This window comes from Lolium perenne, chromosome 4 (genome assembly GCF_019359855.2).
Source record: "Lolium perenne isolate Kyuss_39 chromosome 4, Kyuss_2.0, whole genome shotgun sequence".
Classification (NCBI taxonomy): domain Eukaryota; kingdom Viridiplantae; phylum Streptophyta; class Magnoliopsida; order Poales; family Poaceae; genus Lolium; species Lolium perenne.
The window spans coordinates 125907240-125973385 of NC_067247.2; the positions used below are offsets into that span (position 1 = coordinate 125907240).

Sequence of the window (66146 nt, forward strand, 5' to 3'; positions counted from 1 at the left end):
AAAAAGAGGAGGAGAGTGATGAACAAAAGGAGGAAGAATGGATTAGCTACCCATGCCAACCTTCTAATGAGAGTAACTCTTTATCTCTTACACTATTTGATTGTCCTCCATGCTTACTAACACGCGTACAGCACGCGACCGTTGGGAACCCCAAGTGGAAGGTGTGATGCGTACAGCAGTAAGTTTCCCTCAGTTAGAAACCAAGTGACAAGGTATTAACTTGTCAATGCCTACGGGTTGTAGACTAGGGTTTAGTTGGAAGTAGAGGGCAAGTAGATCTCGAAGGTTTCAGCCGAAAAGTACTCGACGATTATGAAATTAGGGTTTGAGAAACAATGATTCGATACTTTCTTCGTCCCTCGACTCCCCCTTATATAGGAGGCGGAGCCGAGGGATTCGTGTTGTACAAGTTACAGAGTCCGGGAAGGTTTCTAACTCATCCCGCAAGATTACAAATAACACTTCCTATTACAACTCTAACTTTCCTTAATAATATCTTGGGCTTCCGAATCTTCTTATTCTTCGGGTAGTGGGCCTCCAGTAAACCCCGGGTACTATCTTCGGCAGGCCCATTTGGGATGCCTATGTCAGTAGCCCCCGAGATTTTGCTTGCATCGTAGAGTCAGGGAAAATCTCCACTGTTTATTTTTATTCGACAACTTTAACTTTTCTATATTTCCTCACATAAACTTCTATATTGTGCAGGGATAATGGTAGTTGGGGCTAGTTCATCTGACGGATCAGGTACTAGTTAACTGCTCTAGTGGCAATCCGCAAAAACCTACTTCAAGATCACGTCCCTGGACATGATCTCGGGATACTGGTGTAAACTTCGACAGGTGCCGCTTAAGGTCTTACCATTCTGTCGAGTCCCAGTAAAATTTGTCGGGTACCTAACGCGTCCGTTAGGATTTTTCTTCGTATCTGTTGATACGGATAAAAGTAGCAAACCGACGTCAGAGACGGCACCACGCCACACAGAACGGATCTGGGGTCTTACCTTCGCAAATTTGCGGCATTCAGAAATTGATCGCAACTTTGGCGTTCTGAGAATATATTGTCGAGTGCTTATTCGGCTGTTGGAATGGCACATTTTATCGAGTCAAAGATGACTTATATTGCTCTCCCGATGGGAGTATATGCAGAGTTATTTATAACTCGAAATATACTATTTTGCTCTTCTATCTTTCTTCTTTTCATTCTTTCTTTCTCTTTTTTTATAATTTCATCGGGCACGCGAACAGCGTTCCCGATGGGAGTAGCCCCCGAGGCTACAACCAAGGACTTGTGCTTGGTTGTAGGCTCCACGCCTTATGCCGCTATATTTTTTCCCTCTCCCGAAGTTTTACAATTGCTCGGGTGCGCGAACAGCGCTCCCGATGGGAGTAGGCCCCGAGGCTATGAACAAATATTTGTATTTGATCATAGGCTCACGCCATTTCTATTTTGTCTTTCTTTTTCTTTTTTACAAAGTAGCCCCCGAGCATTTGATCAAGAACTTGTATTTGATCAAAGGCTCAGCATTATTTTTCCACGTCGCCTTTTATGAAGATGTTAAGGCGAATTTTTTCTTCTGCCAAGGTGCCGTTATTGCTGACGATAACCACGATTGCCAGTCAAAAATCGCGAGAAGTCTTCTCCCGCTGCCTTGCGGGCCCAATTTATCCACTATCTTGACATGTCGTGCAAGTGGGGGACATACGTCCTCCGCTTTTTCTGGCGCACGTACCGTAACTTCTCCAATGTTAAAATACTTGTTTACCCTTGTTTCCACGTGGCTATCATCTACCGCGCACTCTTCCCATCCAACGGTCCGCCGCTTCGCCGCACCTCTATATAAGATCTCCTTTCTTCTTCCTCGAGCACTTCCGCTCGCGCCGTTCTTGTGCTCTCCTCTGCAAAACCTCCTGCGCTCCACAATTCCCTAAGCTCATCTTCTCCAAACTGCATTCCTGCGCCATTGTTGATGCCACCGCGTCGTTTGACCAGGCACAGCACGCCGGAATCATCAATGGCCGCCGTGGATCTGGGAACCGCGGAGTGGGAAAGGTCCAAGATTTCCACCCAGGACATCAATCTGCTGAAGAAGCTGGGGATCAGCAAGAAGCCCAAAGCGCTGAGCTTCCCTAGTGAGGAAAGCTACCCAACCCCTCCAATGGGGTATCGGGTAAGTTTTGTCGACCACCTCATCCGCGGTCTTTCCGCCCCCATTCATCCTTTTCTCCGCGGACTGCTCTTTATTTACGGTCTGCAACTTCACCATCTCACGCCCAATTCCATCCTCCATATCTCCATTTTCATCACCCTCTGCGAGGCCTTCCTTGGCGTCCAGCCTAACTGGGCGCTATGGAAGCGCATTTTCTTTTATCGCCGTAATGGCTCTCCCAACATGGCCTATAATATAGGCGGCGTTGTTATTTCCGTTCGCCCCACCGTCGATTACTTCGACGTCAAACTTCCTAACTCAGTCCAGGGGTGGCGCAAGAAGTGGTTGTACATTCAGGAAGAAAACCATGGATGTGCTGAAGACAACATCCCTCCCTTCGATGGTGCCGAGAAAATCCTTCGCCGCCGCTCCTGGGACGCAGAGGCTACCGAAGAAGAAAAAATAGCGACATAAGCCCTGATGACTCGCATCCATGAGTTGCAAAATACTCGCGGCAAAGAGTTGTCAGGTATCCAAATCAAGGCATATTTTCTTAGGACTAGAGTGCAGCCGCTTCAGGCTCGCAAATACCCTCTCTGGAAATATGCTGGCGACAAGGACGCAGATCGGTTGTCAGCGGATTTAGAGGTCAAGGACTTAGAAAAGCTTGTCCGAAAAATCTCGTCTCTCAGCAAAAAAGATCCTGTCCCTTCTTCTTGCCGTGTAAAACCATTCAGCGCCGGCAATCCACTTCCCAAGGTAACCTTTGTCGATTGATTTGTTATTGCTTTGCTATCTTTTTTGTAACTCCTTTTCTGATATCTTCCCCTGTTTTTTTTGTACAGAACCATCCAAATCTTGTCTCGCTTCCTCCTCTTCCTGAAGGTGGAGAAGTCGAGGAAAGGGCCATTGTCACTGATGACAACCAAGATGCCCCCTCCTTTGTGAATGAACCCGTGGATTCTCTAAAATCTGCGGGATCTTCTGAAAAGGAGGCTGCCTCCGAAGGCACTGCATCGGCACAATCTCCTCCTCCTGCTATTTCTCCAAGGAACAAGAGGAAAAGGAATGATGCCAAAGATTCCGGCACCTCCAAAGCCGAAGAAGTTGTTCCTTCACGTCAGAAGGCAACTTATGATCCATATCTTGAATCCCTCATCAGCTCGTGAGTCACTTTTATTTCCCCTTATTTTTTGTACTCGAAGATTTTAATCTATCTTGCTTTTTATGCTGTCGACTTTTAATCGCAGTGATGATGAGGAAGAAGTACCAACTCTTGATGTGGCTGCTCGTACGAGTACGTCACATACTTTGATTGTTTCGGAGACGCCAGTTGAAGGAGAGGAATCCTCGCCTCCTCAACAAAATGTCGGCGCTCGCACTCCTCCGTCGAGCCCTCTTGTCCCTTCACCAAAAAGGACAAGGGTGGAAACAATCCCGGAGCCTACCCTCCAATTGGGTAGCTCCTCTAATTCTCTCTTGGATGATGTAAGTTCTTGATTTTCTTGTCATTATCTATATTTCCTCTGTTTGCTTTTTCATGCCTTCATATTTTTCCCATACCGACGTTTTCTTTCTTTGTCCTTCTTTGACAGCCTATGATCAAAGAGCTTGTTCGTATCGGTGCCCAATTCATTGGGTACCGTGAATATGCCAGCAAAACTGAAGGTAGTAGCTTTTTAATGACCCTTGTTTATAGCTTCTTGCTCCTATTTTGTCGCAATTTTGACGATTCTTTACTATTTTGGCAGAGAAACTTGCAGAAGCCAACAAGCTTGTCGACACTCTTGCTCAGAAACTGGAGCAAAGTGAAACGGCTCGCAAGAAAGCTGAACTTGACGCTGGCCAAGCTAAAGCAGAGGCTGAGAAGGCCAAGGCAAAAGTTGCTGGTGTCGAAGATCTGCAAAAAAGACTTGATGACGCCGAAACTGCTTTGAACGAGCACAGGGCCGTCCAGGCTACTCGTGAACAGGCGATCATCAAGCGCTTGAACACACAGAATCGACGCTTCCTTGGTAACTTTGTCGATCCCTTCTATCTTTCTTAGGCTTGCTTTTCCTTGCTTGCTGTCGACCAATCATATATTTTCTGCGGCAGGTAAAACAAACCAAGAATTTGAGCATGAGGATCCCGACAATGATCCTCTCCTTGACGCACTCTCTTTCCTGGAGTTTCATGGGACCGAGGTTCGCGAAGGCATGGAGCATGCTGACGCAGGATTATCAAGGTTGTTCCCCTACTTCTTCCCGAAGAAAGAGGAACCCAAGACTTTCCTTGCCCTTGCCAAGGACTTCAATCCACCGGAGGATCTTGGACTGAAGATGCGCCAGGAGAATATGAAGATTGCTGTCGAGAGCACTGTTGCCTTGGTCGCTGACAGCCAACAAACTGTTGACTGGATGAAATTTGGCGACACCGAGCAGATAGAGCAAACAAAATGGCGGTCGTTGATCAAGGCAGCGAAGCCCAACACGAAGAAGATCCTGGCCTATCTCGGGATCAAGCCATCTGCAACTCCTAGCTCATCAAGGCCAGAGGTCTAGTTGAATGCCTCTTCTTTTGCTTTCTCTGTTTCTTTTGTTATTGTCGCCATATTAGCTTTGGCGACAATTATCTTGGTAGTCCTTTTGGAGAACCTTCTTCTGTAATATCCATGTAAATTTCCTGAAGATCAATGAAATTCTATCTTGCACTATCATTGATCCTGAGACTTTCTTTTCCAGTTAATATTCGATAATTACTCCGCCGACCCTTGTTCTGCCGATACTTCGCCTGCTTCTTCCTTCTCGAAGAAAACTCTAGTCGATAATAACCTCATCGAAGGTTCTGCAAGCAGACATTTGTTGCAAGATTTGCAAGAACTTTGACAACAACTTCAATCCATGAAAAAGCAAACTCTGGCAATGATGGAACAATCTCGAAAAGCATCTGAAAGAGAGAAAATTGCTCTCCAACAAGACAAAGAGGCCATAGCTGCCAAGGATGCTGCTGTGTCGGAAGCTGAAAAGGCCACTGCTCGAGAAAATAGCATGCTCGAGCTAATGTCTGAAGCTAGCACGGATATGCTAGGTATGTTTTTCCAACCTCATACTGCTTCTTTCTTGTTTTACTGTGCCTCCCCTTAAATTTCTTGCCTTGTCGCTTAATAGGCTCTGTTCTTAACGCTGCCGCTGAAGATGAAAGAGTAACTGTCAGAACAAATCTCCTCGTCAAACTTTCTCTTAACCATGGCTGTCTATTCTGGGCCACCCCTGAACGGACCCAGCAAATTGTCAGATTCCAAGATCGCGCTTGCCAAGTGCGCGAATTTCTCAATTTTTGCACGAGAACCTTAACCCTTGTTTACAAGACTTTATTTCCTCGAGATGAGGCTCCAAAAACTCTTCCTGGACTACTGGAGAAGTTTAGAGACGCCCCTCGCATTCATAATTTTGTGCGAGCTCAATTGACTGCTGGAGCAAGGTTTGCCATGATTATGATAAACATTTGCCATCCCAAGTTGGACCTGACGAAGATTGTTGCTGATTGCTTGGCCAAGAAATCGCGGCGAAAAAATGACATTGACACAATCAATGACATGGTGACTCCTGTGGCCGAGTCGATGATGGACGAACTTCTTCGGATGGATTCAGAATTCTTCGTCAAGGGGACCTATGCTGAACACAAAACAACCAGAGGTTTATCCATAGATAGTATCTTAGGCCTTGATTGAGCTGTACTATATTGCGAGAGATTATGTCTGTATTTTTTTTATCTCTTTTTGTTCCGAAGAAATTTGTTTATATTGTAAAGTGGCCTATATTGTTGGAGCCCCCGAGCCTCTGGCTGGAGTTTATACTGTTTTGCTATCTCGAAGACTTTTCCTCTTGTCGTAAGAAGATATATTTATTTTTCCATCGATGGGTTACAAGCCCCCGAGTGTCTTGGTGTCGAAGTTCTATATTTTTGTTGCGAGGTTTTCAGACCAAAGCAATAAGATTTTGACGAGTATACTATATTTATAATTGTTAGCTTCCGATGTTATATTTGGCGAGGTATTATTGTACCAAGGCGAAATATTTCGGTAAGTCTAGTTTATCTATATTGTATGTATTTTGTAACTTGAAGGCGTTGAGCCCCCGAGCGTATCGAAGAATAAGAAGTATATCTCCACTATCTTTATTATATTGCAGCACCGCGAGCCCGCCTCATTAAAAACCTTTCCGGCCCCACTCGGTGCCCCGAAAAGGAAAAGAGTGCGTCTGAAAACTCGCGGGCGTTTCAGTACATTGTATTTTTACAAGGGAGGACTATATTTCGACTCTAGGCGTAAAAACGCCTGAGCTACGCCACGTTCCAGAGATTTTTCTCGGGAGCCCCCGTCTTCTTGTCCTTGATCCTGTATGCTCCTCCGTCGATGACTTCCGTGACGACGTAAGGGCCTAGCCATGGTGATTCGAGCTTTTCAGTACTTTTTTGATTTAACCGTAAGACCAAATCTCCGACCTGGAAAGATCTTGGCCTTAACCGTCGACTGTGGTAGTTTTTGAGGTCCTACTGGTATTTGGTAACTCGTGAAAGTACTTCCTCTCGAGCTTCATCGAGTGCGTCCATATCATCCTCCCGAGCTTTTCGTGATGTTTCTTCGTCATACTCTGTTACTCTTGGAGAATCATGCTCTATTTCAATTGGTAATACTGCTTCGGCTCCGTGGACGAGAAAAAACGGAGTTTCTTGTGTCGCCGTATTTGGTGTTGTTCGGATGCTCCACAAAACACTTGGCAATTCCTCTGGCCAGGTATGTCGAGCTTTTTCAAGCGGTCCTAGCAGACGCTTTTTGATGCCGTTGCAGATGATACCATTGGCTTTCTCGACTTGGCCATTGGTTTGCGGGTGCCCAACTGACGCAAAGTGCAATTTAATGCCTACTTCTGCGCAGTACTCCTTGAATTCTTTGGACGTAAAGTTTGTACCGTTGTCTGTGACAATGCTATGAGGCACTCCAAACCGAAAAACGAGGCCTTTCACAAACTTTATTGCCGACGCTGCATCTGGTGAATTTATTGGCTTCGCTTCTACCGACTTGGTGAATTTGTCGACAGCGACCAGCAGGTACTCATAGCCTCCAGGCGAAGCTTTGTGTAGTTTGCCCACCATATCGAGTCCCCATTGGGCAAAGGGCCACGACAATGGTATTGGCATCAGTTCTGCCGCCGGAGAGTGAGGTTTTGCGGCAAATCTCTGACACGCGTCACAGGTTCGTACTATTTCTTTGGCATCCTCGATTGCTGTCAACCAGTAAAATCCTGCCCAAAAAACCTTGGCTGCAATAGCTCGACTGCTCGCGTGGTGGCCACATATTCCTTCGTGCACATCCTTTAGGATTATCCTTCCTTCCTCGGGTGTGACGCACCTTTGCAGGACGCCTGAAATACTTTGCTTGTATAACTCCCCTTTGACCACTGTGAAAGCTTTGGATCGTCGAATAACTCGCCTTGCCTCAACTGGATCGTCGGGTATTTCTTTCCTGAGTATATATGATATGTACGCTTGCATCCAAGGAACTTCTACCATCATCACAAGCTCTTGGTCCCCTTCGTCATCCACGGCTTCCTTGAGGGGCGCCGAAGTTTTTTCTTCCTTTGCTTTTTTCTGCACCTTTTTCGTCTTCGTGGATCTCTCCGCTATTTCTTCCCAAAATACATCTGGCGGGATTGGAAGGCACTGCGACCCGATGTTTGCGAGAACGTCGGCTTCATCATTGCTCAATCTACTGATGTGATTTACCTCACATCCATCGAACAGCTTCTCAAGCTCGTTGTACACCTCCTTATATGCTATCATGCTGTCATTGACTGCATCACATTGGTTCATAACTTGCTGAGCCACCAATTGTGAGTTGCCAAAGATTTTTAGTCGAGTTGCACCGCAAGCTTTCGCCATCTTCATCCCGTGTATGAGGGCTTCGTATTCTGCTTCATTGTTGGATGCGTTTGGGAACGTCATCCGTAGGACGTATTTTAACTTGTCGCCTTCAGGTGATATAAGTATTACACCTGCGCCAGCTCCCTCTACTCTCTTGGATCCATCGAAGTTCATGGTCCAAGTTCTCGATAAATCTGGGGGTCCCGTGTTTTGCAGCTCCATCCACTCTGCAATGAAATCTGGCAAAACTTGTGACTTGATTGCCTTTCTTTTTTCATATGTGATGTCCCGAGGGGAAAGTTCTATTCCCCAAAGGGAGACACGCCCTGTAGCTTCTGGATTGTTCAGTATATTTGAAAGAGGTGCTTCATTGACTACTATTATCGGGTGTGCCGAAAAATAGTGGCTCAACTTTCTTGCCGTTGCAATTACTCCATATGCTAGTTTCTGGTACTGCGGGTACCACTGTTTGGAAGGCGATAAAACTTCACTGATGGAATATACCGGCCTTTGCACTCCATGGAGTTTTCCTTCTTCTTCTCTTTCGACAACTAGCACCGTGCTAACCACTTGGGGTGTGGCTGCAATGTACAGCAGGAGAGGTTCCTTTTCCTTCGGCGCCACCAAGATTGGTGGTGTCGAAATTGTGCGTTTTAGATCCTCAAAAGCTCTATCGGCTTCTTCGTTCCACTGGAATTTCTCCCCTTGCTTTACCAAAGCGTAGAACGGTAACGCTTTTTCTCCTAGCCTGGCGACGAATCTGCTCAAAGTTGCGACTCGCCCAGTTAGTTGTTGTATTTCTTTCAACTTTGTTGGCTTCCTCATTGTTACGATGGCTTGTATTTGTTCGGGATTTGCTTCAATCCCTCTTGCTGAAACTAGAAACCCGAGAAGTTCTCCTGCTGGGACGCCGAAGGAGCACTTTGTCGGGTTCAGCTTGAGGCAGAATTTGTCGAGGTTGTCAAAGGTTTCCTTGAGATCCTCGATCAGTGTCGCCCCCTTTTTTGATGTTATGACGACATCGTCGATGTATACTTGCACGTTTTTTCCAATCTGTGTCGCCAAACACTTCTGCATCATCCTCTGGTATGTTGCTCCCGCATTTTTCAGACCAAAAGGCATTGTTCTGTAACAAAACACGCCGTAAGGTGTGATGAACGCTGTTTTTACTTCATCTTCTTCTTTTAATCTGATCTGGTTATAACCAAAATATGCGTCTAAGAAGGAAAGACGTTCACATCCTGCCGTGGAGTCGATAATTTGATCGATCCTTGGGAGGGGAAAGTGATCCTTTGGACAATGTTTATTGAGACACGTAAAGTCGACGCACATGCGAAGGACCTTAGTGTTTTTCTTCGGCACCAACACTGGGTTAGCTACCCATGTGGCCTCTGTATGCAGCTCCTTGATAAAACCAGCTTCTCTTAGTCGATCTATTTCTGACAGCATAGCCTTGCGATTTGGTTCCGAAAAACGTCGCAAAGGTTGTTTGATTGGTCTTGCTAGTGGATCCAAGTTTAGGTGGTGCTCGGCAAGTTCCCTGGGTACTCCTGGCATGTCAGCTGGACACCATGCGAAGATTTTCCAGTTCTCACGGAGGAACTTGACGAGCGCGCTTTCCTATGCGAGGTCCATGTCGTTTGCGATGGACGTCGTCTTTTTCGGGTCTGTCGGGTGAATCTGCACCTCCTTAGAATTTTTCTCAGTATTGAAAGTTGATTCTTTATTTGGCCTTCCAACGTCTGGCAGCACGTCGTAGTCAGTCATAAGCCTTGACGCCGCATACTCAGCTTGCATCCCGAAAGTTTCTGTTATCCGATGAAAATCCTTGTCACATTTATCGGCTAAAGCAAAGCTTCCTTTGACTGTGATTGGTCCCTTAGGTCCAGGCATCCTCCACAGCAGGTACGTGTAATGTGGTACCGCCATAAATCTAGCATATGCTGGTCGTCCCAACAGAGCGTGGTACTGTGACGGAAAATCTACGACTTCAAACTCCAACTTCTCGATTCTGTAATTTTCTCGAGTCCCAAACTGAACGTCGAGATTGATCTTCCCCAGCGGATAACTTGGCTTCTCCGGTGTGATACCATGGAACCTCGTGTCCGTTGGTTTCAGGTTTGCTAGGGATATATTCATCTTCCTTAGTGTATCTGCATACATAAGGTTTAAGCTGCTGCCGCCATCTATGAACACGCGAGAGACGTCGAACCCTGCGATGACTGCTGGTAGGATAAGTGCTGACTGCCCTGGTCGAGGAACTTGCTGTGGATGATCTGCTATGGTGAAGCCAATATCTTGCCCTGACCAATTAAGGTACTCAACTGTTGGTGGAGGCATTTTTTCTGCCATGAACACTTGCCGCGAAATTACTTTCTGAGCTCTATTGGATGGCCTTCCTTTCCGAATCATCGAGACCGCTCCGTTAGAGTTAGGATCAACGTAGGGCGGCGGTGGAGGTGCTGCCGCTATTCTGAGCTGATGTCAATTGTCGTTTGTAACCGCGGGAGGGGGTGGCAAGTGAATCTCACTCCTGGGTTCTCGAGGATTTGTCTGTGCTGCCCGAGCATTAGCATGCTCTGCCCACCTTAACACTGCCTGGAAATTGCGACAATCTTTCTGCAGATGTCCTGACTGTCTTTTTCCGTTGCTGTCGAGGAAGAAGTGCATCTGACACGGCCCGTTCATCATCTCTTCGGGAGACACGAAAGGCCTCTGGAACCTTGGCCCACTATTTTGCCTATTGTTTCGAGAGTCATCTCTATTGTCGCCTCGTTGCTCATTGCTTCTCTGGTAATCATCTCTGTTGTTTCCTCCGGTGTTTGCTCGGAAGCGTGCCGAAATTTGACCTGAAGCGTCGTAACTTGGGTACTACCGAGGAAATCGTCGTCTTGGTTGATAGTTTCGACCGCGATCTTCCTCTGGCGACCTATGCCGTTTGTTGTGAACAGCATCTTCTCCATCCGCCCACCTGTTTGCTATTTTCATTAAAGCAGATACTGTCTTTGGATTGGTTCTCCCCAAATCCTCGACAAAATCTCCATGCCTGATCCCTGCGACAAACGCATCTATCGCTCTCTCGTCAGATATATTTTCTGCCGAGTTTTTGATGATGTTCCACCTTTGGATATATTTTCTCATTGGCTCATCTGGCTTTTGTCGGCACACTCTCAACTCCTCTAACGACGCAGGTTTCTTGCACGTGGACCGGAAGTTCTTGACGAACACGTCCTCGAAGCTTTCCCAGCTATCAATGGATCCTGGAGGAAGTTTCTTTATCCAAGATCGTGCGGCTCCACTCAAATGCACCTGGATGCTTTGCATAGCTGTTGCTCTGGTTCCTCCTGTAAGTTTCACCGTCTCGAGATAATCAACTAACCAATCCTATGGATCTTGAAGGCCGTCAAATTTCTTGAAGTTATCAGGTAACTTGAATCCTGAAGGGACTCGAGTTTTTCGCACTCTCCTTGTGAAGCACGGCAAGCCACACATATCCTCGTCGTTTAATTCTGGGGACTGCCGATGTTCCCTCCTGCTTTGTCGTGCTCTATCGACCCTTGCTTGTGCTGCCGTGTCCCTTGCTCCACTTGGTCCTTCGGGAGCTGCTACTGTTGCTGCCGCAGGTCGTGGACTATTTTGCCTTGCTGTTCCTTCGGGAGGTGTTGTTACAAACGCCGTCCCCATGGCTCCAACTCCTGCCATTGCCATGTTGTACAATGCCTCCCTTGGATCTCCTGGGGGTGGTTTGGATGCAAGGATGAAAGCTTGTGTTGCCATATACCCAGCTTCTGGTGTCTTGGGTATGATGTTCCCTCTCGTGTCTATCGACATAAAAGACATGTCGAGGTTTTGCACCAAGTGCTCTCTTTCTCCTTCAGGTACGTTTTGTAACCTTGATCTTGCTCTGTTCCGAGCTTCTCTGTGGATATCACCCGAAGTTCTAGATTGTCGACTCAGCTCTGCCCTTCGCCTACTTGATGCAGAGGCTGCCTCCTTTCTTCTGTTTAGCTCAGCTGTCTGTTTTTCCAATTCTCTTGCAGCTCGTGCGAGCCTATATTGATATGCTTGTAATTCTTCTGGTGTGGCTGTGGTAGCCATTGGCTCTGAGCCATCCATAGCCCTTGCGGCTCTATCCCATGCTGCTTGCGGGAGTCGGACTCTGTCTCGCGGCTGTGGCCCGATATATTTATTGCCTAGACCTCGTCGCAAATCAGAGGGATCAACGTATGGATTTCCCAAATCGTCGAAAGCCTAAGATGTTTCCTCCTGGTCATGGCTTGGCTCTCCGATGACATAAATCTGATGATACTTTGTATTCAGATCTATGCTGGGTTTGGTGGCACCATCATTAAGATTGGTGAAGACCTTGCCCACTGTAATGGATTTGTCGATGAAGTTGTAGCTGTCGACACTGCTTGAGCCATCGCTTATATATGAGTCCGCAGATGACTCAAACGACATATCGCTGAAGATCTTGGCGAGTTTTTCTCTTGCCCTGGTGCTGATGAAGCGTGACGACGAATTTTCTTCTTCTCCTGATTCGGTTGACGATGTATAGCTTGAAAAATCGGAATCGACCGCCGACGATCCCGACGAAATCGGAATTTCGACACGATACGATCCTTCTTTCTCGACGCGAAAGTGAAACCTTCCGAACGTCATCTCCATAGGCTCCTCCAGATACGCATATGCATCCAAACGGGAGGGCGGGTGAGGAACAAAATCGACAGAACCAGTAGCGATCTGTTTACCTCGATCCATTGCGTTGCTTGCGGTTGACGAAGTCGACGATCTTGAACGTGCCATCGAGATCAGATCCTTGACGCCTCTAGTTCCCACAGACGGCGCCAATTGACAAGGTATTAACTTGTCAATGCCTACGGGTTGTAGACTAGGGTTTAGTTGGAAGTAGAGGGCAAGTAGATCTCGAAGGTTTCAGCCGAAAAGTACTCGACGATTATGAAATTAGGGTTTGAGAAACAATGATTCGATACTTTCTTCCTCCCTCGACTCCCCCTTATATAGGAGGCGGAGCCGAGGGATTCGTGTTGTACAAGTTACAGAGTCCGGGAAGGTTTCTAACTCATCCCGCAAGATTACAAATAACACTTCCTATTACAACTCTAACTTTCCTTAATAATATCTTGGGCTTCCGAATCTTCTTATTCTTCGGGTAGTGGGCCTCCAGTAAACCCCGGGTACTATCTTCGGCAGGCCCATTTGGGATGCCTATGTCACCAAGGTTTATCGAACCAGTAGGAGTCAAGAAGCACGTTGAAGGTTGATGGCGGCGAGATGTAGTGCGGCGCAACACCAGGGATTCCGGCGCCAACGTGGAACCTGCACAACACACCCAAAGTACTTTGCCCCAACGAAACAGTGAGGTTGTCAATCTCACTGGCTTGCTGTAACAAAGGATTAGATGTATAGTGTGGATGATGATTGTTTGCAGAGAACAGTAGAACAAGTATTGCAGTAGATTGTATTCGATTAAAAGAATGGACCGGGGTCCACAGTTCACTAGAGGTGTCTCTCCCATAAGATAAATAGCATGTTGGGTGAACAAATTACAGTTGGGCAATTGACAAATAGAGAGGGCATGACAATGCACATACATGATATGATGAGTATTGTGAGATTTAATTGGGCATTACGACAAAGTACATAGACCGCTATCCAGCATGCATCTATGCCTAAAAAGTCCACCTTCAGGTTATCATCCGAACCCCTTCCAGTATTAAGTTGAAAACAACAGACAATTGCATTAAGTATGGTGCTTAATGTAATCAATAAATACATCCTCGGACATAGCATCAATGTTTTATCCCTAGTGGCGACAGCACATCCACAACCTTAGAACTTTCTGTCACTGTCCCAGATTTAATGGAGGCATGAACCCACTATCGAGCATAAATACTCCCTCTTGGAGTTAAGAGTAAAAACTTGGCCAGAGCCTCTACTAATAACGGAGAGCATGCAAGATCATAAACAACACATAGATAATAGATTGATAATCAACATAACATAGTATTCTCTATCCATCGGATCCCAACAAACACAACATATAGCATTACAGATAGATGATCTTGATCATGTTAGGCAGCTCACAAGATCCGACAATGAAGCATAATGAGGAGAAGACGACCATCTAGCTACTGCTATGGACCCATAGTCCAGGGGTGAACTACTCACTCATCAGTCCAGAGGCGACCATGGCGGTGTAGAGTCCTCCGGGAGATGAATCCCCTCTCCGGCAGGGTGCCGGAGGCGATCTCCTGAATCCCCCGAGATGGGATTGGCGGCGGCGGCGTCTCGGGAAGGTTTTCCGTATCGTGGCTCTCGGTACTGGGGGTTTCGCGACGAAGGCTATATGTAGGCGGAAGGGCAGAGTCGGGAGAGTCACGAGGGGCCCACACGCTAGGGCCGCGCGGCCAGCACCTGGGCCGCGCCGCCCTAGTGTGGCGCCGCCTCGTGGCCCCACTTCGTCTTCTCTTCGGTCTTCTGGAAGCTTCGTGGCAAAATAGGCCCCTGGGCGTTGATTTCGTCCAATTCCGAGAATATTTCCTTACTAGGATTTCTGAAACCAAAAACAGCAGAAAACAACAACTGGCTCTTCGGCATCTCGTTAATAGGTTTGTGCCGGAAAATGCATAAATATGACATAAAGTATGCATAAAACATGTAGATATCATCAATAATGTGGCATGGAACATAAGAAATTATCGATACGTCGGAGACGTATCAGCATCCCCAAGCTTAGTTTCTGCTCGTCCCGAGCAGGTAAACGATAACAAAGATAATTTCTGGAGTGACATGCCATCATAACCTTGATCATACTATTGTAAGCATATGTAATGAATGCAGCGATCCAAACAATGTAAATGACATGAGTAAACAAATGAATCATAAAACAAAGACTTTTCATGAAAAGTACTTCAAGACAAGCATCAATAAGTCTTGCATAAGAGTTAACTCATAAAGCAATAATTCAAAGTAAAGACATTGAAGCAACACAAAGGAAGATTAAGTTTCAGCAGTTGCTTTCAACTTATAACATGTATATCTCATGGATAGTTGTCAATGTAAAGTAATATAACAAGTGCAATATGCAAATATGTAGGAATCAATGCACAGTTCACACAAGTGTTTGCTTCTTGAGATGGAGAGAAATAGGTGAACTGACTCAACATAAAAGTAAAAGAAAGGCCCTTCGCAGAGGGAAACATTGATTGCTATATTTGTGCCAGAGCTTTCATTTTGAAAACAAGAAACAATTTTGTCAACGGTAGTAATAAAGCATATGTGTTATGTAAATTATATCTTACAAGTTGCAAGCCTCATGCATAGTATACTAATAGTGCCCGCACCTTGTCCTAATTAGCTCGGATTACCTGGATTATCATAGCAATGCATATGTTTTAACCAAGTGTCACAAAGGGGTACCTCTATGCCGCCTGTACAAAGGTCTAAGGAGAAAGCTCGCATCGGATTTCTCGCTATTGATTATTCTCAACTTAGACATCCATACCGGGACAACATAGACAACAGATAATGGACTCCTCTTTTATGCATAAGCATGTAACAACAATTAACTTTCTCATATGAGATTGAGGATATTTGTCCAAAACTGAAACTTCCACCATGGATCATGGCTTTAGTTAGCGGCCCAATGTTCTTCTCTAACATTATGCATGCTCTAACCATTTTAGTGGTAAATCTCCCTTACTTCAGACAAGACGGACATGCATAGCAACTCACATGATATTCAACAAAGAGTAGTTGATGGCGTCCCCAGGAACATGGTTATCGCACAACAAGCAACTTAATAAGAGATAAAGTGCATAAGTACATATTCAATACCATAATAGTTTTTAGGCTATTTGTCCCATGAGCTATATATTGCAAAGATAAAGAATGGAAATTTTAAAGGTAGCACTCAAGCAATTTACTTTGGAATGGCTGAGAAATACCATGTAGTAGGTAGGTATGGTGGACACAAATGGCATAGTGGTTGGCTCAAGGATTTTGGATGCATGAGAAGTATTCCCTCTCGATACAAGGTTTAGGCTAGCAAGGTTTATTTGAAACAAACACAAGGATGAACCGGTGCAGCAAAACTCACATAAAAGACATATTGTAAACATTATAAGACTCTACACCGTCTTCCTTGTTGTTCAAACTCAATACTAGAAATTATCTAGACCTTAGAGAGACCAATTATGCAAACCAAATTTTAGCAAGCTCTATGTATTTCTTCATTAATAGGTGCAAAGTATATGATGCAAGAGCTTAGACATGAGCACAACAGTTGCCAAGTATCACATTATCCAAGACATTATAGCAATTACTACATGTATCATTTCCCGATTCCAACCATATAACAATTTAACGAAGAAGATTCGACCTTCGCCATGAATATTATGAGTAAAGCCTAAGGACATATTTGTCCATATGCAACAGCGGAGCGTGTGTCTCTCCCACACAAAGAATGCTAGGATCCATTTATTCAAACAAAAACAAAAACAAACCGACGCTCCAAGCAAAGCACATAAGATGTGATGGAATAAAAATATAGTTTCACTAGAGGAACCTGATAATGTTGTCGATGAAGAAGGGGATGCCTTGGGCATCCCCAAGCTTAGACGCTTGAGTCTTCTTGATATATGCAGGGGTGAACCACCGGGGCATCCCCAAGCTTAGAGCTTTCACTCTCCTTGATCATATTGTATCATCTCCCTCTCTTGATCCTTGAAAACTCCTCCACACCAAACTCAAAACAACTCATTAGAGGGTTAGTGCACAATTAAAATTTACATGTTCAGAGGTAACATAATCATTCTTAATACTTCTGGACATTGCACAAAGCTACTGAAAGTTAATGGAATCGAAAAATCCATCAAGCATAGCAAAACAGGCAATGCGAAATAAAAGGCAGAATCTGTCAAAACAGAACAATTCGTAAAGACGAATTTCTAAGAGGCACCAGACTTACTCAAATGAAAATTCTCAAATTGAATGAAAGTTGCGTACATATCTGAGGATCACTCACGTAAATTGGCATAATTTTCTGAGTTACTTACAGATAATAAGGCCCAGATTCGTGACAGCAAAGAAATCTGTTTCTGCGCAGTAATCCAAATCTAGTATGAACCTTACTATCAACGACTTTACTTGGCACAAAAATGCACAAAACTAAGATAAGGAGAGGTTGCTACAGTAGTAACAACTTACAAGACTCAAATATAAAATAAAGGTACTGTAGTAAAAACATGGGTTGTCTCCCATAAGCGCTTTTCTTTAACGCCTTTCAGCTAGGCGCAGAAAGTGTATATCAAGTGTTATCAAGAGACGAAGCATCAACATCATAATTTGTTCTAATAATAGAATCAAAAGGTAACTTCATTCTCTTTCTAGGGAAGTGTTCCATACCTTTCTTGAGAGGAAATTGATATTTAATATTACCTTCCTTCATATCAATGATAGCACCAACAGTTCAAAGAAAAGGTCTTCCCAATATAATGGGACAAGATGCATTGCATTCAATATCCAGGACAACAAAATCAACGGGGACAAGGTTATTGTTAACGGTAATGCGAACATTATCAACTCTCCCCAAAGGTTTCTTTGTAGAGTTATCAGCAAGATTAACATCCAAATAACAATTTTTCAATGGTGGCAAGTCAAGCATATTATAGATTTTCTTAGGCATAACGGAAATACTTGCACCAAGATCACATAAAGCATTACAATCAAAGTCATTGACCTTCATCTTAATGATGGGCTCCCAACCATCCTCTAGCTTCCTAGGAATAGAAGTTTCGCGTTCTAGTTTCTCTTCTCTAGCTTTTATGAGAGCATTTGTAATATGTTTTGTGAAAGCCAAATTTATAACACTAGCATTAGGACTCTTAGCAAGTTTTTGTAAGAACTTTATAACTTCAGAGATGTGGAAATCATCAAAATCCAAACCATTATAATCTAAAGCAATGGGATCATTGTCTCCAATGTTGGAAAAAATTTCAGCAGTTTTATCACAACAGTTTCAGCAGTTTTAGCAGTTTCAGGCAGTTTTTCGCGCTTTGCATTAGAAGTGGAAACATTGCCAACACCAATTCTTTTACCATTATTAGTAGGAGGATCAGCAACATGTGTAGCATTAGCATTACTAGTGGTGGTAATAGTCCAAACTTTAGCTATATTATCTTCTTTCTCATTTTCTTCTTTCTCCCACCTAGCACGCAATTCGGCCATCAATCTTATATTCTCATTAATTCTAACTTGTATGGCATTTGCTGTAGTAACAATTTTATGATTATGATTTTCATGAGGCATAACTTTCGATTTCAAAAGATCAACATCAGCAGCAAGACTATCGACTTTAGAAGCAAGTATATCAATTTTCCCAAGCTTTTCTTCAACAGATTTGTTAAAAGCAGTTTGTGTACTAATAAATTCTTTAAGCATAGCTTCAAGTCCAGGGGGTGTATTCCTATTATTGTTGTAAGAATTCCCATAAGAATTACCATAGCCGTTGCCATTATTATAAGGATATGGCCTATAGTTGTTACTAGAATTGTTCTGGTAAGCATTGTTGTTGAAATTATTATTTTTAATGTAGTTTACATCAACATGTTCTTCTTGAGCAACCAATGAAGCTAACGGAACATTATTAGGATCAATATTTGTCCTATCATTCACAAGCATAGACATAATAGCATCAATCTTATCACTCAAGGAAGAGGTTTCTTCGACAGAATTTACCTTCTTACCTTGTGGAGCTCTTTCCGTGTGCCATTCAGAGTAATTAATCATCATATTATCAAGAAGCTTTGTTGCTTCACCAAGAGTGATGGACATAAAGGTACCTCCAGCAGCTGAATCCAATAGGTTCCGCGAAGAAAAATTCAGTCCTGCATAAAAGGTTTGGATGATCATCCAAGTAGTCAATCCATGGGTTGGGCAATTTTTAACCAAAGATTTCATTCTTTCCCATGCTTGTGCAACATGCTCAGTATCCAATTGTTTAAAATTCATTATGCTACTCCACAAAGATATAATTTTAGCAGGGGGATAATATCTACCAATAAAAGCATCCTTGCATTTAGTCCATGAATCAATACTATTCTTAGGCAGAGATAGCAACCAATCTTTAGCTCTTCCTCTTAGTGAGAAAGGGAACAATTTAAATTTTATAATGTCACCATCTACATCCTTATACTTTTGCATTTCACATAATTCAACAAAATTATTGAGATGGGCAACAGCATCATCAGAACTAACACCAGAAAATTGCTCTCGCATAACAAGATTTAGTAAAGCAGGTTTAATTTCAAAGAATTCTGCTGTAGTAGCAGGTGGAGCAATAGGTGTGCATAAGAAATCATTATTTTTTGTGGTTATGAAGTCACACAACTTAGTATTTTCAGGAGTACCCATTTTAGCAACAGTAAATAAAGCAAACTAGATAAAGTAAATGCAAGTAACTAATTTTTTTTGTGTTTTTAATATGGCAAACAAGATAGTAAATAAAGTAAAACTAGCAACTAATTTTTTTGTATTTTGATTTAGTGCAGCAAACAAAGTAGTAAATAAAATAAAGCAAGACAAAAACAAAGTAAAGAGATTGGGATGTGGAGACTCCCCTTGCAGCGTGTCTTGATCTCCCCGGCAACGGCGCCAGAAATTTAGCTTGACACGCGTACAGCACGCGACCGTTGGGAACCCCAAGTGGAAGGTGTGATGCGTACAGCAGTAAGTTTCCCTCAGTTAGAAACCAAGGTATATCGAACCAGTAGGAGTCAAGAAGCACGTTGAAGGTTGATGGCGGCGAGATGTAGTGCGGCGCAACACCAGGGATTCCGGCGCCAACGTGGAACCTGCACAACACAACCAAAGTACTTTGCCCCAACGAAACAGTGAGGTTGTCAATCTCACCGGCTTGCTGTAACAAAGGATTAGATGTATAGTGTGGATGATGATTGTTTGCAGAGAACAGTAGAACAAGTATTGCAGTAGATTGTATTCGATTAAAAGAATGGACCGGGGTCCACAGTTCACTAGAGGTGTCTCTCCCATAAGATAAATAGCATGTTGGGTGAACAAATTACAGTTGGGCAATTGACAAATAGAGAGGGCATGACAATGCACATACATGATATGATGAGTACTGTGAGATTTAATTGGGCATTACGACAAAGTACATAGACCGCTATCCAGCATGCATCTATGCCTAAAAAGTCCACCTTCAGGTTATCATCCGAACCCCTTTCATTATTAAGTTGAAAACAACAGACAATTGCATTAAGTATGGTGCGTAATGTAATCAATAACTACATCCTCGGACATAGCATCAATGTTTTATCCCTAGTGGCAACAGCACATCCACAACCTTAGAACTTTCTGTCACTGTCCCAGATTTAATGGAGGCATGAACCCACTATCGAGCATAAATATGTGGCATAATGAGGAGCTCACAAGATCCGACAATGAAGCATAATGAGGAGAAGACGACCATCTAGCTACTGCTATGGACCCATAGTCCAGGGGTGAACTACTCACTCATCACTCCGGAGGCGACCATGGCGGTGTAGAGTCCTCCGGGAGATGAATCCCCTCTCCGGCAGGGTGCCGGAGGCGATCTCCAGAATCCCCCGAGATGGGATTGGCGGCGGCGGCGTCTCTGGAAGGTTTTCCGTATCGTGGCTCTCGGTACTGGGGGTTTCGCGACGAAGGCTATATGTAGGCGGAAGGGCAGAGTCGGGAGAGTCACGAGGGGCCCACACGCTAGGGCCGCGCGGCCAGCACCTGGGCCGCGCCGCCCTAGTGTGGCGCCGCCTCGTGGCCCCACTTCGTCTTCTCTTCGGTCTTCTGGAAGCTTCGTGGCAAAATAGGCCCCTGGGCGTTGATTTCGTCCAATTCCGAGAATATTTCCTTACTAGGATTTCTAAAACCAAAAACAGCAGAAAATAGCAACTGGCTCTTCGGCATCTCGTTAACAGGTTAGTGCCAGAAAATGCATAAATATGACATAAAGTATGCATAAAACATGTAGATATCATCAATAATGTGGCATGGAACATAAGAAATTATCGATACGTCGGAGACGTATCACTTACCAAAGGAGGATGAATGTTATGTTCCTGTGGATTCTCTTGAAATATTCCCTATGAGTAAAACTTGTGAGAATAATTATGCTATTGTTATCCATGATAATCCATGCTACTTTGATAAATCTTATGATAATGCTTTGTTTGTGCCTGATATCGAAATGCATGGTACTAAAGATTTTTGCTTAGCAAATGTTTATGATAAAGCTCTAGATGATGGTCCTATGTTACTTGATAATATTAATTGTACTACTAATGAAAATGGGATTGGAGATGTCTTGACTTTATCTAGGAGTCCCATATCTTTTGAGATTGATCAATCATCTTATGTTATTGATAAAAGTGGGTTTGAAAGTTTTAATCCAACTATTTTTGAGCTTGATAAAAATTATGTGTTTGTGGATCATGAAAAGCATGCTGTATGTGATAGTTATATTGTTGAGTTTGTTCATGAAGCTGATGGCGTGTATTTCACACGTTCGTTGGGCAACCCCAAGAGGAAGGTATGATGCGCACAGCAGCAAGTTTTCCCTCAGAAAGAAACCAAGGTTTATCGAACCAGGAGGAGCCAAGAAGCACGTTGAAGGTTGATGGCGGCGGGATGTAGTGCGGCGCAACACCAGGGATTCCGGCGCCAACGTGGAACCTGCACAACACAACCAAAGTACTTTGCCCCAACGAAACAGTGAGGTTGTCAATCTCACCGGCTTGCTGTAACAAAGGATTAACCGTATTGTGTGGAAGATGATTGTTTGCAGAAAACAGTAGAACAAGTATTGCAGTAGATTGTATTTCAGTAAAGAGAATTGGACCGGGGTCCACAGTTCACTAGAGGTGTCTCTCCCATAAGACAAACAGCATGTTGGGTGAACAAATTACAGTTGGGCAATTGACAAATAAAGAGAGCATGACAATGCACATACATATCATGATGAGTATAGTGAGATTTAATTGGGCATTACGACAAAGTACATAGACCGCCATCCAACTGCATCTATGCCTAAAAAGTCCACCTTCAGGTTATCATCCGAACCCCCTCCAGTATTAAGTTGCAAAGCAACAGACAATTGCATTAAGTATGGTGCGTAATGTAATCAACAACTACATCCTTAGACATAGCATCAATGTTTTATCCCTAGTGGCAACAAGCACAACACAACCTTAGAACTTTCATCACACTGTCCCAGGTGTCAATGCAGGCATGAACCCACTATCGAGCATAAATACTCCCTCTTGGAGTTACAAGCATCTACTTGGCCAGAGCATCTACTAGTAACGGAAAGCATGCAAGATCATAAACAACACATAAGCATAACTTTGATAATCAACATAACAAGTACTCTCTATTCATCGGATCCCAACAAACGCAACATATAGAATTACAGATAGATGATCTTGATCATGTTAGGCAGCTCACAAGATCCGACAATGATAGCACAATGGGGAGAAGAAAACCATCTAGCTACTGCTATGGACCCATAGTCCAGGGGTAGACTACTCACACATCACACCGGAGGCGACCATGGCGGCGTAGAGTCCTCCGGGAGATGATTCCCCTCTCCGGCAGGGTGCCGGAGGCGATCTCCTGGATCCCCCGAGATGGGATCGGCGTTGGCGGCGTCTCTGGAAGGTTTTCCGTATCGTGGCTCTCGGCATCGGGGGTTTCGTCACGGAGGCTATTTGTAGGCGGAAGGGCAGGTCAAGAGGCGGCACGGGGCCCCACACCACAGGGCCGCGCGGCCAAGGGGGCCGCGCCGCCTAGGGTGTGGCCCCTCGTCGCCCCTCTTCGTCTCTCCTTCGGACTTCGAAGCTTCGTGGAAAAATAGGCCCTGGGCTTTGATTTCGTCCAATTCCGAGAATATTTCCTTACTAGGATTTCTGAAACCAAAAACAGCAGAAAACAGAATCGGCACTTCGCATCTTGTTAATAGGTTAGTTCCGGAAAATGCACGAATATGACATAAAGTGTGCATAAAACATGTAGATAACATCAATAATGTGGCATGGAACATAAGAAATTATCGATACGTCGGAGACGTATCAGCATCCCCAAGCTTAGTTCTGCTCGTCCCGAGCAGGTAAAATGATAACACAGATAATTTCTGGAGTGACATGCCATCATAATCTTGATCATACTATTTGTAAAGCATATGTAGTGAATGCAGCGATCAAAACAATGTATGTGACATGAGTAAACAAGTGAATCATAAAGCAAAGACTTTTCATGAATAGCACTTCAAGACAGGCATCAATAAGTCTTGCATAAGAGTTAACTCATAAAGCAATAATTCAAAGTAAAGGCATTGAAGCAACACAAAAGAAGATTAAGTTTCAGCGGTTGCTTTCAACTTGTAACATGTATATCTCATGGATATTGTCAACATAGAGTAATATAATAAGTGCAATAAACAAGTATGTAGGAATCAATGCACAGTTCACACAAGTGTTTGCTTCTTGAGGTGGAGAGAAATAGGTGAACTGACTCAACATTGAAAGTAAAAGAATGGTCCTCCATAGAGGAAAAGCATCGATTGCTATATTTGTGCTAGAGCTTTGATTTTGAAAACATGAAATAATTTTGTCAACGGTAGTAATAAAGCATATGCATCATGTAAATTATATCTTATAAGTTGCAAGCCTCATGCATAGTATACTAATAGTGCCCGCACCTTGTCCTAATTAGCTTGGACTACCGGATCATCACAATGCATTGTTTTTACCAAGTGTCACAAAGGGGTACCTCTATGCCGCCTGTACAAAGGTCTAAGGAGAAAGCTCGCATTGGATTTCTCGCTATTGATTATTCTTCAACTTAGACATCCATACCGGGACAACATAGACAACAGATAATGGACTCCTCTTTTATGCATAAGCATATAACAACAATTAATAATTTTCTCATTTGAGATTTGAGGATTGTTGTCCAAAACTGAAACTTCCACCATGGATCATGGCTTTAGTTAGCGGCCCAATGTTCTTCTCTAACATATGCATGCTTAACCATATGGTGGTAGATCTCTCTTACTTCAGACAAGACGGACATGCATAGCAACTCACATGAAATTCAACAATGAATAGTCGATGGCGTCCCCAGTAAACATGGTTATCGCACAACAAGCAACTTAATAAGAGATAAAGTGCATAATTACATATTCAATACCACAATAGTTTTTAAGCTATTTGTCCCATGAGCTATATATTGCAAAGGTGAATGATGGAATTTTAAAGGTAGCACTCAAGCAATTTACTTTGGAATGGCGGAAAATACCATGTAGTAGGTAGGTATAGTGGACACAAATGGCATAGTGGTTGGCTCAAGTATTTTGGATGCATGAGAAGTATTCCCTCTCTATACAAGGTTTAGGCTAGCAAGGCTTATTTGAAACAAACACAAGGATGAACCGGTGCAGCAAAACTCACATAAAAGACATATTGAAAACATTATAAGACTCTACACCGTCTTCCTTGTTGTTCAAACTCAATACTAGAAATTATCTAGACCTTAGAGAAACCAAATATGCAAACCAAATTTTAGCATGCTCTAGGTATTTCTTCATTAATGGGTGCAAAGCATATGATGCAAGAGCTTAATCATGAGCACAACAATTGCCAAGTATCACATTACCCAAGACATTTATAGCAATTACTACATGTATCATTTTCCAATTCCAACCATATAACAATTTAACGAAGGAGAAACTTCGCCATGAATACTATGAGTAGAAACCAAGGACATACTTGTCCATATGCTACAGCGGAGCGTGTCTCTCTCCCATAAAGTGAATGCTAGGATCCATTTTATTCAAACAAAACAAAAAACAAAAACAAACCGACGCTCCAAGAAAAAGCACATAAGATGTGATGGAATAAAAATATAGTTTCAGGGGAGGAACCTGATAATGTTGTCGATGAAGAAGGGGATGCCTTGGGCATCCCCAAGCTTAGACGCTTGAGTCTTCTTGATATATGCAGGGGTGAACCACCGGGGCATCCCCAAGCTTAGAGCTTTCACTCTCCTTGATCATGTTGCATCATACTCCTCTCTTGATCCTTGAAAACTTCCTCCACACCAAACTCGAAACAACTCATTAGAGGGTTAGTGCACAATATAAATTAACATATTCAGAGGTGACACAATCATTCTTAACACTTCTGGACATTGCATAATGCTACTGGACATTAGTGGATCAAAGAAATTCATCCAACATAGCAAAAGAGGCAATGCGAAATAAAAGGCAGAATCTGTCAAAACAGAACAGTTCGTATTGATGAATTTTAAAATGGCACCAGACTTGCTCAGATGAAAATGCTCAAATTGAATGAAAGTTGAGTACATATCTGAGGATCATGCACGTAAATTGGATTAATTTTCTGAGCTACCTACAGGGAGGTGGACCCAGATTCGTGACAGCAAAGAAATCTGGAACTGTGCAGTAATCCAAATCTAGTACTTACTTTTCTATCAACGGCTTAACTTGGCACAACAAAACACAAAACTAAGATAAGGAGAGGTTGCTACAGTAGTAAACAACTTCCAAGACACAAAATAAAAACAAAGTACTGTAGGTAAAAACATGGGTTGTCTCCCATAAGCGCTTTTCTTTAACGCCTTTCAGCTAGGCGCAGAAAGTGTGTATCAAGTATTATCAAGAGACAAAGTGTCAACATCATAATTTGTTCTCATAATAGAATCAAAAGGGTACTTCATTCTCTTTCTAGGGAAGTGTTCCATACCTTTCTTGAGAGGAAATTGATATTTTATATTACCTTCCTTCATATCAATGATAGCACCAACAGTTCGAAGAAAAGGTCTTCCCAATATAATGAGACAAGATGCATTGCATTCAATATCCAAGACAACAAAATCAACGGGGACAAGGTTATTGTTAACGGTAATGCGAACATTATCAACTTTACCCAAAGGTTTCTTTGTAGAATGATCAGCAAGATTAACATCCAAATAACAATTTTTCAGCGGTGGCAAGTCAAGCATATTATAAATTTTCTTAGGCATAACAGAAATACTTGCACCAAGATCACATAAAGCATTACAATCAAAATCTTTAACCTTCATCTTAATGATGGGCTCCCAACCATCCTCTAGCTTTTTAGGAATAGAGGCTTCGCGCTCTAGTTTCTCTTCTCTAGCTTTTATGAGAGCATTTGTAATATGATGCGTGAAAGCCAAATTTATAGCACTAGCATTAGGACTTTTAGCAAGTTTTTGCAAGAACTTTATAACTTCAGAGATGTGGCAATCATCAAAATTCAAACCATTATAATCTAAAGCAATGGGATCATCATCCCCAATGTTGGAAAAAATTTCAGCAGCTTTATCACGTGCAGTTTCAGCAGCTTTTAGCGATTTCAGGCAGTTTTTCGCGCTTTGCATTAGAAGTGGAAACATTGCTAATACCAATTCTTTTATTAGTATTAGTAGGGGGTGCAGCAACATGTGTAGCATTAGCATTACTAGTGGTGGTAATAGTCCAAACTTTAGCTACATTCTTCTCTTTAGCTAGTTTTTCATTTTCTTCTCTATCCCACCTAGCACGTAGTTCAGCCATTAATCTTATATTCTCATTAATTCTAACTTGAATGGCATTTGCTGTAGTAACAATTTTATTATGATGATTCTCATTAGGCAAAACTTTTGATTTCAAAAGAACAACATCAGCAGCAAGACTATCGACTTTAGAAGCAAGTATATCAATTTTCCCAAGCTTTTCTTCAACAGATTTGTTAAAAGCAGTTTGTGTACTAATAAATTCCTTAAGCATGGCTTCAAGTCCAGGGGGTGAACTCCTATTATTGTTGTAAGAATTCCCATAAGAATTACCATAGCCGTTGCCATTATTATAAGGATATGGCCTATAGTTGTTACTAGAATTGTTCCGGTAAGCATTGTTGTTGAAATTATTATTTTTAATGAAGTTTACATCAACATGTTCTTCTTGTGCAACCAATGAAGCTAATGGAACATTATTAGGATCAATATTAGTCCTATCATTCACAAGCATAGACATAATAGCATCAATCTTATCACTCAAGGAAGAGGTTTCTTCGACAGAATTTACCTTCTTACCTTGTGGAGCCCTTTCCGTGTGCCATTCAGAGTAGTTGATCATCATATTATCAAGAAGCTTTGTTGCTTCACCAAGAGTGATGGACATAAAGGTACCTCCAGCAGCTGAATCCAATAAATTCCGTGAAGAAAAATTTAGTCCTGCATAGAAGGTTTGGATGATCATCCAAGTAGTCAGTCCATGGGTTGGGCAATTTTTAACCAGAGATTTCATTCTTTCCCAAGCTTGAGCAACATGTTCAGTATCTAATTGTTTAAAATTCATTATGCTACTCCTCAAAGATATAATTTTAGCAGGGGGATAATATCTACCAATAAAAGCATCCTTGCATTTAGTCCATGAATCAATACTATTCTTAGGCAGAGATAGCAACCAATCTTTAGCTCTTCCTCTTAATGAGAAAGGGAACAATTTTAGTTTAATAATATCACCATCTACATCTTTATATTTTTGCATTTCACATAGTTCAACAAAATTATTAAGATGGGCAGCAGCATCATCAGAACTAACACCAGAAAATTGCTCTCGCATAACAAGATTCAGTAAAGCAGGTTTAATTTCAAAGAATTCTGCTGTAGTAGCAGGTGGAGCAATAGGTGTGCATAAGAAATCATTATTATTTGTGGTTGTGAAGTCACACAACTTAGTATTTTCAGCGTTGGCCATTTTAGCAACAGTAAATAAAGCAAACTAGATAAAGTAAATGCAAGTAAACTAATTTTTTTGTGTTTTTGATATAGCAAACAAGATAGCAAGTAAAGTAAAACTAGCAACTAATTTTTTTGTATTTTGATTTAGTGCAGCAAACAAAGTAGTAAATAAAACTAAGCAAGACAAAAACAAAGTAAAGAGATTGAGAAGTGGAGACTCCCCTTGCAGCGTGTCTTGATCTCCCCGGCAACGGCGCCAGAAAATATGCTTGATGGCGTGTATTTCACATGTTCGTTGGGCAACCCCAAGAGGAAGGTATGATGCGCACAGCAGCAAGTTTTCCCTCAGAAAGAAACCAAGGTTTATCGAACCAGGAGGAGCCAAGAAGCACGTTGAAGGTTGATGGCGGCGGGATGTAGTGCGGCGCAACACCAGGGATTCCGGCGCCAACGTGGAACCTGCACAACACAACCAAAGTACTTTGCCCCAACGAAACAGTGAGGTTGTCAATCTCACCGGCTTGTTGTAACAAAGGATTAACCGTATTGTGTGGAAGATGATTGTTTGCAGAAAACAGTAGAACAAGTATTGCAGTAGATTGTATTTCAGTAAAGAGAATTGGACCGGGGTCCACAGTTCACTAGAGGTGTCTCTCCCATAAGACAAACAGCATGTTGGGTGAACAAATTACAGTTGGGCAATTGACAAATAAAGAGAGCATGACAATGCACATACATATCATGATGAGTATAGTGAGATTTAATTGGGCATTACGACAAAGTACATAGACCGCCATCCAACTGCATCTATGCCTAAAAAGTCCACCTTCAGGTTATCATCCGAACCCCCTCCAGTATTAAGTTGCAAAGCAACAGACAATTGCATTAAGTATGGTGCGTAATGTAATCAACAACTACATCCTTAGACATAGCATCAATGTTTTATCCCTAGTGGCAACAGCACAACACAACCTTAGAACTTTCATCACTGTCCTGTGTCAATGCAGGCATGAACCCACTATCGAGCATAAATACTCCCTCTTGGAGTTACAAGCATCTACTTGGCCAGAGCATCTACTAGTAACGGAAAGCATGCAAGATCATAAACAACACATAAGCATAACTTTGATAATCAACATAACAAGTACTCTCTATTCATCGGATCCCAACAAACGCAACATATAGAATTACAGATAGATGATCTTGATCATGTTAGGCAGCTCACAAGATCCGACAATGATAGCACAATGGGGAGAAGACAACCATCTAGCTACTGCTATGGACCCATAGTCCAGGGGTAGACTACTCACACATCACACCGGAGGCGACCATGGCGGTCGTCTCTCCTTCGGACTTCTGGAAGCTTCGTGGAAAAATAGGCCCCTGGGCTTTGATTTCGTCCAATTCCGAGAATATTTCCTTACTAGGATTTCTGAAACCAAAAACAGCAGAAACAAAGCAATCGGCACTTCGGCATCTTGTTAATAGGTTAGTTCCAGAAAATGCACGAATATGACATAAAGTGTGCATAAAACATGTAGATAACATCAATAATGTGGCATGGAACATAAGAAATTATCGATACGTCGGAGACGTATCAGAAGCTACTGAAAATTATTATGAGAGAGGAAAATTTGGTTGTAGAAATTTGCATGGTACTAAAACACCTCTCTATATGCTGAAACTTTTGAAGTTACTCTTGTTTTATCTTCCAATGCTTGTCACTTTGATCTTCATGAATTTATTTGTGTACAAGATTCCTATGCATAGGAAGTGGGTTAGACTTAAATGTGTTTTGAATTTGCCTCCTGATGCTCTTTTTGCTTCAACTCTTATTCCTTATGTGAGCATCATTAAAAATTCTTGAGCCCATCTTAATGGCTATAAAGAAAGCACTTCTTGGGAGATAACCCATGTATTTACTTTGCTACTGTTTTGTTGTGTCTTGGAAGTTGTTACTACTGTAGCAACCTCTCCTTATCTTTATTTTATTGCAATGTTGTGCCAAGTAAAGTCTCTAATAGAAGGTTGATGCTAGATTTGGATTCCTGCGCAGAAACAGATTTCTAGCTGTCACGAATTTGAGTAGGTATCTCTGTAGGGAACCCAAAAAATTCTGCCAATTTTCATGCGTGTTCCTCAGATATGTACGCAACTTTCATTAGTTTTGAGTTTTCTGATTTTAGCAACGGAAGTACCTCTAAAAAAATCGTCTTTACTGGCTGTTCTTTTTTGACAGTTTATGTCTCTGTTTTTTGTATTGTCTCTTGTGGACTTTAAGTGAGGCTTTCTAGACGTGGAGAGCTGTAGCTAATGTTTTATTGAGTTCTTGCAATGTGTCACTACCGGACTAAAGTGGATTAAAGTTTTTTGGGTACTAACCCCTCTAATGAAGTTTATGAGAAGTTTGGTGTGGCAGAAGTTTTCAAGGGTCAAGAGAGGAGGATGATATATGATCAAGAAGAGTGAAAAGTCTAAGCTTGGGGATGCCCCCGTGGTTCATCCCTGCATATTTCAAGAAGACTCAAGAATCTAAGCTTGGGGATGCCCAAGACATCCCCTTCTTCATCAACAACTTATCAGGTCACTTCTAGTGAAACTATATTTTTATTCGGTCACATCTTATGTGCTTTACTTGGAGAGTTTGTGTGTTTTTATTTTTGTTTGTGTTTGAACAAATTCGGATCCTAGCAATCCTTGTGTGGGAGAGAGACATGCTCCGCTTTTTCATTTGAACACTGGTGTTCTTCGTTTTACTTTTAATGTTCATGACAAAAGTTGGAAGCTGTTGCACTTATTGTTATTTGGTTGGAAACAGAAAATACCTCATATTGTCTTGAATAATTTGATACTTGGCAATTGTTTTGAGCTCTCAAGTAGATCATGTTTAAGCTCTTGCATCACGTAGTTTAAACCTATTAGTGGAGAACTACCGTAGAGCTTGTTGAAATTGGTTTGCATGATTGGTCTCTCTAAGGTCTAGATATTTTCTGGTAAAAATGTTTGAGCAACAAGGAAGACAGTGTAGAGTCTTATAATGCTTGCAATATGTTCTTATGTAAGTTTTGCTGTACCGGTTCATACTTGTGTTTGCTTCAAACAACCTTGCTAGCCAAAGCCTTGTACTGAGAGGGAATGCTTCTCGTGCATCCAAAACCTTGAGCCAAAACCTATGCCATGTGTGTCCACCATAACTACCTACTATATGGTATTTCTCTGCCATTCCAAGTAAATACTTCATGTGCTACCTTTAAACAATTCAAAAGTTATTATCTCTTATTTGTGTCAATGTTTTATAGCTCATGAGGAAGTATGTGGTGTTTTATCTTTCAATCTTGTTGGGCAGACTCTCACCAATGGACTAGTGGCTTGATCCGCTTATCCAATAATTTTGCAAAAAGAGCTGGCAACGGGGTTCCCAGCCCCAGTTAATCAACTTTCATTAATAATTCTCTTCACATGTTTTGCCCTGATTCATCAGTAAGCAACTTAATTTTGCAATTAGACACTCCTTCATTGTATGTGAAATGTTGGAAGGCACCCGAGGATTCGGTTAGCCATGGCTTGTGTAAGCAAAAGGTTGGGAGGAGTGTCATCCATAAATAAAACTAAAGTACATGTGTAAACAAAAGAGAAGAGGGATGATCTACCTTGCTGGTAGAGATAACGTCCTTCATGGGAGCCGCTCTTTGAAAGTCTGTTTGATGAGGGGGTTAGAGTGCCCACTACCATTCGTTGACAACAACAAACACCTCTCAAAACATTACTTTTATGTTATCTATATGATTTCAAAACTTGAAAAACTCTAGCACATGATTTAATCCCTGCTTCCCTCTGCGAAGGGCCTCTCTTTTACTTTATGTTGAGTCAGTTTACCTACTTCTTTCCATCTTAGAAGCAAACACTTGTGTCAACTGTGCATTGATTCTTACATACTTGCTTATTGCACTTATTATTTTACTTTGTGTTGACAATTATCCATGAGATATACATGTTGAAAGTTGAAAGCAATTGCTGAAACTTAAATCTTCCTTTGTGTTGCTTTAATGCCTTTACTTTCAATTTATTGCTTTATGAGTTAATTCTTATGCAAGACTTTTTGATGCTTGTCTTGAAAGTACTATTCATGAAAAGTTTTGTTATATGTTATCTATTTGTTAGCAAACTATAGATCGTTGCCTTGATTCACTTCATTCATTTCATATGCTTTACAATAGTATGATCAAGATTATGTAAGTAGCATGTCACCACATAAATTATTCTTTTTATCGTTTACCTACTCGAGGGCGAGTAGGAACTAAGCTTGGGGATGCTTGATACGTCTCCAACGTATCTATAATTTCTGATGTTCCATGCTAGTTTTATGACAATACCTACATGTTTTGCTCACACTTTATAATGATTTTATGCATTTTTCGGAACTAACCTATTAACAAGATGCCGAAGTGCCAGTTCCTGTTTTCTGCTGTTTTTGGTTCCAGAAAGGCTGTTTGGGCAATATTCTCGAAATTCGACGAAACAAAAGCCAAACATCTTATTTCACCGAGACGGACCAGAACACCGAAGGGGAGACGGAGAGGAGGCCCAGGGCCTCCAGACCACAGGGCGGCGCGCCCAGGTGTGGTGTGGGCCCCCCAGGCACCCCCTCGCGCCGCCTCTTTGCCTATAAAATCGCTCGCGACGTAAAAACCCTACAAAAATTGACGAAACTCCAGAAAGACTCCAGGGGCGCCGCCGCCATCGCGAAACTCCAATTTGGGGGATAGAATCTCTGTTCCGGCACGCCGCCGGGACGGGGAAGTGCCCCCGGAAGCCATCTCCATTGACGCCACCGCCTCCATCATGCTCCGTGAGTAGTTCCCCCAAGGACTACGGGTTCTAGCAGTAGCTAGTTGGTACTCTCTCCCATGTACTTCAATACAATGATCTCATGAGCTGCCTTACATGATTGAGATCCATCTTATGTAATCGGTGTTGTGTTTGTTGGGATCCGATGAATTGTTACATTATGATCAGTCTATCTATAAAGTTTGTGAAGTTATTGTTGCTGCAATCTTGTTGTGTTTAATGCTTGTCACTAGTGCACGAGTGGCATGATCTTAGATTTAAGCTCTATAATTATTGCTTAGATTGTATCTACAAGTTGTTTGCACATGTCTATGTCTGGAACCCGAGGCCCCAGAGTGACACCAACTGGGATAACTGGAGGGGAAGGCTTAGGTATGAGGATCACATGTTTTCACCAAGTGTTAATGCTTTGCTCCGGTGCTCTATTAAAAGGAGTACCTTAATTACCAGTAGATTCCCTTGAGGCCCGGCTGCCACCGGCTGGTAGGACAAAAGATGTTATGCAAGTTTCTCATTGCGAGCACATATGACTATATATGGAAAACATGCCTACATGATTAATAATCTTGATGTTCTGTCTTAATGCTATTTCAATCCTATCAATTGCCCAACTATAATTTATTCACCCAACACTTGTCACTTGTTATTGGAGAGTTACCACTAGTGTAGATAGCTGGGAACCCCGGTCCATCTCTCATCATCATATATTCGTTCCTATATGACATTGGAAGTAGTATCAACTATTTTCTGGTGCCATGGCCTCTGTGTTACTGCTATTGCTGATGTGTTACTGTTACTATTGCTCTCATATTACTGCTGCTTTCACATTACCCCTGTTACTAGTGCTTTTCCAGGTGCAGCTGAATTGACAACTCAGTTGTTAAGGCTTATAAGTATTCTTTACCTCCCCTTGTGTTGAATCAATAAATTTGGGTTTTACTTCCCTCGAAGACTGTTGCGATCCCCTATACTTGTGGGTTATCACCAAGGTCAAGCTTCAAGTTCTTCACCAAATGGCTCGGAGACAATCTCTATGGATACTCCTATACCCAATACCCCCGAGTCGTTTGGCCCTAATGATGATGATGATGATGATGATGCCCCACCCAACAACAATGAAGGTCAAGACGAGGATCTAAACCATGATGAAGGCCAAGAGGACTCACAAGAATCTACTCCTATGGCCGATACTCGCCGTGAAGATCCTACTTCAAGACATTTGCACCTCAAGTCTCATTCCTTGCGTAATGTCATTGGTGATTTAAAGAGCAAAGTGACCACCCGGAGGCAACTAGCAAACTTTTGTGAGCATCACGCCTTTATCTCTATCGTGGAACCACTCAAGGTTAATGATGCGCTTGAAGATCCCGATTGGTTGATAGCAATGCAAGAGGAACTCAACAACTTCAAGAGGAATGATGTGTGGACTCTCATGAAGCGACCCAATCATTGCCGCAATGTTATCGGCACCAAATGGGTTTTCAAGAACAAGCAAGATGAACACGGCATCGTCATCTGCAACAAAGCAAGATTGGTGGCAGAAGGCTATTCTCAAGTTGAAGGCGTGGACTTTGGCAAAACCTTTGCACCCGTTGCAAGGCTTGAGTCCATCCGTTTGAGATGTCGATGATGGGTGAACTCAAGTACTTCCTTGGGTTCGAGATCAAGCAAATGCGACAAGGCACCTTCATCAATCAAGCCAAGTACCTCCAAGACATGCTCAAGCGCTTCGACATGAAGGACGCCAAGGGCATTGGAACCCCGATGCATCTCAAATGTCAACTCTCCCTTGATGAGACCGGCAAGGTGGTGGATCCCTTCTTTACCTTTCGATGATAGGTTCGCTTCTTTACCTTTGTACTTCTCGTCCGGACATAATGTTAAGCGTTGGTATGTGTGCACGGTTTCAAGCAAGTCCGAAGGAAAGCCACATTGTGGCGGTAAAGAGGATCTTTCGATATTTAGTTGATATCCCACACTCCGGACTATGGTACCCAAGGGCACACGGACTTCTCTTTGGTTGGTTTCACCGACTCTGATTGGGCGGGCGACAAGGTGGATAGGAAGTGTACATCCGGAGCTTGTCACTTTCTTGGAAGATCCTTGGTGTGTTGGTCCTCAAAGAAGCAAAATTGTGTATCCGTCTCTACCGCGGAAGCCGAATATGTTGCCGTGGCGAGTAGTTGTGCTCAAATCTTATGGATGAGGCAACCTTGCGGGATTATGGACTCGAGTTTAGCAAGGTGCCTCTTTTGTGTGACAATGAGAGCGCAATCAAGATCGCCTACAATCCGGTTCTTCATGGCAAGACGAAGCACATTGAGATAAGGAACCACTTCATCCGGGATGACATTGCTCGCGGAGATATTGTTCTATCCTTCATTGGTACCAAGGAGCAATTGGCGGACATCTTCACGAAGCCCTTGGATGAGAAGCGTTTCATTGAGTTGAGGCATGAGCTAAATATCATTGATCCATCGAACTTTGCTTGACCATCGTGCGCACATACCACTCTTTAACTATATGTCTAGATGAAAGGCACGCATGAACATAGGGGGAGTGCGGTTTAAACTTATTGAGCTATCCCTCCCCCCCATAATGCATAAAGAAATCCAAAACATATGCTATTTGTCAAATAAGTGACTAATGAGCTTCATGTTGAGTTGTAGCCGTGAGTCCTAGATACATCTACGCGACCTCACACTACTATACTCTTACACGGTGGCTTCGACCACCAACCTCCTCTTTGAGGAGTTTTTGGTTCTTCTTGTTTCTTTGTGATTTTCTTTTGTCCTTCTTCTTTTGTTGTCTTTTCTTTTTCTTCATGTTTTTGGGGAGTCTGATCCAAGCTTTGTTTTCCCTCGTTGGTTTTTGCAAGCTTGGTTGTGTATTTCCTTACCATCCTTGTAGTTTGCTTATCCTCCTTTTTGGTGTTCCGATGCCAAAGGGGGAGAAGTTGCCTATTGGGATGGGTTTTTGCATGGGAACTTTCGTTGTTGTAGCCTTTTGGTCCTAGTTGCTTTATCTCTTCTTGTGGCTACACCAACCCTATGGAGTCATTTGTTGTGAGTTTGGGTTTTCTCAAGGCAAAGGTATGATAACTTCACCCAAAACTCTTTGCATGATTTTGTGTTGCCTCCATATTGTGCATATGCTATATGAACATGTCAAGTATCCTTGTTGCATATGTGCTTGGTTTGTAAAATCTAGGGGGAGTTATGCCTCTAGGATGTGTGCATTTGTACTCAAATACATATTCAAAATATGCACATGTCTAGGGGGAGCTCTGTCGAGTTTTTGCAAATCTAAAATCTCATCATAATATCTTATGCCATTGCAAATTCTTGTGTTGTCATCAAACACCAAAAAGGGGGAAATTGAAAGAGCAAAGTCTAAACCCCGTGTTTTGTGTGTTTGATGACAACACTCGAATAATCTCACCGCGTGCAAAGAGTGTCTTTGATAGATTTGCAAGTGCATGGTGACCTTGCTGGACACGTCAAGATCGGAGGACTGAAGCGTAGCTTATAGGCTTTCTGGTTTTGTGTGTGTATCGCGAGATGACATGGTTGGAGAGGAAAAGAGGAGAAAACAGTTTTTGTCAGACCGGTAATACCGGTACCAGTAGCGGTAGTACCGCTACCCCTACTGGTACCGCCCAACGGTACCGCTCTGGAGTTTTGCACTGAGAATGTCCCACAGAACAAGTTACGGTACCGTGAGCGGTAGTACTGCCTCGGTACCGCTTAAGTACCGTAACATGAGTTACAGCTGTACCGCTCTGGTACCGCTTCGGTACCGCTTGGGATCCATTAAGCTCTGGAGGCCATTGCGGTACCTCGAGCGGTACCGCGAGCGGTAGTACCGCTATGTGTCCACGTGGATAAATTCGGTGGGATTTCGAATCCAGAGCGGTAGTACCGCTTACCAAAGGGGTAGTACCGCTTAGGCAAAAACTGCAGATAACGGTTGGATTTCGGGGGACCTATTTAAAGGGCCCTTCTTCCCCAACTCGTTTTTATCTCTTCTCTCTCTCTCTTCTCCATTGTTGCTGAGCTTAAACCTTGAGGATCTCCCCAACCATCCAACCAATCTTGCCCAAATTTTGAGGAGAGCTGGAGGAGCGAATTTTTTTTAAATAATACACTTTTTAATATTAATTCCAGAAATAATAGCCGTTTTTAGCAATTTTCAGAAATAATACACCGTCGGGGCCCGTGAACCCGAAATTTGAAAATCGGGGTCAGCGAACCCGAAGTGCAGGGAATCTCCTGCCGGCCACGCGGACAAGGCCATTTTCGGGCTCAGCACGCCCGATTCAGCTTTGTCGGGCTCAGCGCGCCCGAGGCGCTTTTGTCGGCCACGCGCTGCCGCTGTCGGGCTGTCTCCTGGCCAGGAGCAGGCCGAGTCGGGGAGGGCCGTCCCGAAGCGGGCGATTCGGGGAACCTGCGCCCGAAATTGCAGGGCAATAAATCCCGGCCGACGCATGGTGCAGCTCGCCCAGCTCTTCTTCCTCCTGCAGCACAGCTCACTCAGTTCATCTCAGATCTCTCTCATTTGCTCTCAGTCCAGCAGCTAAATGTCTCATTTCTGAGCCATTTTTCCAACCATTTGTTGTAGTTTGACCACCAAAAGTTGTAGAATCACCTGATCTATACATGGGTTAGTTTTTGAGGCGTTTTGGTGGAGGTGCTGTTGGTGGTGGTGGTGGTGGAGGAGCTGGTGGTGGTGTTGTTGTTGCTGCTGCTGCTGTGTGGTGGTGCAGCTGCTGCGTGGTGGAGGAGCTGAGCTGCTGACGGAGGTGTTTGGCACGCTTCAAGGGTAAACCCTAATTCCTGGTATTAGATGGTGTACTCATAATGCATGTTGTGTTCGTTAGCTGCGCACATTAGTTACTGAAATATGTACCGGTAGATAGTATTTATTTAGGACTGCAGGTGCTAGATTTTTATTTATTTTAGAGTGTAGGTGCTAGATTTTTTTGACGAGTATGTAATTTTTATAGGTGAGCAGATATGTCAGATAGATTAAAATTCGTTGTTTACTTCGGTCATGGCACGGTTCGAACAACTCCGATGGGAGCTGATCTGAGCGAGTTTCAGTACGAGGAGTTGCATCTGACAAACCCAAAAACATGGCGAGTTAGTCAGTTGAAGGAGTGGTTGACCGTGAATTTTGGGCTTAATCCCGAAGCATACACTGTTGGTGTGCATGCTTTGTGGAGCAGCTCCAGTACCCAGATTTTCTGGCGGTTGAAGCCGATTGAGCGGACCTCTCAGTGGGTGCACTGGTTGGAAGCGTGCGAGCGCAGGGGAACTCACCCCATCGCCTTAATGCTTCCCGAGGCGAAGGTGGTGAATTTCCAAGAAGGCGAGGGTGCGTTCCATCCAGGCCAGAGCAGTCAAAGTTCTGATGCTGGCGGCAGCAGTTTCCAATCCGGGGAGAGTAGCCATGCAGCAGGTGGTCATGACGATACTGTTGAGCTTGAAAGCGTGGACGAAGAAGAAGAACAGATGCAGAACATGATGGACGAGGAAGACGAGGATGGAGTGGACAATGAGGTTGACTCAGATGAATCCGGTGGATCCGATACTTCAGATGATAACGAAGAGGCGGATCCGATCCCCTCTTCTTGGAACCATGATTTGTCGGAGGCAATGATAGTCGATGATCGGCACGATTCTGCCTGGGAGTACAGCATGAACACCATCTCAGTTGGTGCTAGATATGCTGACAAGAGACATCTGCAGGAAGCAATCACTCAGTGGGCAATGAACACGCAAAGGGTATTCAGAACCACCGTTTCAAGTCAGAAATTCTTGACAGTGGTCTGCAGCGATGCTAGATGTCCATCAAGGGTGCATGGGTACTGTCCGAAGTATGACACAACATGGGTGGTGAGCGACTTCGTGCCGCACACATGTGTCCTTAAGAGTATGTTGAAGGATCACCGAAACCTTACATCCACTCTTATTGCTCGCCTGTTCTACAAGGAGATTGTAGAGAATAATAAAGAATGGGGGTTAAAGCCATCCAGAAAAGAGTTCACCTTCAATATAAGTATGTAATTGAATATGGCAAGGCATGGAGGGCTAAACATACGGCACTGGAGAACAGATTCGGGACCTTCTATGATGCTTATGACGGTGTCGTCCGTCTCCTGCAGACATTGAAGGATCGGAATCCGGGCACCCATGTGGACATACAAGACTTTGTGATACCAGAGTTCCCTAATGTCAGGGTTCTGCACAGGGTGTTTTTCGCATTCAGCATATGCATCGAGGCTTTCATGCACTGTCGTCCGGTGATGTGTGTAGATGGAACTTTTCTAACTGGGAGGTACAAGGGACAGATTCTGACAGCAATTGGAGTGGATGGCAACAATCGATGTGTGCCTCTCGCATTTGCATTTGTTGAGAGCGAGAACACTGCTAGCTGGTTATGGTTCTTCAGGCAGTTAAAAAAATCGATAGTGAAAGATCGCGAAAATGTGTGCGTGCTACATGACAGGCATGCAGGTATACTTGCGGCTATCAAGACTCTGGTAGAAGCCGGACCTGATGAAGAGACGCCATGGCAGGATATGCAGAGTAGGTGGTGCATGCGCCACCTGGGGGCCAATTTCTTCTCGCAGTTTAGGAGCAAGGGTCTTATGAATCTGTTCAAGAAGTTGTGCAAGCAGAATCAAGAATGCAAGTACACTTTTCTCCGCGGCAAGCTGGATGAGTTCACTAAGGACCATGTGCGGCACAGGTTAGCCGCCCGAGCTGCATTAGTAGCAGCTCATGCAGCAGCTGTGGCACAGGGTACACAGGTTCCAGTAGGCCCCGAGCCAGATCCTATTGGGCTATGTGACCTGCCTGGATTTGACCCACCCAATACTAGAAGGAGGCCTGGACGACGGATTAAAAATTTTGCCGAGTGGATAGAGCACGAGCCATTAGAAAGGTGGTCTTTGCTGCATGACACACATGGAGCTAGGTATGGTGTGATGACTACCAACCTAGCTGAGTCATACAACTTCGTGCTTAGGGGAAATAGGGCATTGCCGCTGACAGCCCTTGTGGAGGGTATTTTATATGGCACTATGAATTATTTCAAAGAGAGACGGGAGTTGGCTTTGAGCCATATGCTTGAAAATCCAAACACTCCTTACTGTAAGGCCATTATGGAATATATGGATGTCAAGATGAAGAAGGGTATGTCACACACTGTTCTGGCCATCGGTAATCAGGAAAGGAGGTTTGAGGTGCGCTTACCAACCGACAAGTTTGGTTGTGTGAATGCGGTGAGAACACATGAGGTCAGAATTGGAAATGAAGAATGGCCATCGTGTGAATGCACATGCAACAAACCGAGGTTGCTTCACCTTCCATGCTCCCATGTGCTGGCAGCTACCAGACAACTAGGGCTGGACTCAATCTCTTTCGTCTCTCCATATTATGCGAAAGAGGCTGTGCTGCACACCTGGACCGGCGAGATGGTCGGATACAGAGTTGTGGGAAATTTTACTACGGTGATACCAAATGAAAGACGGTACATCCCTGACCCAAGATCATTGCGGATGAACAGAGGTCGACGGGAGACAAGGCGCATTAGAAATGATATGGATGAAGCAGAAGCGGGTGGTCCAACTAGGCAATGTTTTCTGTGCAACCAATTTGGACACAGGGACCCCCTATGTCCCACTTTCTACCCAAAGAATGCAGCCAATGCGGCTAACCGTGGGCGAGGCAACTGAGGAAGGCGTGGGAGGGGAAGAAATAGAGGGAGATAGTAATATTTGTAATACTTATGAAGTATGCTTTAATTTGTAATATTTATGAACTATGCTTTAATTTGTAATATTTGTGAACTATGCTATAATTTGTAATATTTATGAACTATGCTACAATTTGTAATATTTATGAACTATGCTTTAATTTGAAATATTTGTGAACTATGTTATAATTTGTAATATTTATGAACTATGCAGCAATTTGTGATATCTTTATGCAGATATGGCGGCTCGATCGTTGCTCGATCCACTTATTGATCAGAAACATCGTGCATCGCACTTGGAGGCTGACCCGCAGAGCATGGAGCCACTGCAGACCCGTACTCCAAAGAAGAACTGGATGATACACCCTCAATGGGAAGACAGGTACTTGTTCAATTGTTTTGTCTCAAATTTATAAGAACTACATTGGACCTGCTTTAGCTTGTGTATTATTTGTTTTGCAGGTTGAAGTGGGCAGGACTACTACCTTTCGCTCGATTAGTGGAGGCCCGAGATCACATTTCGCGCCTGAACTACGATGCTGCTTTGATCACCTGCTTAGTGGATCGATGGAGGCCCGAGACCCACACGTTCCACTTTCGCTGGGGTGAGATGGCGCCTACTCTACAGGATCCCTCGACACAGTGGGACACCTACCCTCGTCACTCCACTTCAGGCAGTCGGCATCACGCAGTAAGTCAAATATATTTTTTTAACAATTGGCCAACACATAACTAATTTGAGCTCACAATTGTAGGCCGTGTTGACGGCGGAGCTGCAAGATGAAGCCGCCCAGTATGCACGGTCGCTCTCCACCGGCCCACTTCTTGGACGGTATGAGCACCACGCCTCCTTTGCACAGCGTCTTCAGGACAAACTACGTCGTATCTACGCGACTATCACATGCACGCGATCTTCGGATGTTGCTGAGTACCGAGCAGCACAGCGGCCACCTCGTCCCTCTTTGCAGGTGCATCAGCCGCGGCACGCCCCGCGCCCACGTATGGAGGTACCGCCGAGCCCGAGGCCACCATCTCCTAACCAGGCAGGAGGTTCTGGGTGGCAAAACCAGCAGCAGCAGGAGCCTACTTACGAGTATTGGCAGCGTGGCGGTTTCGGCATGGAGCAGCAATTTCCCATGCCTAACTTCGGGTGGCGTCCCCGTATGGATGAGCCAGAGGGTACGCAATTCATCACTATCCATATTAATTGTGCACCATGTGTGAATTTCCTCATGATCGACTAACGGTTTTTTTATCTAATCAAAGGTGAGGGACATATGTCGACGGGGTCCGGATCACGATCCTTCTGGTCCAGTGCTCACGATCAGGACGAAACACAGCAGAGCTATCAAGACTGGATTTCAAGTCAACAAAGAAACTCCACCTCCGGATCCCACGCAGCATACGGCCAAGCACGAGCAGGGGTACATGCTTCCTCCCCGACATCGCCAGCCACCTGTTCGTATGTACTCGCCGTCACCTTTTCAGGCTCGACCGCCACCGAGGCGAGGTGGAGGGAGGGGCCGTGGTCAGTGAGATGAGTACTATTTGTATGCACCATGTATGAGTACTATTTGTATGCACCATGTATGACTACTATTTGTATGCACCATGTATGACTACTATTTCACATTAATACTACAACTGAAATTAAGATACATTGCAGCTGAAATTAAAATACGGCTTAGCACTACAACGGAATTTAAGATACAACGACAAACTAAAACTGAATTTAAGATACATTGCCAGTACGACACATAACTCTACTTTCCCTGCGTCCACCGTGGCCATTTTCCAGACTTGTCGCCGCGTTCTTCTGCCGCTTGCGCCTCAGCAGCTCTTTCCCTTAGTCTCTTTCTCTCCGCTTCACGAGCCTCCCTGCGCATCTCTTCCTCTGCAAACCTACGTGCAGCCTCATCATCCATCCTCTTCTGATTCACCTCGCGATTACGAGCTTGTTCCGCCCTAAGTTTCTGTATCTGCCTCTCCCGCTCTGCTTTTTCATTAGCACGAACCTTTTCCCAATGCTCCTCCTCAAAGAACGTTGCCCACGCACGCCGGTGTTTCTCCTCAACCTCCTGACGCGCCCAATCCGGCTGCTCCGTGTCTATCCAGTGAAACCATTTGCATAGGGGCGGGGGAGACTGCAGCACAAACAATAACATTAAATCACATTCATAAATAAATTAATGCCAACATAAAATTATGTCCAAACATACCGGCGGCCTGGTGGACGACGAAGCTGAACTACGGGGTGGATCATGCTCATAGCTCGCACACATGAAAAATTTCATGCCGAACTGGTCGGAGAAATCCTCCACCTGCATAACCTTTGCAAGACGGCCGCACCAACACCGCTCCGCAGTCACACCCGGGGGCAAACTTGCAGCCTTCGCCTTCGCCGGCCTAAAGTCCTGGTCAGAGCAAGGCACACTCATGATGGCTAAGGGTGAGCAAACGGGATAAAATAGAGATACAAGAACTTGTGCAATCCAGAGTAGCGATGCCTGCTTTTATAGGCAAAAATTCGACAGTGTGGCGGGAAAATTTAGCGGGAGATAGTGGCGGGAGATGATGGCGGGAAGGAGTGGCGGGAAGAAGTGGCGGGAAGGGTGGCGGCAAAGGCGGGAGGGAAACACGGCGGTGCGAACGCGAAAAGGCGGGAAAATTTCGTGCTGGGCAGAAAATCGGGTTCAATAAACCCGATTTATTGAAGTCGGGTTCAAATTGCCCGATTATTAGGTATCGGGTTCAACTTGCCCGATTTTCAGAAATCGGGTTCAACCACCCCGATTACTACTTTTTTTATTCTTCTTTTTCCATCACGGCGCAGAAGGCGCAGAAGAATCTTATTTTCGGGTTCCCCAACCCCGATTTTGTGTATTCGGGTTCCTCAAACCCGATTTCGTAATTTCGGGTTCCACCACCCCGACGGTGTATTATTTCTGAAATTTGCTGAAAACGGCTATTATTCCTGGAATTAATATTAAAAAGTGTATTATTTAAAAAAAAATCGCGCTGGAGGAGGCCCCGATCTATGGTTCTACCAAGAGAGATTTCACCAACTCGTGCTAGTCCTTAGTGGATCTTGGAGTTAGGGTTCCTATGGTGGGATCTTGGAGGAAGTGCACCTATGGAGGCTAGCTTGGTGTTTGATACGTCTCAAACGTATCTATAATTTCTTATGTTCTATGCTACTTTTATGATGATACTCACATGTTTTATACACACTTTATGTCATATTTATGCATTTTCCGGCACTAACCTATTGACAAGATGCCGAAGAGCCAGTTGCTGTTTTTTGCTATTTTTGGTTTCAGAAATCCTACAAAGGAAATATTCTCGGAATTGGACGAAATCAACGCCCAGGGTCTTATTTTTCCACGAAGCTTCCAGAAGACCGAAGGAGATACGAAGTGGGGCCACGAGGTGGCGCCACACTAAGGCGGCGCGGCCAAGGAGGGGCACACGCCGCCCTGTTGTGTGGGCCCCTCGTGACGCCCCTAAACCTACACTTCCGCCTATAAAAAGTCTTCGTCGCGAATACCCCAGTACCGAGAGCCACGATACGGAAAACCTTCCTGAGACGCCGCCGCCGCCAATCCCATCTCGGGGGATTCAGGAGATCACCTCCGGCACCCTGCCGGAGAGGGGAATCATCTCCCGGAGGACTCTTCATCGCCATGATCGCCTCCAGATTGATGTGTGAGTAGTTCACCCCTGGACTATGGGTCCATAGCAGTAGCTAGATGGTCGTCTTCTCCTCATGTGCTATCATTGTTGGATCTTGTGAGCTGCCTATCATGATCAAGATCATCTATTTGTAATGCTACATGTTGCGTTTGTTGGGATCCGATGAATATGGAATACTATGTTATGTTGATTATCAGTCTATCATATATGTGTTGTTTAAGATCTTGCATGCTCTCCGTTGCTAGTAGAGGCTCTGGCCAAGTTGATACTTGTAACTCCAAGAGGTAGTATTTATGCTCGATAGTGGGTTCATGCCTCCATTTAATTTGGGACAGTGACATAAAGTTCTAAGGTTGTGGATGTGCTGTTGCCACTAGGGATAAAACATCAATGCTTTGTCTAAGGATATTTGTGTTGATTACATTACGCACCATACTTAATGCAATTGTCTGTTGTTTGCAACTTAATACTGGAAGGGGTGCGGATGCTAACCCGAAGGTGGACTTTTTAGGCATAGATGCATGCTGGATAGCGGTGTATGTACTTTGTCGTAATGCCCAATTGAATTTCACACTACTCATCATGATATGTATGTGCATTGTCATGCCCTCTTTATTTGTCAATTGCCCAACTATAATTTGTTCACCCAACATGCTATTTATCTTATTGGATTGACACCACTAGTGAACTGTGGACCCCGGTCCATTCTTTTACATTGAATACAATCTACTGCAATACTTGTTCTTACTGTTCTTCGCAAACATCATCTTCCACACTATACATCTAATCCTTTGTTACAGCAAGCCGGTGAGATTGACAACCTCACTGTTACGTTGGGGCAAAGTACTTTGATTGTGTTGTGCAGGTTCCACGTTGGCGCCGGAATCCCTGGTGTTGCGCCGCACTACACTCCGCCACCAACAACCTTCACGTGCTTCTTGACTCCTACTGTTTCGATAACCTTGGTTTCTTACTGAGGGAAAACTTGCCGCTGCACGCATCATACCTTCCTCTTGGGGTTCCCAACGGACGTATGCTTTACGCGTATCAAGCAACGTTTTCTGGCGCCGTTACCGGGGAGATCAAGACACGCTGCAAGGGGAGTCTCCCACTCCAATCTCTTTACTTTGTTTTTGTCTTGCTTTACTTTATTTTATTTACTGCTTTGTTTGCTTACTTATATCAAAATACAAAAAAATTAGTTACTTGCTTTACTTTATTTACTATCTTGTTTGCGTTCTCCATATTAAAAACACAAAAAATTAGTTACTTGCATTTACTTTACTTATTTCATCATGTTTCCTCCTAAGTTCACTCTTAAAGATGTACCGGTAGGGCAAGGGTGTATCATTGGAAGAGATAATATAGAAGAATTTTTCACCCATGTTAGTATGGATGAAGATTTTGAAGATATACCATTATTAAAAGTTGCTCCTACTTATGAAAGTGTTTCTGCCTGTTTAGTACACATGTTGGAAACTAGATTTGTTAATCTCAATCCCATAATACAACATATGTTTCTTACACTTTCTGATATGGAGATGGGAGAAAAGAGAGATTTTGTTTTAAAAGTCCTTGTTAGATAATTTGAAGATATAGCTAAAGAAGCTAGAAAAGTTTTTATTAAGCATAAGAGGCTTGGTTTGTTCACTGATTTTAAAAGAACACTTGAAAAGATGGACATGGATAGAATAAGGTACACTAATAATGTTAATGATGGTGGGGAGATCAAAGTACCGATACCTAGTAAGCTCCTAGGAATGCATGAAGCTCTAGAAAATAACTATGCTTGGCTTGTTCCTGAAAATTTGTTTGATGAGAATAGTAAGCCTAAAAGCATACAAAGAGGAGAAACTTACATAGACCAGATACAATGCATTATTGAGGAAACTCCCAACGCCCCTGGTAAGAATGCTAATGCTTCATCTCTTGATAACACTTGATTCACACTTTCTGCGCCTAGCTGAAAGGCGTTAAAGAAAAGCGCTTATGGGAGACAACCCATTATTTTACTTCTGCACTTTTGTTTTATATTTGAGTCTTGGAAGTTGTTACTATTGTAGCAACCTCTCCTTATCTTTATTTTATTGCATTGTTGTGCCAAGTAAAGTCTTTGATAGTAAGGTTCATACTAGATTTGGATTACTGCGCAGAAACAGATTTCTTGCTGTCACGAATTTGAGTAGTATTCTCTGTAGGTAACTCAGAAAAATCTGCCAATTTACGTGCGTGATCCTCAGATATGTACGCAACTTTCATTCAATTTGAGCATTTTCATCTGAGCAAGTTTAGTGCCCCATAAAAATTCATCTTTACGGACTGTTCTGTTTTGACAGATTCTGCCTTTTATTTCGCATTGCCTGTTTTGCTATGTTTGATGGATTTATTTGTTCCATTAACTTTCAGTAGCTTTGTGCAATGTTCAGAAGTGTTAAGAATGATTATGTCACCTCTGAACATGTAAATTTTTGATTATGCACTAACCCTCTAATGAGTTTGTTTTGAGTTTGGTGTGGAGGAAGTTTTCAAGGATCAAGAGAGGAGGATGATACAATATGATCAAGGAGAGTGAAAGCTCTAAGCTTGGGGATGCCCCCGTGGTTCATCCCTGCATATTTCAAGAAGACTCAAGCATCTAAGCTTGGGGATGCCCAAGGCATCCCCTTCTTCATCGACAAATTATCAGGTCACCTCTAGTGAAACTATATTTTTATTCCATCACATCTTATGTGCTTTACTTGGAGCGTCTTTATGTTCTTGTTTTTGTTTTGTTTGAATAAATTGGATCCTAGCATTCTTTGTGTGGGAGAGAGACACGCTTCGCTGTTGCACATGAACACATATGTTCTTAGCTTTATTATTAATGTTCATGGCGAAGGTTGAAACTGCTTCGTTAATTGTTATATGGTTGGAAACCGAAAATGCTACATGTGGTAATTGGTATAATGTCTTGAATAATTTGATACTTGGCAATTGTTGTGCTCATGTTTAAGCTCTTGCATCATATACTTTGCACCTATTAGTGAATAAATACTGTAGAGCTTGTTGACATTTGGTTTGCATGATTGGTCTCTCTAAAAGTCTAGATATTTTCTAGTGAGGGTTTGAACAACAAGGAAGACAATGTAAAGTCTTATAATGCTTGCAATATGTTCTTATGTAAGTTTTGCTGTACCGGTTCATACTTGTGTTTGCTTCAAACAACCTTGCTAGCCTAAGCCTTGTATTGAGAGGGAATACTTCTCGTGCATCCAAATCCTTGAGCCAAAAACTATGCCATTTGTGTCCACCATACCTACCTACTACATGGTATTTTCTGCCATTCCAAGTAAATACTTCGTGTGCTACCTTTAAACAATTCCAAATTTACTATCTCTTATTTGTGTCAATGTTTTATAGCTCATGAGGAAGTATGTGGTGTTTATCTTTCAATCTTGTTGGGCAACTTTCACCAATGGACTAGTGGCTTCATCCGCTTATCCAATAATTTTGCAAAAAGAGCTGGCAATGGGGTTCCCAGCCCCAAATTAATTAACCTTAATAGACACTCCTCCATGGTATGTGATTGATGGAAGGCACCCGAGGATTCGGTTAGCCATGGCTTGAGAAAGCAAAGGTGGGGAGGAGTGTCATCTCTAAATAAAACTAAAATAAATAGACACTCCTTCATGGTATGTGATTGTTGGAAGGCACCCGAGGATTCGTAGCCATGGTTTGTGAAAGCAAAGGTTGGAAGGAGTGTCACCCAAAAATAAAATAATCATGGGAGCCGCTCTTTGAAAGTCTGTCTGGCAAGGGGGTTAGAGTGCCCACTACCATTCGTTGACAACAACAAACACCTCTCAAAATTTTACTTTTATGCTCTCTTTATGATTTCAAAACTTGAAAAGCTCTAGCACATGATTTATCCCTGCTTCCCTCTGCGAAGGGCCATTCTTTTACTTTTATGTTGAGTCATTTTACCTACTTCTTTCTATCTTAGAAGCAAACACTTGTGTTAACTGTGCATTGATTCTTACATACTTGCTTATTTGCATTCATCATATTACTTTGTGTTGATAATTATCCATGAGATAAACATGTTGAAGTTGAAAGCAACCGCTGAAACTTATATCTTCCTTTGTGTTGCTTCAAAACTTTCTACTAAGAATCTATTGCTTTATGAGTTAACTCTTATGGAAGTCTTATTGATGCTTGTCTTGAAAGTACTATTCATGAAAAGTCTTTGCTATATGATTCAGTTGTTTAATCATTGTCTTTACCATTGCTTCGAATCACTTCATTCATTACATATGCTTACAATAGTATTGATCAAGATTATGATAGCATGTCACTTCAGAAATTATCTTTGTTACTGTTTACCTACTCGAGGAAGAGTAGGAACTAAGCTTGGGGATGCTTGATACGTCTCAAACGTATCTATAATTTCTTATGTTCCATGCTACTTTTATGATGATACTCACATGTTTTATACACACTTTATGTCATATTTATGCATTTTCCGGCACTAACTTATTGACAAGATGCCGAAGAGCCAGTTGCTGTTTTCTGCTGTTTTTGGTTTCAGAAATCCTACAAAGGAAATATTCTCGGAATTGGACGAAATCAACGCCCAGGGTCTTATTTTTCCATGAAGCTTCCAGAAGACCGAAGGAGATATGAAGTGGGGCCACGAGGTGGCGCCACACTAAGGCGGCGCGGCCAAGGAGAGGCCCGCGCCGCCCTGTTGTGTGGGCCCCTCGTGAAGCCCCTAAACCTACCCTTCCGCCTATAAAAAGTCTTCGTCGCGAATACCCCAGTACCGAGAGCCACGATACGGAAAACCTTGCAGAGGCGCCGCCGCCGCCAATCCCATCTCGGGGGATTCAGGAGATCGCCTCCGGCACCCTGCCGGAGAGGGGAATCATCTCCCGGAGGACTCTTCATCGCCATGATCGCCTCCGGATTGATGTGTGAGTAGTTCACCCCTGGACTATGGGTCCATAGCAGTAGCTAGATGGTCGTTTTCTCCTCATGTGCTATCATTGTTGGATCTTGTGAGCTGCCTATCATGATCAAGATCATCTATTTGTAATGCTACATGTTGCGTTTGTTGGGATCCGATGAATATGAAATACTATGTTATGTTGATTATCAATCTATCATATATGTGTTGTTTAAGATCTTGCATGCTCTCCGTTGCTAGTAGAGGCTCTAGCCATGTTGATACTTGTAACTCCAAGAGGGAGTATTTATGCTCGATAGTGGGTTCATGCCTCCATTTAATCTGGGACAGTGACAGAAAGTTCTAAGGTTGTGGATGTGCTGTTGCCACTAGGGATAAAACATCAATGCTTTGTCTAAGGATATTTGTGTTGATTACATTACGCACCATACTTAATGCAATTGTCTGTTCTTTGCAACTTAATACTGGAAGGGGTGCGGATGCTAACCCGAAGGTGGACTTTTTAGGCATAGATGCATGCTGGATAGCGGTCTATGTACTTTGTCGTAATGCCCAATTGAATTTCACACTACTCATCATGATATGTATGTGCATTGTCATGCCCTCTTTATTTGTCAATTGCCCAACTGTAATTTGTTCACCCAACATGCTATTTATCTTATTGGAGAGACACCACTAGTGAACTGTGGACCCCGGTCCATTCTTTTACATCGAATACAATCTACTGCAATACTTGTTCTTACTGTTCTTCGCAAACATCATCTTCCACACTATACATCTAATCCTTTGTTACAGCAAGCCGGTGAGATTGACAACATCACTGTTACGTTGGGGCAAAGTACTTTGATTGTGTTGTGCAGGTTCCACGTTGGCGCCGGAATCTCTGGTGTTGCGCCGCACTACACTCCGCCACCAACAACCTTCACGTGCTTCTTGACTCCTACTGGTTCAATAACCTTGGTTTCTTACTGAGGAAAAACTTACCGTTGCACGCATCATATCTTCCTCTTGGGGTTCCCAACGGACGTGTGCTTTACGCGTATCAGTGTTGTGCTAGCCCCATAGGTTGTTGGGAGCCTCCTAGTGTTGTGGAGCTCGCCCCAACCTTGTGAAGGAACCACCGTCTCGACCGGTGCCATAGTGGAGAAGGGGGAGCCCCTTTGTGGAGCTCTCTCGAGGGAGAAGGTGAGGCCTTCCTTCGTGGTGTGGCCGTCTAGCCTCTTGTGTGAGGCTAGCACCTCCTCAATGCAGACGTACTCTCTTTTGTGAGAGAAACTGCGGGAAACAAACCTCGCCTCGTCTCCGCGCGATCCGGTTGTCCCGCTCCTTACTCTTACTATCATGCTTGTTTTCTTTACTTGTTGCACTTGCCTAGGATCATACTAGAAACATCTCCACCACTAAAGCAATCACCTTTACCTTCCGCACCGCTAAAATTGAAAAAGACTTAAAATTTGTGTAGCGTCCATTCACCACCCCCCTCTTGTCCGCTACGATCCATTCAGGCTTGACGTATTTTGAACATGATTTGGCTTTGTTTGCGTCGGGCCACAGACACAATATTAGCTTCTTTTCTCAACTTGTTCATTTGGGTAAACCCTGCCCCAACAACTATGTCTTCTTTTGACCGCATCAGACATGGGCAAAGGCGTGTCGTATAAGCCATGCATTAATTAGCGAAGTAGAGAGAGAGAGAGGAAAGTTATACCTTTTGTGTGGTTGATACACGCCAAGCAAGTGGACCGAGCGTTAATTTAGGGAGGAGAGATAGGAGGAGATGTTTTTTTACGGAAATATATAGGGACACGTGGACAATATCCGCTTGGATGCAAACATGTCCCAAATTTAGTCTAGAAATGCATCCAAATGGATAGACCGGTGGCTTTGTGTTGGGCCGTTGTTCCGGTGGCAGACTCTTTTTTTTATCCGTGCGTACTAAAATGAACACAAAAGGTTCGTTTATGTGAAACTGTTGGAGATGCCCTCATAAAATAATGACAAGCGGTGTCGTCGTGCTTGGCTCTTTCACAAAGGATTAGTAGTAGCTACCACTCCCTTCCTAGCAGGCTTACTGACTACTTCCCCATTGTTTAAGGCGTGCCAAAGATCTTACCATTTCTAAATCAATTGGAAACATATTTCTTTTCAATTTCTATTCAAGAGTTTCTAAGCCCTTTTTTTGAGACCACAAAACTTCAGGAGGCCCATGTAGGACTGAGTGTTCACATTTTCGTCGAAACTTCCCTGAAATTCCGTATACTTTGAGGGTCAGCGAAATATTTGGGCTTCATTCAAACTATTGCGTTAATCTTGAAATTATAAGGTAAAATCCATCAGGATGAACACGAATAAAACATGATTTGTTACGGTATAGTTTGCCTGCATGTTTTCATCGAGTATGTCTAGAGTTGGAGTCCTATTGTTACCGTAACTTTTGTTTTACTGCTTTACCTTTGAACCTAGGCCCCCAAGGGCCAAGGCTGGATACAAGTGTCCTAGCAACAGGCTAGAAACCAATTTGTGAAGGATCCATACTATTTTGGCTTCATATCAATTAGGTAGAATTCAAATTTATCCAAATTCAAACAAAAATTTCATTTTTGCATGTTTTTTCTTACATTTTCTTTTTAGATTTTGGTACTATTGTGTATTTTCACTGGTCCATAATTCTCTCGCTTACGAGATTTTGATACAAGGGGGAAGACTCTCCTGTTGCATGACGCACGCACCCTTTCATTCATGGGAAAATCTACCGATAAGCGCCGCATGGCTAGCCTCTCGTGCGGCGGGCTTCGCGATTAGAAAAAAGTGCACCGCCTCCTTAGGGACCGATCACATCTATGTCCCCCTGTATCCTTTCTCTAGTACTCCCTCCGTGCAGAAATGTAAGACGTCGGGGACGTTTTCCGACCAGGTGAAAAAGTAGCAAAAAGACATCGATACCCCTATCAAAATTTTGAATCCCGATCTCGATTCTCCCGTCGTCTCCCACCGGAATCGATCCTCCCCGGCCATCTTCTCCTCCAGGCAGCTCCTCCCCCACCGGAATCGATCCTCCCCGGCCATCTTCTCCCCCAGGCAGCTCCTCCAGCTCCTCCCCCAGGAGGAATCGATCCTCTCCACCAGGCGCGCGTGGCCCAGCTCCGATCCACCAAGCGCGCGTGGCCCAGCTCCGATCGATCCCCTGTTTCATCGCAAACGATCCAGGCCTTCGCGTCCAGCTCCGACCGGTACCGATCGATCCCCTATCTCGTCGCCCAGCTGTACTCCAGGTCTAGCTCCAATCATCCACTGGCTCGTCGCCCAGCTCGCCGATTGTTGCAGTTCCCGGAAGCTCGCCGCCGTCCCCTAGCCAGAAGCTCGTCCAGGGCTTCCCTTGGGGGCGCTAGGGTCAGGCCTGGAGGTAACCAAGAGGCACCAGGGCCTGGAGGTCACAAGGACGCCAGGGCCTGGAGGTCACAAGGACGCCAGGGCCTGGAGGTCACAAGGACGCCAGTTGCAGGCAAAGCACTACTTCTCGCTCATCGCTGCGTACAAAGGTCGGCGAGGTCGCGCCTGTAGACAATGGTGCTTCCAGATCTCAATTTTAGTCCACCTGAAGAACAAGATGAGGATGTCAATCAACCAGGTACTGAACTACTGATCAGCACACGTCAATGAATTTCTAGCAATTCTGTCATAACAAGCATCAGTAAAATAAGTGGAAATGATGAGCAATATTCTACAGTACAACATGATCTAGCAACAGTTGTATCTATTCTATGTATAGCAGCACATGTTCATTGCTTACATGCATAGGACCCTCAAATTTTTGCAATGGTAAATGCCGTGGCAGATCCGATCAAAGCACCATATAGCGAGCCGCTGACCTGCGTCACAGATAATGGATTGAAAATGCAGAAAATAGATAAAATGATGCCAGTGTTGGCCACAGATTGATGGAGTTTGATGCGATGCGGAACAGATCATTACCACGAGGCCAGTCTGCACTGATGACAGGTTGTACCATGATGTACCACTGAATGCCGAGGACTGCAAAAAAAAAATGCAGAGAGATGGTTATAACCAAGCAAATCGTGGCGCGGTTGCGTGGACAGAGTGATGGGAGGAGTGATACCTTGAGCGATATGGTAGCACCAGATGTAGCCCCGATGTCATAGCCGTAGAGCAGGCCTCCCAAAGCTGGGAAGAAGAAGCTACAAACAGTTCACCAAACCATTCAGACAAGCGTGCTAGCTAGGCATATACAGGTCTTCAGACAAGAACGCAGACTAATTTCTCTCTTCTCTTCATCTGACAGAATCTCATGCGCTGCAAAGGCGACACCAGCTCGGTTTAGACAGTTAATTGCCACATATAAATTTAGTGTCAATGAACTATGTTAATTGTCCAATGAAGAATTGTCTCATATAGACATATACACATTACACAGTCAGTATGTCTAAAACAGCAAATAGATCGAGATTCTAATACCAGTATAAGTACTTGATATGGACATAGTTGTGTGTGTCTTACCATTATTTATCTCTTCGAATTTCTGCTGAGCACCCGTCTTTATTCTTGTCAGGGTGATATTTTAATGAAAGCCTGTGGACACCAGAAATTAGATAAACTTTTGGTTGTCAGGGTGATATATGCAAGGCATTTCTGAAGCGCATAAAATTTCCAATTAGATACTGAAATTAATTCATCCAGTAAGAAGAGATTTTAGTTCCTGTAGTCTGTAGAGGAAATGCAGTCTCATTGCATGATTCATCAAGTACATATTACTGCAATCTTTAGTATCCATTTTATCACTAATTTATATATATTGTTACTAATACATAGATGATGATGAACAAGCAAATGAAGATGAATATGCAGTAGATGAAGAGGAAGCTGCACTGGATGAAGGTCAAGATGCAGTAGATGAAGAGGAATATGCAGTAGATGAAGAGGAAGAACCAGGTGGTCAGCAAGCAATACGACATCGAAAAATTCTCCCTGACCAACAGAAGTACGCTGCATATGTAGCTATGCACTCACTTTGCATGAAAAACGGAGGGAAGTTTGATAGGAATGATAAGAAAGATGTTGCTGCATTCTTTCAAGTAGATATCCAAGTTATGCAAAGAATCTGGAGACAAGCTATGCGGCAAATAGCAGAAGGTTTGGAAGTGGATGTTTCTAGCAAAAGAAAAGGAAGGTGCGGAAGAAAACCAAAAAACATTGATCTATCCATTGTTCCAAGTATACCTCTAAATCAAAGGTCAACTATCAGATCATTAGCTTGGCAGTTGGGAGTCAGCCCTAGCACATTATTCACAAGATTCAAAGCAAAGCATATCAAGAGGATCTCAAACTCTCTGAAGCCACTACTAACAGCAACTAATATGTTGGCGAGACTCCAATTTTGCCTCTCAATGATTGGTGAGAATAAGACAACAAAAGGAGACCCAATTTTCAAAAGTATGCACAATTATGTACATATAGATGAGAAGTGGTTTAATCTCACCAAGAAAAACAGAAAGTATTACCTGCTACCAGAAGAGGAGGAGCCTATGAGAGCAGTCACAAGCAAACAGTGCATTGGCAAGGTCATGTTTCTTACAGCAGTTGCAAGACCAAGATTCGACAGTGCAAAAAATGTGACTTTTTCTGGTAAGATTGGTGTGTGGCCATTTGTTAAACAATTGCCAGCACAAAGGAAAAGCGATAATCGGCCTAAAGGGACCCTAGAGACTAAGTCAATCAAAGTCACTAGGGATGTTATGAGGGAGTTCCTAATAGATAAGGTGTTGCCAGCCATTCGAGATGCTTGGCCTGCACAAGATGCTGGACAGACTATCTTTGTACAGCAAGATAACGCCAAGCCACACATACTACCTACTGATCAAGAATTCAGAGATGCTGTAGCTAAAATTGGAATGGACATCAGGCTGGTGCAGCAGCCAGCGAATAGCCCAGATTTGAATGTTAATGATCTAGGGTTCTTCAACTCCATAGAATCCCTAACAGACCGCAGAAGCCCTAGAACACTAAACGACCTCATCCGTGATGTGCAGGAAGAGTTTGCTGCATATGATGCGCCTACCTTGAATAGAATTTTCGTATCTCTTCAAACTTGTATGACTGAAGTATTGAACAATAGTGGAGGCAATGGGTATAATATCCCTCATTTGGGCAAGATAAGCTTAGAAGAACAAAATCTGCTACCTACCAGCATTCCTTGTCCCGCTCTAGTTTATGAAAATGCCCTAAAGGCAGTAGCTAAGGCACTGCAAGCAGAAGAAGAAGCAAAGCAACAAGAAGCTCGAAAGAAAGAAGAAGCAAAGCAAGAGGAAGCTCGAAAGAAAGAAGAAGCAAAGAAAGCAAGAGAAGAAGAAAAGCAAGAAGAAGCTCGAAAAAAAGAAGAAGCAAAGAAAGCAAGAGAAGAAGAAAAGCAAGAGGAAGCTCGAAAGAAAGAAGAAGCAAAGCAAGCAAGAGAAGAAGAAAAGCAAGAGGAAGCTCGAAAGAAAGAAGAAGCAAAGAAAGCAAGAGAAGAAGAAAAGCAAGAAGAAGCTCGAAAAAAAGAAGAAGCAAAGAAAGCAAGAGAAGAAGAAAAGCAAGAGGAAGCTCGAAAAAAAGAAGAAGCAAAGAAAGCAAGAGAAGAAGAAAAGCAAGAAGAAGCTCGAAAAAAAGAAGAAGCAAAGAAAGCAAGAGAAGAAGAAAAGCAAGAGGAAGCTCGAAAGAAAGAAGAAGCAAAGAAAGCAAGAGAAGAATCGAAGAAAGCAAGAGAAGAAGAAAAGCAAGAAGAAGCTCGAAAAAAAGAAGAAGCAAAAAAAGCAAGAGAAGAAGCAAAGAAAGCAAGAGAAGAAGAAAAGCAAGAAGAAGCTCGAAAAAAAGAAGAAGCAAAAAAAGCAAGAGCAAAGAAAGCAAGAGAAGAAGCAAGCAATCAATCTAGCAAGCGCAAGAGAAAAGAAGGAAATCATGCAGAAGGAGATCAAGAAGAAATACCTACAGCAGAAGCAAGCACAAGCAAAAAGCGTAAGCAACACAAGAACAAACAAGCACAAGCACAAGTAGCTACATCAGAAGTGGAAGCAAGCTACAGGAATTTGTTAACTGAATTTGTTGCAAGCAAGCAGTGGAACGCTACTGGAATTTGTACCTATTGATCTTCAACCATTGACACCAGAAAATGCAAGCTACTGGAGTACATTACTGTAATGCTACTGTATTGTTGTTGTTACACAAACTACTGCTCATGCTACTGTACTGTTGTTGTTGTTACACAAACTACTTCTACTTATTGGTGTTGTCAGATTGTAAACTTGAAATAATTGAGGAACCTCAGCCAGGGTTATTCTTAGTGACAATGACACCAAGCAATCAAGGAGTAATGTTTGTTAATTCAGTTAACTATTGTTGTAATGTTTTTTAAGGATCAAGTATTGGTACACTCCTACTGTGCAGGAGTAGCTACTCTCCCTAAAGAGAATACTGTTCTGAAACAGCAGCCAAACGAAAATGAGTTTCAGGGAAAAAAAAGTTCCATGAAAAGGAGTATAAAATCTACTGTACTTGGAGTATTCGCCAAAACATGATCATAGTAATAATACACAAATTGACCACAGGATGCAAAAGATGGAGCTATTCTCCATCAGGAGTATGTCCTTCAAAGGGCAAAGAAATGCTGGATTGCTGACCGCTAGTTGGCCAAAAGCTATGCATTGACCTGAATCGTTCTAGTAGGATGGAAAAGACGGTCGCAGTCTTGCAATTTACAAGAAATTCTGTCCAGGCCTTACCCCGACCCGATGTAATAATATAGCTCATCAACGCTATCACTGATATTAGAACATTAATTTGGAACCACTGGCTAAGCATGTTTACAGAGCATGGATCAACTTAATTGAACAACTTACATAAGATTAGAGAGTTAATTTGGACGCAGTGTTAAAATTGTTTCTTGGGAAATCGGCAGCAATTGTATGGGAACGAAATCATGCATAAAACGGCAGCTTTCTGCATCAAGCTAGAAGCAAGAAGCATGAGCACTCACGTATAGGATGGAGAAGAAGACGCCGCGGTCGGGCCTGCCGTCCCTGCCGACGGGCAGGACGGCGGTGACCCCGCGTCCGCCGCACCTCCCAGTGAGCATCTGCGAGAGCGCGCCACCGGCGCCAGGTCACCACCTGCGCCCTGCACAGCGAGATTAACCAACCGAGTGGTGTCAGCTCCTGAAAACGAGCAAGGCGGATTTCTGACGGAGCGAGGAACATACTTGGGTGAAGGCGGCGAGTCGGCGGCGGTGGGGGAGGGGCAGTCGGGGTCGGATGTGGATGCGCGCTTGCGGTCGGGGTCGGAGCCCGGGAGGCGCAGGGTGAGCGCGGTGTCCTCGAAGTCGAGCCCCGAGGCGGCGGAGGACTCCGTGGAGCTCCGCTCCGTCTCCACCGACATGGCCGGAGGAGTTGGTGGCGCGGCGTGGGCGGGTTTGTCGTTTGGCTCTCCGGTGACGCAGAAGCGGTGACTTGACCTTGACGGCGGCGACGGCGGGCGCGGACCAGGCGGCCGGCAGGCCCTCGAGCTTGGCGGGGCCGACCGTGACCCCCCGGCCCCGGCTACCTCCACACCACCATGCCGCCCTCCACCTCGTCACCTCGTCACCTCCTGGGCTTTGTAGCTCGACGCAGAGAAGTGTGGAGGAGTTCCAGCGCCGGCGGTTGGCTGGATCTCGTGGCCACAGCCTCCAGCATCGACAGATCGGGCACCACTGCTCACAGATCTTGGGGCACCGACGAAAAATACGATCTTGAGCGGACGGAATCCTCCAGCCCTTTAGGGAGAGGCGGAGATTGAGCGAGGCGGCGTGGGCGGGGACGGCACGGCGGCGGCGTGTGGAGAGCGACTGCGGCTGCGCTGTGTGCGGTCGGTGGCCATGGGAGGAGCGAGTGAAGCGACAGCGCAGTGCGAGTGCGGAGGGGTAAAATGGGAAAGTCCAAAGATTACGTAGCGTAACGAAATTTGGCCGTGAAACCGCCGACGTCTTACATTTCTGCACGGAGGGAGTATTATTCTCCACCACACAACACAGGATCACGCCGGAAATGAAGAGAGGAGGACACAGTCACCACCGAGCACGGCGGGGCAGGCCGCCGGGAGGGCACACGGCGGGGAGGCACGCCGACGAGCCGAAGGAGCCAGGCGCGCGAGGAGCCGGCTCCATCTCGAACTCCCGCCGCCGCCCTGGTCCTGGCAAGATCGACGGCAACGGCCGCCGCCTGGGTACCCACGGCCGCGTCTTACCTGGCGACTGCGTCTCCTTGACCCAAGCTCCTACCGCCCCGCCGAGCTTTCCTACACCTCAACGGACCACTGCATCCTCCCTCCACCGGAGATCCCGCGCCGCCCACGCGAGCTCCCCGCCTCCTCGGTTGTCCCCCCTCTGCTCTGCAATCTCCGCGCCGCCATGGGATGCACACGCCCCTCCCCAAGGTTCGACAAGCACCACGAACTGATCCCAACGTGCTTGTGGAGATTCCAGCGGCTTCTCTCGTTACCGCTGTACGAGTGACTGGTCGCCATTGTCGATCATGGAGGTGCCGCGCCATCAGAGATAATTAGGAGAAATTGCCCGATTAATTAGGCCGAGCTGCCATGTTTTACCAATTTCCAGGTTAATTATAGGTAATTGCCCGATTAATTAGCTCGACCTGCCATGTTTTACCAATTTCCAGATTAATTTGCAATAACTGACCGATTTATTAGTGGTAATGACCGGACTAATTAGATCTAATTGCCCGATTAATTAGGCCATACTTGCCTGATTAATTAGTGGTAGTTGCTAAGTTTTAGCACGGCTTATTTTTTCCACAACACATGTTGTTAGGTGATATATTTTATTTTGGAATCATGAATCCGCTGCACGAGTTGAAAGACGTGGGCCAGCTCAGTTTTTGCATGTGGATGCGCTGCTCACTCCGTCGTGGAGTCTTGATTTTCGGATTTTTTTACTACACCGTACAGTGTTACCCAAACCGTCGCACGAAAGGGCTAAATGTGCGGCGCCGCCGCGTAGTCTCATCCTTCATTCATCAAAGGCAAAGGATGAAGACACTGCACACAATATATCCTCGTCCGTAGCATGAAAATGGTTTGTGAGAAGATGCCAGAGCATCAGCCTGATAATAGAAAATTAGAAATCCGGCTCCTGTTGCAGCATCGTCCAGACTCCAGAGGCAATCAATGGGCCAGACCGCCCTTGTCATGAGCACGGCCCGGAAGCGACCCACCGGATCAAGTGCCAGCCCGGAAGCTAGTGAGCGATTCAGGCTGCTCACGTCACTTACTAAAAAGAAGAAAATCCGCTCCAAAAAAAAACTAAGAAGAAGAAGAAAAAACAGCAATGTAGCCAGAGTGAAAGCGAATCGGGTTCCTTGGCGGCTCCCATCTCGCTCGCTCGCGTGGTCCATTTGCAAGAACACAGTGCGCCATATTTGGACGTGATTGATCGATTGACCCGACCTGATCTGGCCCTGCCCACGTCACGCAACACCCCTGTCGACCAACAGCAACAGGAACCACACGACGCACAGTCAGCACATACCGTACGTGCGCCAAATGAAATCGCAGAAACCACCTACCGTTGCTCTTGTTCTTGCACAAACTACTCATTTTATCTTCAAATCAATTTTTGCTCGTAGAAGCAGATACATTCACTGTCCAAAAAACATATCTTAAAATGTTTTAAAACTTTATAGACATTCTATATTTACACACAAACTTTCACGAAAAATATGGTCTAACATTTTAGATGCATTTTTTTTTATAATGGATACATCTAGAGCTACTAGCCAAAACACCATATCCTCATTTTTTCTGTTTTTTCACATACCAGAAACTATTTATATGACAGATAGCACATAGGTCTTAAATTATAAATTTACTTTACTAGCACCACCAGTAAGTGGTACTTTCAATTGCAGATCGATATAACTTTGCGTGCAAAAATAAAATGTTCGGATGAAAGCACCAGATTATCTTTCAAAATAAGTGTTTGAAATTTGAAAAGGCAGTTTTTAAATCATAGGTGCATCTAGACCTATGAGTCCAAACACCATATCCTAACTTCCTATGTTCTTTACGTGCTCAAAACTATTTGTGCAAAATGCACAAAGGTATAGATTTAAAATTTTAGTTGACTAGCTACGTATCTACCTACTAGGACCGACCAGCATGTAGTATTTTCCATTGCAGGTCTACATATTAGCAGCTGAAAATATACGTCCATTTTATAATTTGTCACACTTTACTTTACATGTTTATTATTTGTCACGTGACCTCCACATGTCAGTGACAATGACAGGTGGTGCTCATCTGGCAAATAATAGAGGATCCAAGAAAAACATGGAAAATTATAAAAAAGTGTAGAATAATTTGGATTGGCCGTTTGGAAGCTTTTTCAGATTCAACAAAGATTTGATGAGAGGATTTTTAATTTCTTTTGTCAATGTATGGTAAAAAAAATGTGTGTGTGTGTGGAGGGGGGGGGGGGGGGCATGTGCCCCCCTTGGCTTTCACAATTCACCTCCCGCATGTCCGACCCAGCGGTTCGTGGGCGGGTGATGAAGAGCTCGAAGACGCCAGCTCCAGCCCCGTCGCCCGCTGCCTTGCGAGCCCCATCGCCCGCTGCCTTGCGAGCCCCATCGCCCGCTACATCCGCTCTTCCCGTCGTCGTCGACATCTCCCCTGGCCAGGCTCCGACGACCCTGGAGCTGCTCCCCGCAGGGCTCCTAGCCCCGGCCCACGGTGTCGGCGGCCACTCTGTCTGTCGACGTTTCGTCGCTGCCTCCGTGCCCGGATGCCTTTTTCGTCGAGAAGCTTGTCCACGAGACCACCCCGGAGAAGTTGCTATCAACCGTAGCTGCCACCATTGCGCCGGTTCTGGGCTCGGAGTTGGTGCCAGAATTCTGCAGGCAGTGTGCGGGTTTTGGAGTCGTTGAGGTGTGCCTGTGTGAGCCCTCTGCATCCAAAACTAGAGGCAGCATCGACAAACTGTCAAGCCTTGCGGTGTGCCTGCCCGAGCTGGTGCCCATTGATTCTGCGGCCGTGCTGGCGCCCATCCCGACAGCGCCCACTGCCACAAGAGTTGCTTCATGTCACACTGGAGTGGGAGTCAACCAAGGCAATGAGGTGAAGATGGCCACGCGGATGCGCTTGGCTGTCTCCAATGGCCGCGTCGCCGAGGATGCCGGAGAGGAGGTGGCCAGGCGGGCTATTGCTGATGATGGTGAGGCGGGAAAAGGGGTGCTGCCCCTCGCTGCTGCACCGTGGCCTCCATCTTGGGCGTCCGCTGCGGACAACGACTATGAGGATGACGAAGAGGAGCTGGTGTCGAGGGTGCTCCTCGGCAATGCCCTCCGATAGGGGCTTAGGGTTGATGGAATCCTGCAAGCTGACACGGGACATCGGTTCACAGACAAGCGGGGAGAGCAATTTACCCAGATTCGGGGCCCTCGATGAGGTAAAACCCTTACGTCCTGCCTGTCTGTTCTTGATTATGATGATAATGGGTTACAATGGGGTGCCGAATAGTCCGGCTGAGATCTCGTCGAGATGGCTAATCGCTAAGGTGACCTAGCTCTAAGCTTTTGCTGGCTAAGATTGCTAAGATTGATCGTGTCCCTCGGTAGCCCCTCTCCTGGCCTTTATATAGGAGACCAGGTCTCAAGAGGTCTAACCGAATACGACTAGGTTTACAGTAGTTTTAGATCTGATCTTTCCTTGTTCGACTGCTTCCTTGTCTTGCCCGTCAAGGAACCTTCTGGTGCACCGTCCTAGTGGCCCGCCTTGCTTTCGAGTGTCTTCATGGGCCTCCAACTAGATGGTACAGGATAGGGTAACATCGGTTACCCGAAGGGTAGTGCCCACGTCAGTAGCCCCCGAGTGTCTAGCCGAAGATAGTTCGGGTAGAGACTAAAGCACGTTTCCTCCTGATGTTCTTCTCCTTCATTGTCCTTGTTCATCTTGAATCTGCTTCACCTTCTTCTATCGGGTGCGCGTTAGCGCTCCCGATGGGAGTAGCCCCCGAGTCTAGGTACGGATGCTTGCAATCCGTGCGTAGACTCAAGTTGTACCACTCGAATATTTCGTTCTGCCAAAGTTTTTTCTGCAAATCTTCATAGGTCATCCGATATATTTTCTTTATGCAAGTGATAATGAGTAACGTGCCCAACTTTTGTTGGTTAAATGCCGATGGCAAAACAACGTTACCCTACACAGAATCAAGTCCCCGGGCATGATCCTGGAGTGCAAAAAACTTCTATCGGGTGCGCGTCACGCGAGGTGCACGTCATGCGCTCCCGATGGGAGTAGCCCCCGAGTCTGGGTGCGAGTGCTTGTAATCGAGTGCTGACTCGAGCTATTCAAACAATTTTTCTTCAATCCCGTCTTCCTTCGACTACTCATTCTGTCGGGTGCGCATCACGCACTACCGATGGGAGTAGCCCCCGAGTCTGGGCGCGGGTGTTTTGCAGCCGGGTGCAGACTTAAGTCGAGCAATTATCTCTTCCTCCAAAACATTTTTTCTTCGAGTCTTCATTTTATCGGGTGCGCGTCAGTGCTCCCGATGGGAGTAGCCCCCGAGTCTAGGTACGGATGCTTTCAATCCGTGCGTAGACTCAAGTCCTTCATCCGATAACTTTTCATTTTTCCTTCGAATGCTTCTAGCTTTTCTCATGACGTCATTGATGACGCTATACTAAGACCTTGATTCTGACTGACAGGACGTATCCGGCTGGGCCTATCCTTTCTTTGTTTGGGCCTTTTCGCACAGTCACCAAGACGTCTCCTCGATTTCTGCAATCTTTAAATGAAAAGATCCATTAAAGGAACTGGTAGCAACGACACGTGCCTACACAGCTCTTAACTTCTCCTCAAAATCTCCAAAGGGCGAGAAATCCCTAATCTTCTCCACGTTTTCCGTAGCATCCCCTTATTCCTTCCTTTGCCGTTGCCGCCCCGCCACCACTGCTTTTCCAATCTTCATCAGATCTCACAATGGTGAAGAAGAAGAATCCTGCCGCCGCCGCCAGTTCCACCAGCGGAGGCGCCGCCGCCAAGTCCTCCTCTTCTCTTCCGAAGGGGAGCGCTTCGAACGCTCCTCCCCCAGCTCCGGCGCCGCCAGCGCCGTCGAGCTCAATGGTCAAGCCCGGAGATTGGGTAGCATCAACCGTCACCAAGCGTGACGAGAAGAGATCCCGAAGCCTGGGATTAATATCTTCTAACGAGGGAAACGTGATCTTTCTAGGTGCGATTTCTCGGCCTGATCCCCCTGCTGGCTTTATCGTGATGTTCTTATCTTTCCTATACCGAGGCCTTTCGCTTCCCACTCATGAATTCCTCCTCCATCTCTTGCGAACGTACGAAATTCAACTATGGCAACTTACCCCCAACTCAATCCTCCACGTTGTTGTGTTCATCACCCTTTGCGAGGCTTTCCTGGGTATCGAACCTCATTTCGGGATGTGGAAAAAGATCTTCTATGTGAAGAGATACAGCAGCAGTAATGGATACTTTGTCACCGGAGGAGTGGGGTTTGTAGCCCGTTCGGAGGTCAATTACTTCAATTTCCCAATGAGAGAATCCGTGCAAGGGTGGCGGCTGAAATGGTTTTACATCAAGGACTCCCTGTCACCCAAATCTCAGCTTCCTTGCTTTGCCGATGTCTCCGAAGCCAAACCCAAGAATTCCTGGAAGAATATTCTCTCACCCGACGAAAGAGTAACAGCCGAAGAACTATTTGCCAAATTCCTTCGAATCAAAGAGGCCGATGGCCAAACTATGATCGGCACAGAGGTGGCAGCGGTATTCTTGAAACGCCGAGTCCAACCAGTCATGGCCAGAGTTCACCCGATGTGGTTGTACTCAGGTCCAAAGGACGAAACCAGGATTAATGCTGCCGATCTGTCGGAAAAGGAGTTGCTTGACGAAGTCCGTCGCCTTACTTCCTTTAGCCAGGAAGATTCGATTCCGTTGATTTCTTCTTATGTTCCCCTTGACGCTGACCATCCACCATCAAAGGTATTTTTCTTTCTTCACGTTCCCATTATGCTGCTTTTACTTAGCCGACATAATTACCATTGTTCTTACTTGTTATTTTCTTTGATAGATCCCCATAGTTTCTGGAAATATGCATGATTCGCCGGATGATACTTCTGAGGGGAGAGGCTCCTGAATCCCCGTAGATTTTCACACTGTCGAGCACACAGGCTCAGAGGATGAATATAATGGTCCGATAGATTTTGAAGTTGCTCACACCGACCTTACTTCCTCAACCGATGATGCTCGCGACGCAGATGGATCAGTGCATAATGACGACGCTGATCGTGATGCCTTTGTTAATGCAGCTGCGGAGGAGGCCAGGGTTTCACCTACGAAGAGATCAACTGGCGGCTTTGCCGATGAAGATGATCTCTTCGACATGTAAGCAGTTTCTTTTCTGAAGTTACATTTTGCCCTTTTATTTTTCATACTCCTTTTATAACCATTGTCAATCATTCATCTTTGCAGCGACGAAGGCTTTATCGAGCCTCCGTCTAAAAAAGCCAAATCTGATGCTGCCCCGCCGGTCGTAGTGGCTTCCGAAGCTTCGGCTCCTAAGGCTGCCCCTGTGGCTCAAGCATCGACAGCTTCTTCCCTTTCCAAGGGGAAAGATGTTCCTCCAACTGCTGCCGCCGTGACCCCTCCTTCTGTAAGTCCTTTTCTGATTGTGATGCAAATTTCTTGGAGCGTGCTTTGTTTAACAATTTTTGGTAAATCATCCTTCTTTCTTAAGGACCTGCGAGGCGATATTTCCTCTTTGGAGGCCTTCGCCTCCCAATTCACTTCTCTGGAAGCTGACAAGGCTCGGCTACAAGAGGAAGTCAAATCTTCCTCCTCGAAATTGGATGGTGCAGTCAAGATAGCTGCTGAGGCTCGCCAAGAGGTCGACTCTTTGAAGGAGGAACTGAGCAAGCTGAAGGAGGAGGAGGCATCCAGGCTGGCTGCTGAAGCTCGGGTAGCCGAAAAGGACGAACTCCTTCGTCAGTCTTCCTTGGCTTTACTTGGTAATCTTTTTTGTACACCTCTGTCGATTGATGCACTTATGGATTCGATCCTTTTGCCAATGTATTTTTTTTCTTTCTTTCCCCTGCAGAAGCGGCGAACATCCCTGCTGATGCCCTGGACAGAGTTCCAAACAATTCTCCGGCAAATGCTATGTCAATGACTCTTGCCTCTCACCAGCTTACGCGGGAGCTTCTTGTAAAGGGAAAGGGTGCCCTGGCGCGGATGCACTTGATGATTTTCCCCAAGACCAAGCAGGACAAGACCCTGGGGCAGCTGATCGATGCCTTCGTGGTTGACACCAAGGAGGTTATCGAGGTATTCAAGCGTACATCGCGCACTTATGGTGCCGTCCTTGCCTTCCAGCTTATGATGGGTTACGACTTTAAGGGTGATATCGAAGAGATGACTAAGGAGCTGCCGAAAGAGCAAGACGAGCAGCTTGTTGACTTAAGTGCCTTTAAAGCTCCTTGAACTGGTTTCATCAAGGAAGTCGTCGGCTGGACCCAGTTTATCGACTCAGACCCAAGCCCCTTGATTTTTGTAGCAAACTTATGCTCGAGCTGATGTGAAACATTGTTCTGCCGCAAAACTTGTGCTTGTAATAAACTCCATGCTAGCAATGTTGTTAGCACACTTTTGTTATGATATTTCTTCTTGTACTTCTCCCGATGGGAGTTACTTCGGATGCTCAGCTGTACCATATCCATCATCCTTTTGTAACGGCGTTTCCTGCAGGTTTTCCCAGTGCCCTCATTTGTCGACGACTCTTCGGGTGCTCTTCCTCAAGGTGATCGAATCCAGCGTATGAAGGATCGGATTACGCAGATGGAAAAAGACCCGCACAACACTTATGCCTTAGCTGCTATTGTCAATAAGAAGAGCGAGATTGCAGCCGACGTGGAGTGGTACGCTCTTACTGAGCTGCATAAAGCTACCGAG

At 44.4% G+C, this 66146-nt stretch overlaps 3 protein-coding genes and 1 long non-coding RNA gene across 8 annotated transcripts; 2 read left to right on the forward strand and 2 right to left on the reverse strand.

Moving 5' to 3' along the window:
- Window positions 1-37524: 37524 nt before the first annotated feature.
- On the forward strand, window positions 37525-41124 carry LOC127348611 (uncharacterized). The gene is made up of 3 exons (XR_007879849.2): window positions 37525-37561; window positions 40739-40883; window positions 40964-41124. It is a non-coding gene; the product is annotated as an uncharacterized lncRNA (long non-coding RNA).
- Window positions 41125-42137: 1013 nt separating this feature from the next.
- LOC127293844 (uncharacterized) lies at window positions 42138-43506 on the reverse strand. The gene is made up of 2 exons (XM_051323532.2): window positions 42721-43506; window positions 42138-42645 (listed from the first exon to the last, which is right to left on the reverse strand). The coding sequence occupies exons 1-2, from the start codon at window positions 42937-42939 to the stop codon at window positions 42265-42267; spliced, it is 600 nt and encodes a 199-aa protein (XP_051179492.1). The 5' UTR covers window positions 42940-43506; the 3' UTR covers window positions 42138-42264.
- Window positions 43507-52003: 8497 nt separating this feature from the next.
- On the reverse strand, window positions 52004-57989 carry LOC127293846 (uncharacterized). 5 transcript variants are annotated; one of them, XR_011742789.1, is made up of 7 exons: window positions 57385-57989; window positions 57163-57302; window positions 53655-53726; window positions 53257-53335; window positions 53112-53171; window positions 52930-53008; window positions 52674-52734 (listed from the first exon to the last, which is right to left on the reverse strand). XR_011742789.1 is itself a non-coding variant. In XM_051323534.2 (4 exons), the coding sequence occupies exons 1-4, from the start codon at window positions 57558-57560 to the stop codon at window positions 52650-52652; spliced, it is 480 nt and encodes a 159-aa protein (XP_051179494.1). In that variant the 5' UTR covers window positions 57561-57989; the 3' UTR covers window positions 52004-52649. The 5 variants fall into 5 exon arrangements, 1 of the variants encoding a protein (XP_051179494.1); XR_007846172.2 differs by having other exon boundaries at window positions 53257-53450; XR_007846173.2 differs by lacking the exon at window positions 52930-53008 and having other exon boundaries at window positions 52004-52734; window positions 53257-53450.
- On the forward strand, window positions 52632-56469 carry LOC139830523 (uncharacterized). Its single transcript, XM_071818776.1, has 2 exons — window positions 52632-52767; window positions 53967-56469. The coding sequence occupies exons 1-2, from the start codon at window positions 52704-52706 to the stop codon at window positions 56273-56275; spliced, it is 2373 nt and encodes a 790-aa protein (XP_071674877.1). The 5' UTR covers window positions 52632-52703; the 3' UTR covers window positions 56276-56469.
- Window positions 57990-66146: the final 8157 nt, after the last annotated feature.

Coding starts and splice junctions, on each gene's coding strand:
- LOC127293844 (XM_051323532.2), bottom strand. CDS start 42,939: ATGAGTGTGCCTTGCTCTGACCAGGACTTTAGGCCGGCGAAGGCGAAG. Junction 42,646..42,720: donor CGTCGTCCACCAGGCCGCCG/GTATGTTTGGAC, acceptor TTTGTGCTGCAG/TCTCCCCCGCCCCTATGCAA.
- LOC139830523 (XM_071818776.1), top strand. CDS start 52,704: ATGGTGCTTCCAGATCTCAATTTTAGTCCACCTGAAGAACAAGATGAG. Junction 52,768..53,966: donor TGAGGATGTCAATCAACCAG/GTACTGAACTAC, acceptor ACTAATACATAG/ATGATGATGAACAAGCAAAT.
- LOC127293846 (XM_051323534.2), bottom strand. CDS start 57,560: ATGTCGGTGGAGACGGAGCGGAGCTCCACGGAGTCCTCCGCCGCCTCG. Junction 57,303..57,384: donor GACTCGCCGCCTTCACCCAA/GTATGTTCCTCG, acceptor CTCGCTGTGCAG/GGCGCAGGTGGTGACCTGGC. Junction 53,009..57,162: donor TCTTCTTCTCCATCCTATAC/GTGAGTGCTCAT, acceptor TCTGTGACGCAG/GTCAGCGGCTCGCTATATGG.